This window comes from Athene noctua, chromosome 3 (genome assembly GCF_965140245.1).
Source record: "Athene noctua chromosome 3, bAthNoc1.hap1.1, whole genome shotgun sequence".
In the NCBI taxonomy this organism is placed as follows: Eukaryota; Metazoa; Chordata; class Aves; order Strigiformes; family Strigidae; genus Athene; species Athene noctua.
In genome coordinates this window covers 34,999,171-35,071,259 of record NC_134039.1, presented here as the reverse complement: position 1 = coordinate 35,071,259, position 72,089 = coordinate 34,999,171, and the positions used below count along the sequence as shown (strand labels likewise).

The 72,089-nt window shown below is 40.7% G+C and overlaps 1 protein-coding gene and 3 non-coding genes across 11 annotated transcripts; 3 read left to right on the top strand and 1 right to left on the bottom strand.

Annotated features, from left to right (window-relative positions):
- The first annotated feature begins 39,546 nt into the window (after nucleotides 1-39,546).
- Nucleotides 39,547-39,618, top strand: TRNAD-GUC (transfer RNA aspartic acid (anticodon GUC)). Its single transcript has one exon. It is a non-coding gene; the product is annotated as a tRNA-Asp (tRNA).
- Nucleotides 39,619-39,749: 131 nt separating this feature from the next.
- On the bottom strand, nucleotides 39,750-39,821 carry TRNAD-GUC (transfer RNA aspartic acid (anticodon GUC)). The gene has a single exon. It is a non-coding gene; the product is annotated as a tRNA-Asp (tRNA).
- A 431-nt stretch (nucleotides 39,822-40,252) lies between these two features.
- On the top strand, nucleotides 40,253-40,324 carry TRNAW-CCA (transfer RNA tryptophan (anticodon CCA)). The gene has a single exon. It is a non-coding gene; the product is annotated as a tRNA-Trp (tRNA).
- A 7,896-nt stretch (nucleotides 40,325-48,220) lies between these two features.
- Nucleotides 48,221-71,784, top strand: TMPO (thymopoietin). Of its 8 annotated transcripts, XM_074902691.1 has the most exons (11): nucleotides 48,221-48,598; nucleotides 58,058-58,184; nucleotides 59,825-59,983; nucleotides 61,521-61,621; nucleotides 66,333-66,452; nucleotides 66,556-66,651; nucleotides 67,193-67,303; nucleotides 68,187-68,276; nucleotides 68,359-68,424; nucleotides 68,587-68,678; nucleotides 69,903-71,784. In XM_074902691.1, the coding sequence occupies exons 1-11, from the start codon at nucleotides 48,359-48,361 to the stop codon at nucleotides 70,192-70,194; spliced, it is 1,494 nt and encodes a 497-aa protein (XP_074758792.1). In that variant the 5' UTR covers nucleotides 48,221-48,358; the 3' UTR covers nucleotides 70,195-71,784. The 8 variants fall into 8 exon arrangements, with proteins under 8 accessions (XP_074758792.1, XP_074758795.1, XP_074758793.1 ...); XM_074902694.1 differs by lacking the exon at nucleotides 66,333-66,452; XM_074902692.1 differs by lacking the exon at nucleotides 68,359-68,424.
- Nucleotides 71,785-72,089: the final 305 nt, after the last annotated feature.

Below are 72,089 nucleotides of genomic sequence, written 5' to 3'. Positions count from 1 at the left end.
ATTTTGTAATTCCATAGGAAATACAGTGCTCATACCCAGAAGCATCTCATAAGTGAGTAGAAATGTTTTCCAGATACGCTGTTTTAAGTGCCTTCCTTCTTTCTGTCCTAAAGTCACCCCAAGTTTTACTTGTGTAAGTATTGTTCTTCATTTTTCTCCATGTTTCCTTAATTTCATTTTCATGCTGAGAGCTGATTATGTGCTTCTGCAGGGAGGGTATTTTAGAAAGGTATTCTTTGATGACAGGAGAAAATTACTCGCTTGTTTGCCTTACCACAAATAGTGGGGGAAATCTTACACTCTTTGTTCAGAAAAAGTCCTGATGACTTCAGTAAGAAGTTTGCTAAAATGTGAAATTGAGAGTACCATATTTTGGAAGTCTGCCTAATCTGAGCCCACCACGACATACTGAAAGAAATCCAGTGTTGACATATAAGCCTGATACTAAAGACTTAAATCTGCATGATTAGCTTCAAGCATATGCATAGTTAATTCAGGAACTATTCAGTACTTGAAGGGATACATCGGGACTGTACCCACATGTGTCAATATGCAGTCTGTCCTGATTTTAGGTCCCAAAATAAAATATTCCATTTTGGCCCAGAGAGGCAAACATTGATGGTTTTGAAAAAGAAAGTTACTTAAATCTTTTGTTATTTCAGTAGCACAGAGTATTCCCTTGTCCCTGCCAAAGAGTTCCTCTCTATTTTTGGGCAGACTAAAATGTTAATAGGTGATCACTATTTGCATATTCTACATATACAGAATGTGTAATGTGGATTCCTGGGGCCAGATCTGCATGCATAGCTGCAGCTGTATATTAGACCTATGGCTTGAACTCACTCATTTCAGTAAAATCAGACACTTTAAAAAGTCAGGCCCTGGATATGACCAGGTTATGCAAACGGCTGTTGAGTGCTGTTGAGACTTACCCTTTCTGTATGACTGACCTACTGCATCAGCCAAGAGACTGAGTTCCTAGTCTGTCAATATATGCTTGTTAACAAAAACTCCTTTATGATATACCCTGTAAAACATATTTGGGTGAACTGTTCAGGGTGTTCAGGGTTTTAACCATCTGCTTTAATTGCATGAAAACTTGTAATTATTTTAAAAATATTTCCCTTTTTAAATAATTAACTATATGCAAACTGATGAAAGTCCTGTCAAAACAAATATTCACACTCAGATTACTAACACTGAAGCAATAGTTCCTTAGAGAAATGGTTATCTTATTAATGAATTTCAGTGACACAAATGGTATCACTATGCTACTGCTAGGACTAGGTTACATCATTTTCTCAGAAGGTCTAGGCAATGTAAGTCTAATTTATTTTCTGACTTACTACCTGGCCGCACCTCAGTTTTGTGTTATAACAGTTTATGTGCTTTTGTGTCATGTCATTGTTCATGATCAAAAAAGGTGGAAGTGCCAAGTTTGAAATGGCTTGATCAAATATAGATTCACCTTCTGAATTTAGATTTACACAGCAGCAAAGAAAAATAAGTGATGTACTTCCTAGACACAGGCTTGTGTACTGCTGTACAGCCTGTCAGTATCAGAGAAGTAAAATATAAGAGCACCTTAATTCTCTAAGAGAGCCATTACAAAGCTAGGGAATACATTGTAAGGCTAAACTGAGAACTCTTGAAAGTGGAAATGATCTTCAGGTGTAGTTCTAACCTGAGCTCTCTTCCGCAGCAATACTAGGCTTTCAGTTCTCTGTGTACCTTTTTATCTATTACACAAAATCTGCTAGAAGCACTCTCTATGATCTTTAGAAGTAAAGCAGACGATTCAAAGGCTGTGGTAGTATAGGAATGAGATTGGATTTTTTCCCATATAGAGCAATTCCGAATTTCTGAGGGCAGGTATGAAAAGCTTGTTGCTCAAAACCAGTGGCACTTCTACCACAGAGGAGTGCCACTACCAGAGTAGAAAGTGTATCAATTCCTGGATGATTGCAGTGTCAAGAAATATCTCAAGAGACAGAGCTCTTCCAAAGGAGTCGGTTTCCTCAGACCCAGTAATCCCCATTTAAATTGTCCCAGAAAGGAAGGAATGTACTGTAAACATGATTCCCACAACTATTGCCGAAACCTGCACTGAAACAAGAAACAAAGATTTGTGAATGATTTCCTCTGAACAGTAGTTTTCTGTTTTCTTGCCTGGCATATGGCATACCTGTCAGGTATGTGCTGATCAGCAATAGATAACAAGAGCAGGTGTATAGACAGAAAGGAGGCTTTTGTAACATGGTAAGTGAAGCAAAGTAAATAATATCATCAGTGATCTTTAGTGTTTTGCTTTTTCACAATAGATTCTTCTAATGATCGGATTCTTCGACTTTTTTATTTCACAATGTCTCCCAAAGTGTTACATTTTCCTTTTTAAAAGAGAAAAAAGAAGTGGATGGATACACCACCTTAGTGCTCTAAGCATTCAGCTCTTTTTGAGCCATTGTTGGTCAGCTGTAATTTGCCAGCCAAGTCACCCGATTTGTGCTATGATTGTTTCCTAGCTGAATCCAGGTGTGAGTGCTCTCAGCATGAATACTGACAGAGGAGTGTAAAAAATTGCTTTCTGAAAATACCTGCACCTGTCACTGTGCTACTTGTCACTAGGTTTTCATTTGCTGAAAATGTTCAGAAATGTTAGGTGAATTTCCACTGCAGGCAAACTTAAGGAAAGGAGGGTGAATTCAGCTAGAGTAACTTTACTTCCCATTTTACCCAGTGAGCCTTTCAGCCCTGTCACATGATGTCCTCAGGGTCTTGAATTTCACAGGAAATTTCACAGAGGAGACACAGCAAAGTATGGCAATACATGTTAAAACATATTTTAACAGCCAGGTGTGCATAAACCTGAACCAAATGGATACCTTGCCTAACTTATCTGAAACATGAACAAACCATCTCTCTTTACTACTCATTGTAGGCCCAATACGTGAAAGAAGAATGGTCTTTACTGAGAATTTCAGAGGTGAGGCCAAGATTGAGTTTATAATGGAAAACAAGTTTTGACCTTAGCTATGCAGAGCCAGTAGCCTCTCCATAATACAACTGTCAGTTCAATTTTTGTCAGCGATATAAACATGGAATTGAAATAAGTGTTAGACTAGAATTTGGATGAAAGTTTTAATCAGACGAGCACCTGCACTCAAGACCTATTAAACCGTTGAGACTGAAATTGTGTGTGAAACATTGCCATCCAGTGGCTGCTTGTACAATTGACAACCCTACCACAAAAGCATTTGTGGAAGAGAAAAAAACGTTAGGGATTATGGCATCCCTCCTCTTCTCTTTTATGAAACCACAGTGTTTTCTGCATTAGCCCACAATTCTAGACAGAAAGTTCAAATACCGTGGGTCTGCAGTTCTTTCAAGTTGTTAATTTTTTAAGTAACTATTCGTTTCTTATAGCAATGCATTGTATCAACATCTAAGTCTCAGGAAAAAAAAATAAAAATCACTTCTGCATCTACAGTGTATCCCTCAAAAGAGGAGTTTGTAACTGAGGGGTGAAAGCCCAAAGGAGTGAAGTGGCCAGCCAAAGGCCATGCAGCCCAGATCCTGAAATTACAATGAAACTCAGTTTTTCTAACTGAATATCACTGCTCACTCCCCTTTATCCCATCCTGCCAGTCCTGTGCCTTGGGTCCCCTGGAATTGCCTCCTTCCTGAAAGCTCCACCACTGATTTTTCCCTTTTATAGGGGATTGACACTTTTGAAAGCTCCACATGCTGCCCCTGGGAACTAACTCTTCTGCTCTACCAAAGGACATCTAGAGCATGGGCAGATAGTGACCTCCCTTCTGCCACCCTGTCACCCACACTCAGCACTGATCTGGAGGGACCACATTTTGTCTTTGTCTCTAATAAGTACCCTGTCCCTCTATGGAGCTACCCTGGGATTTTTAGATGGCCAGAGGAAGTTAAAGGCACAGCTGCAGAAATTCAACCAGGGGCTTAATTTCTGTAGAGAACGCTGCTGGTTGTTAATGAAAGCAGCAGCAGTCACATCTTTGCAGTGGAATTGCTAATCCATAGGAACTGAGACTGAGAACAGCTGTATTAGTTATTACTATCATTCATTTCCTCTGAGTCTTGACCCACATGGGGTAGAAATTAAGAAGTTCTGCGCCTCTCCCAGGTCCATAAACCACCCACTTCTACTTTTTTCTTATCACCTCATTTATCTGATCTCCACCAGGTTGTGTAGATCTGTTTTCTCAACCTACACAATCATCAAATTGCTGTCTGGAATCCTATGACAATGAAATCCTGATCTCTATTAAGGTAAACTGATGCCCACAAATCCAGCCATCATCTCACCAAACTACAAAGCAGTCCTTGCAGCATAAGATTAAAGCTTGTTCCTCAGCTCTATAGAGTTGCAGCATTTGGACTGAGATGGTACATATCCCAAAGGGCATAAGACCTTTGCGCATAAATGTTTGCTCTGTCTGTGATATCAGACTGGACTGTATATCCCAGCTAAGCTAAAGGTCACACATATTACTAAAGATAAAAGGGTTAGTACAAAAATGTAGTTTATTTTGTAAAAAATAAAAGTAACTATACTCAGACAAGTAAAATAAATAAATTAAAAGCTTTGAAACAGGCCTGTAGTCCCAAACTGTTTCAGGTTTTTCCTTCTGGAGATCTGCCCTGGCTAGCCAAGCTCAGGAGCAGTCTGTCAGTCGTATTAAATGTTATCTTCATGGAATAAATCAAAAGGACGCTAACTAACATGTAGCTCTGAGACTGATTCATGTAGGATTACCCTGTTTTATAAGTATGCCTTATAGATTATTCAGCTATGCGTCTACAGAGTCAAATTCACCAAGAAGTAACCCATCCCATATATTCTGCCATAAAGAAGAGGAATCCATGAGTCTCACTGTAAATCTGCGGAACATCAGAGGATTATAGTATTTAAACAAATCATCAGAGCCTTTCTAGTCTCTCTGTTTTCTTTGCTTTGCTAATTAACTTTTATGTAACTCATTGTATTACCTAGCTGCAACAGGGAGCTGGCACACTAATCCATCTGCAAGGTGACCCCTGTGTGTGCTATGCAGATTGAGATATTGATATGCTGTTGTGGACTGCAAGACATATCTGTTTCTGTCCCTTGTCTGTCATTTGTAGATACAAAGGGAGGAATGGCTGAGAGTCTAACAAGAGAGCTTGATCCTACCATATCTCTAGACTAATGCAGGGAACAATGAGTCTGGGATAACCATCCTCACTTAGACATTGTGGTGATTGGCTTCATTACCGTGCCTATGATTGATCTGTGCTTTGAGAGACTTAGTCAAATCAAAGCTCTAAATAGATACAGCTTTTGTGATTGTTAATTTTAAGGCAGGATTCAGTGCTTCTTAGCTCCTGGGCTTATCTTTGCTCTCTCTGCATTTGAATCTATATAATCAAAGCCCCTTTGGGAGCTGTGACTTATTGCAGTCACTCACTGCAGTTATGGAGGCCGACAGAAAAGATCAACGCTTGTTCTTAAGTCCTCTGGATTTATTGTAAAGGCATCTGAAATGATGATCACTATAAATATTTTTCAGTGGGATTTACTCTGCTATGAAAAAAAGGCAGGTGTTGAAGTTATTAGAAGTATGTCAAAAGTTTGCCATTTAATACCAGCCTAGGAGTATGTTTACCAATGATAACACCAAAAATGAGAAAAAAAGTTCTACAGGAATTAGGATTTGTCAGGTTATTTAAGAAAGTTTGGGATATTTGGGGAAAACCAATTTTTAGAAGAGAAGTCTATATGAAAGCAGCATTTCAGCAATCAGACTCTCTAAATCCAAAATGTAGGAAACCTTTCTTGCATGAAATAGTGTGTTTCAGTTTCTAGTGATATCTTTTAAAGAGTCAGTCAAAGATTATGGAGTTTACTTGCCCTGGGATCCCCAGGTGACAGTAGAAGTGTGGACAATGACTTTTAAAAACTCATCTTTCACCTGCAGAGAGACCCTGAAGCCCCAACACTTTCCTGCCATTTCCAACACACCATTTATAATACTTATCTGAACCTCTTCCTTGCTTGTACAGCACCCTGCATGCTTTTATGCCTGCCAAAAAAACAGGAGGAATAACAGATTTGAGACCCCATTTGTTATTACATACAAATTATTCCCATCTACATTATGTCCCATCAAAATAATAACACATATTCTTCTGTCTCCAGATCAAAACCAACAACAACAAAAACAAAAACACACACACACACACCAAAAAAAAAAAAAAAGAAGAAGAAAGATTCCCACTGCAATTGCTACGGCAGCCTTTAGCAGCCCAAATTTTGTAACCAGTTGTGGGGAGGGAAGGTTAAGAGCCAGAGAGATGCAAATTAATTGACTGGAAAGTTCCTAAGTGGGTTTTTGAGTGTAGATTTCCAAGAATGTGCTCTTTTAGAGAAAGAAGTGATATATTTGCTGGGAGCAGTGAGTGTTCCTGATTTACTGAAGTTGATATTGACTAGCTGCCTGGTTACAGTCCCAAGCACAGAGTTATTCGCCTCCCAGGCTGCCAGCATTAAGTCCTTCAGCTCATCTCTATTTACTTCAGCCACAGCCCAGGAGGTAGGAAAATAGATGCAGGCTTTCAAAAAGGAGTCAGGCTGCAGACAAACCAGGGAAACAATGGTTACACCCGCTGGCAGTACCAATTTTCATAGGTTTGTTCCAGATCCCACAAGTCCATGTCCTGATCCTATGAAAGAGGATACAGAGGAGTACTGCTGTGTCTCAGAGAGAAGTGGGGTGTCACGAAAGCAGCTCTTTGTAGGTTGTGCTTATTATGGGAACTGACCTGGTAGTTTGAAAAACCTTCACAACCACCAAGGATATTAAAACTTCATAACGTGAAGGTATTTCTGCACACAGTGCAGGGGCCCATATCAAGATGAGGACTTGATAACACCATGCACGGACGCAGCTTCAGAGTTTGAAGAGGCTTTTGTCACAAAGGTAACCCTGCAGTTCTTACTGCAGTTCCTATTGCAGGCTTGGAAAGGATCTGATGACAGTACAGCCTCCTCCTAAGAAGAGGCATGCATTTCTATAGCCTACTCTGAAAAATTTTGGTGGAAGACATAACATCCCTTGATAGCCTGTTCCAGAACATTAACACCTTTATAGCTGGATTTTTTTCCCTAATATTTCAAAGTAGTGTTGGTGAAACTTCAGCTGCTATTTTCTTTAGTCTGTGCTAATGAGCAGAAAGAACGGTTGATCACTGTCCTCTTTAGAATAATCTTTTAAATTTTACAGGGTTGAAAGGTTATCAGGATTACCTCTCCTCAATTAGTTATCTCTTTTCTTAAAGCAAAAAATCCTTTCCTCTTTCATTTCTCATACATAAAGTTTTTTAAATGCCTCTGACTATTCTCATTGTTCTTTTTGGGAATGTCTTCCTTTTAATGTGTGGTGCTTTGACCTCTCCAAATGATGTTACACGAGCACTGCAAAGAGTAAATTCTGCTCAGTTCAGTGACACTCTTGCTAATACATCCCAGAGGGAGACTGATTTTCTATACAACAGCATCTCACTGACTGGTTTGTTTTTTTTTTTCAGTTTGTGATCCAGTATAAGCCCCAGACCCTGTTCTGTAGATCTGCTATCTTGCCAGGCATTGGCCATTTTGTGCTTGATTTCACCTCATTATTATAATCTTCTGCATTTACTTCTACTAAACCTCACATTGTTGACTTTAGATCCCGAGTTTCTCCACTCAGGCTGGTTCTCCAGTTGGTACAAAGCCACCAATTACAGTTGCAGGTACTGTTTTTACCTGTAGAGACTCTGCTGGTCAGCAAGTGTCCCAGCAAAGCAGGGCCAAGACTGGAGTGGAGCTCTGAAAGATTAGGGTCCCTCACTAAGGAAGGCTCCTCAGAAGCATGCAGAGGAGAAATAAAAGTAATGTTAGAGACACAACACTTTCTATCACTGTATTAGTTTTGTTTTGTTGTACCTCCAATGGCAAAAAAAGAAAAAAAAACACAAACCCCACCTTCTTTCTTTTGCTGCTAATGTCCCTCAAGTGCTTTGGTCTTACAGATATTGGCATTCACAAGCAAAGGCCTGGGTCTCATGCATGCTCAGTAGGTCACAGCTGAACTGTTCCCTTTTAACTGACAGCCTTCTGAAAGCAGTTCACATGCTAATGCAGGAGAATGTCATCCTACAGGAAGATCTTCGTAACTGGATGCACCTATCCGCGCTTGATAAACTTTATTGTACTGATGAGTAGAATGAGTTGCTTTTAAAATCTGACTGTTGTTAAGACCTGTAGATACCAAATTAATGTACAATGCCTTTTAAAGCATATAAAACCCAGCAGATGCATAAATTAAAAATAATACCAATGCCTGTATTCAGCAGATCTTTGGATTCTAAGAGCTTCCATCAAAGAGCATCAACAGAGAAAAGATATTCTTGGACTTTGTGAAAAGACACAAGTTGAACAATATTACAGTAATAGGAAAGAATCGGCCTAGGTTACTGTCCCAGTGGCCAAGTGATGCTGCTTAATAAAAAGCCTGCATAGATACCATGTCATAGCAGATTACATGAATATTTCACAGTCCTGATAGAAATGTTCTCTTTCTCCCCACCCCCCACCCCCCCCAGCAAAAAAGATACTGCTTACTTAGGTACTTATTACATTTGAACTATGCTCATTCGAGACTAAAGAGAGAACTTTTTCCCCTTCTGACTCATTCTAACCTCCCTGTATTGTTTTTAATAGTAGCTACCTTCAGGCATGTCCTGTACATAAGTACTTGAGCCAAGTGTGTTCGACCAAGTGGGTAGAGTATTCATTTTATGAAGACAATTTATAAATAAAAAGTTATTCATATGTTCCCTTTAATTTATAAAATGTGTCACAATTTAGTCCTTTTGGATTGTGTTACACTAGCCTAAGTGAAAGTGAAAAACACATACAAGTGAAAAACTATCCAGAACTGCATTTTACTTTATCACAGAGAACATCTCTGGTATAAGCAAGAGATTTCCAACGCTATCTCTGTTTCTCATTATTTCCTTTCATTCACTGTCTAGGATAGACAGTGAAGTATCCACACATAATACTGTTCTACTTTTCATTTTCTATAGCATGCTTTGGGGTCTGACTCTTGTTTGGACCATAGACTGAATTCCCTGCAGCTGATAGCAACTGAAATTCCAGTGCAGCCAAAGGAGAATACCTTTGCACCAGCCAGGGGCTAGATATGTCCCATGAAACAAAGACTCAGACACTTCTTGATATGCATGCTCTGTACACACACCATCACTGCTTCCAGTTAGGATGTGTATTAAGAATGGTATGAATTTTATTTTATGGGTCAATAGTTGTTAAAAATAATTACATAGCATTAGGCAGCAGCCACTTTCAAAAATGTCATTATCACAGCTGCTGGATTCATCTAAAAAAGGAATACCAAAGTGATTAATTTACTTTATGGGGGAATAGGCTGCAAGCTTTGATTTTAATTTTTTTTTTTTATACAGAGAAATAAAACAAATGTATTAAAGTGCAGTGGCTCGTTACAAAACCGTCTCAGACAGTTCTGATGACACATCATTAACACCACCAATGGATGAGAAGAGCCTGGTCAGTGGTCCACTCCAGCCATGAGTACCCATGCAGACAGTACTCTGGGATCAGCAGTGGTGGCAAACATTTTCCAAAAAAACATTGTGCAGGTTCAAATATGCCAAAGGGCTCTGATTCGTAGTATATGGGGAGTTTCATTCTCACAGATCTCTGTCCCATAACTTTCTGGGAGATTCTTGCCCATAGGTGAGGTAACAGAAGCAGCTGTGTCATGGCTCTCAGGCACTGCACTTGAGACTCTGGCGTAAACAGCTTAAGCCATTTCTGTCATTTAACTAAAACTGTGCAAACTAATGTTAGGCTATGAACCATGTCAGCTGGGAAGCCATAACATATGATATCCTGAGCTACACTGTGCTCACTAATGCAATGGCTACAGCAGCTCCCACCTGCAATGGGCAGACAGCCCCAGGCAATGCTACTGAAACAACTGCAACAGCTACACCTGCCATGGCACCCATATCACTTCATGCTTCAGACTCCTGTGCTATTATGGTGGTAAGGGGTGGCAAAAGCTACAGAATGGATGTAACTTAAGTCAGATTAAAGGTGAGCTAAATCAGTGTAGTTATTTCCCTACCTGTGGGGGATAAGCAGTATAGCATTAAACACCATGTTTCCTGTGAAAACACATTAGACTCAAACTACGTACAACTGTATGCTGCAGACATTTGATTACTGACTAGCTTTGATTTGTAGGCCCAATATATTACAAAATACACAGAATCTGTTATACAACACTTGAGACAAAGCTGTCAAATGTCACACATTTCTTTTAGTGTAAATGTGCAAGACACAAAGAAAGCCATTCCCAAACTTAGTGGGACGTAAGATATACCTAAAGATACATTTGGGCCATGACTGTGCAAAACAAGTCTATTTTCTCTTCCAAATGTGATTAGATAGGTGATAAATATGTGGGCATTGATAGATATGCTCTGCATGTTAATAAAATGGGCAGTAACAGACTATCAGAGAAGCTACTGTTCTCTGCAACTGGGAGAATTTTTGTTTCATTGCAGTTTGATCTGGTTTCACATTTGCTTTTCTAGCTCCTATGATTGCCCTCTTGCCCTTGTGGATTACTCTTATTTTGTCTCATGAAAGATAAAATATCTTACTCTGAGGAGAGAAATGTATCTGCTCTAGAAGCAAACTGTGCAGACGGAAACAAAATGGTTTAAAATACAGACACCAGAAAAAGAAACTAAAAACAGTCCTGGAATTTAAATTGTTTCTGAAATTGTTTCAATTGTTTATGAAACCACATGTGCAGAAAAACACACATGGTTTTGGAGAGCCTACTGAATGATAAACATAGAGGACTAGAACTGAAATAAGGCCAAAGGATAGTCTTTCCACCTGCAAAATAAGCAAAAATATTCTAATTTTAAAAACCCAACTCAAAACTTCATTTTCAAAGATCAAAGACAAACCAAGAAAACATTCAATTTCAGTGTCATATGAGGAGTTCTAACAGGAGAAAATGAGTATAATACAAAAAAAACCTCTTGAAACAGGAAATAGAAGAAAATGCAGTCATAAAACAAAATTGCCCATGTTCCTGTATGCATACCAGTATCAGAGGCAAATCTTGTTTGTCTCCCTTAAGCTAGTTCTATTTACTGAAACTGAATCCTGGAGGGAAATAGGCTGAACAGAAATTGTCTTTTCATTGGTATTATTGTGCATATTTTTCCATACAGATTAATAACAGCTCCTACTTCTTCAGCAGCTGAGCTACATCTGTACAGAATTCCAAAGAAATGTTCAAGTTATTTAAGCTACAAGGATGAAGATTTCAAGGTGGTCTCTTAGGCAGCAGCAATCTCCACCAGAGGACTGGCTTCTGATTTCTGTCCACAATTCTCAGCTGCACAATGCAGCAGGAGTTGGACATGCTGCTAAGAGCACATCATGTCAGCAAAATTCATGGCCACTAAGTATATTACTGTTGCTACTGTAATTACTTCTGCCCTACTGTGGTAATGCCTGTAGCCTCGGGACCTCATTGCATTAGGTATTGTATAAGAATATGAAAATTAGATGATCAGGTGTTTACATAATGTTAATAGAGGCAGTGGCATGGGGGAGTGCAAGGAAATGGTTAGATCCTATTACTCACTGAAATAAAAGGTGTGCACAGTACATACAGTGTATGTCTGCCCAATCTTGGGATTTGCAGCAAAGAACTTAAGACAGGATTGTGGGGTAGAAGTTTAAGCAAAATACCTTTGGAGAACAAATGACCTAATGTAGCATCATCCCAGCAGATTTATCTCTATTATAGTGAGCTGATATATATGAAAATAAATGTTTCACTGTAATGATTAAAACAGACAAGTGTGCATCTACTTACCCCATACATAGAATTAAACTGAGATAAAACACAAGGCTCTACATTTTTTCCATGTTTGTTTTTGTCTGATCCATACAAAACAGACTTTACCAAGTTCAGTCAGCATGTCCTTCATGTGGCTGGCTGGCCTCACCTTTCTACACTAAAGTGTCATAATGTGGCGGCTGATCATTCTTAATCTATTTTTATATATAAAATCAATAAAAATCAGCCTCATGTGGTAGAGTTTACACAAATAAAATGCAGACACTCCTTGACCCAAAAGGGCATATGAAGAATGGGGAGAAAGCATACAGACAGTTAAGAGCAGGTTTAGCTAATACCTTTTAAAGCACAGAGGAGGGTTTTTTATTACCTGCTCCCAGAAAAGCCCAGCATGCTTTTTCAACTGCTATTGTTCTTTTCCTCCAGCCTTCGGTAGCCATGATTAAAACTGCCAGACACCTGTGTTTCCCCAGACTCTCCTTTTCCCTCTGGACATATTTACCAGGCGGATTTTGAGGATCTGTTGTATTTGTTTGGGATTTCCACATGTCTAGATCGACAGAATTGGTGGCACACTGTTGCACGTGGCCCAAAAGGAAAGCTGTGAACAGAAATGCTAGTGATTTCCCACAGTATGAGTGTACCATGCAATGTCCGCACAGCACATGTTCAGCATGTCTGACATGAGTAGCAAGAGGGGACCCGTTGCTCAGCCCTCCTCGGCTAGGCCACCAAACAGCACTGCTTCCAGCGCGTCCCAGCTGCCTCCTGCCCCCAGTGTGACTGGGCCCGTTCAACCTGGCCCTGTTTGGCTTGGTGCCCTGCAAGGCCAGCCTGGGTAAGGCCTGCGTGACCATGCTGCAGGCATTGCTCTCAGTTCACAGTCATAATCTCACTAATCAGATGGTAATTATTGAATGCTAACAGAATCCGGCTTTGGAGGCTCTGTCCCGCTCCCCTGCCTTGGTTACAGTTTCAAGGCAGATTTTTATCCCTGTGTCCTGATGCCAGCTGCAGGAGTGCTGCTTCCCTGCTGACACAAAACTCCCCCGACACGGAGCAACTTTGTCCAGCTCCCAGGTGTACATCAAGGAGAAAATAACCCCCCCTCAGTGAACACCAATCGTAGAAATGTGATTTTTCAGAAGCTCTGGGCACTCATAGCTCCCGGACCTCTGCTGGGAACAGGGATTCCCAGCTCGCTTCCTTGCCGGCCTCAGTTCGCCAAACAGACACCAGCGCCGGGTTCTCTCAGTCAAATTCTGCTGAGCACATCTGGGGGGGTTCAAAATTGCCAGGCAAGGCCCCAACGAGTGTCTCGGTCCCCGGACGAGGCTGAGGGTTGCCAGCCCGCTGGGAGAGGGGAAGTTTTCCACACTGACCACAAGATGGCCTCCCTTTCCCAGCACAAGCCCTGCTACGCCCAGCCAAAACCCCAGCCTGGAAGGGGTTTTCACACATAGGCGGGGAACTCTCAAAATTGTCTTAGAGCTAGATTAACTCTTCAGTTTAATATTTGTGATGATTTTTTTTTCCACCACTGTGGTCTAATTTTGGTTTTCGTATGCTGAAAACACGGGCAGCTCTAGCTGGCGGGTTGCAGGCCCGGTCACCGGGACTGCACGCTCCCCAGAGAGTACCTCAGGTGCTGACACTCACTTCACAGTGCTGCACAGCTTTGAACATCTAATCAGATAAAAGAAAGACTTCATACTAAAAATAATAAACAGAGAGCAAATAGTGTATTTGCAGTACTAACATTTTGGCAAAATGTTAATTGTGTTTTTAATTAACTCTGATTTCCATCTGTACCCAGAGTTTGCTGATGAGGCTGGTAAGCACTGTGCACGCCATCTCCCTTCCCGTTCCTCATTGCTGATGGGCAGCACCAGCCCTGGACAGAGACACAAAAATTTCAGTATAAAACCAGAGGCAACATGAGACAAACAGGGGGCACAGCATGAAACAAAGAAACGCAACTGTTCTGTACATTGGGTCATAACCACCACGTAAGGGTGACAGGAAAAGTAATGAGAGCGTGCTGAAGGTTAGCATCAACGTAGGCCACCATCTGTTTTAAATTCCAGTTTAAGATAACACTGCTTGACTTCTGTACTTAGCAACTGGACTTTTCTGTCCCTGCAGGCAGATACAAGTAAGTGGAGGAAAGTACGTCAGTTATTTCTGGATACAGTCCAGTGAGTCCAAGCCCAAAATGGATGATGTCCACTGACTGTGAACTGATCAATTCTATGCATTCAAACGAAAAAAAAAGGTAGTTCTGCCTAACCTTTTCAGATGATTCTCCCACAGCTATGGAAATGCCACCACATTAGATTTAGCTCCAGTGCAAAGTTCATGGCTGTTACATGACATTCACAGAATTGGCTTTCTTTAAAAAACTGATTTGCATTCAAGGATAGAAAAGAGAATATTGGTGATGCTAAACTAGAAAAATATGCCCAATTGCTTTATAATTTTGGAGTCAAATATCTTTCACTATTGAAGAAAATGCAGAAATGTGGTTTCATTATCCCAGATTTAAACACAAATTGGAGTATTACTGACACTATTTCAACTGTAAAAGCACAGTAGTAACAACACTTACACAAATGTAAGATTATCATGGACAATATGGAAATGAATAATTTAATTAATTACAAGAAAGACAGAAATCTAAAATTCACCTTTGAACTTTAAAGGGATTCATTCTAGCTCCTGTTATGTCAGTATTAAATTCCATATATAATTAACATTTAAGGACCATGAGATATTTCCTGAATGAGTGCTTTCTAAAATCCTGGATGAGAGAAGAGCCTCATGGCTTGATATGGACTATGGAAATTTTTATTCCTATCCAAGAAGCAAAATCTAGACCAAAAGTGATGAACCACTATATACTCTTCCACTTCTCCAAACAGACTTCTAGGTTCATAAAAAGAGAGGCATACTGCTCATTTTAAACACAAATACCATAAAAATTCTGTCTTTAGACATTCATAAACTTCAGATTATCAGAAGTCAGGAGCATGTACTGAGAACCACAATTCTTCACATGCGCTTTGCTCACATTCCTTCCCAATTTGCCACTGTACAAACCAGCATATTTTGGCCAATCAAGAATGAAAATTCTTATGTTATTTCCCAGCATACTTCAAGGAATGGCTGATAATCATGGCAGGCTTTTTAGTATGACTGTTTGATGACTGGGAAAACAATATGAGGTTAGAGTAAACCAATGGCCAGCAGCCTCAGGAAAATGAGCAGCCCCGTTCTGATACTTGTTGCTCCTCGCCTGAGGTTACCCACTGCAGTCTTCCTCCTGGCACTTTATAGAAATAGTTTTAGATAAACTGGGAACAGCTCCTGGAGCTTCTTGAATATAGACACCAAGATAGACTGGGCTGAACAATATGGAAAGTTCTTGTAGAGACATGAGGACAAGTCTGAGAGGAGGCACTGATCCGTCTTGTATCAGTCAAATTTTCATTCTGTACTGATCAGAGTACCTAAATACTGAAAGCTTCAAGTCCTAGCAAATACAATACTGTAGTCTAGCCAAGACTTACATCATGTTACTTTAAAAGAGATATAGAGCTTCAGGGGAAAAAAAAAGACACTCATCCTGGATGAGTTATACAAGTATTATCTTAGCAGTATAATTATACTAGTGTAATTATGTAGACAAGTACTGCAGTTGCCTTTGTCAGTGTCTCTCTTCTTTTATATAACTCCTCACTATAAAAAAACTATTCAAACCAATGCTTTATAGTTTCAGAATACGCTGAATATTAGGAGGTCGTGGTTTGGCTGCCAAGAAAATTAGAGAGATGAGTACTCTCCCTGGGTAAGAACAAAGGAATCAGTTCAATAGCAAGCTTGTTCAGGGAATTGAGAGTAGTTATTTCACAGCTTCTGACCCTAGATCTTTAGAGTCACTGTTCAGGGGAACAGAGCAGATGCTCTGTTTGTGCTTTGTCCAAAGGCAAATACAATGAGGTGAAACTGCAAGTCTTACATGCAGCAACCCAGAGCTAGAGAGTGGGACAGGGGTGTGTATATACCCCAGAATTCCTGAGAATGGCATCTAGTAATGCATGCATTCTTAGATCCCTTTCATAAAGTGGTGTAACTTCAGTGTGGGATTTCTACTTGGCTAGTTCATACCATGCTGCTGTCTCAGCATTTTCCCTTGATGACTGCTGCTGTGTGTCTCAGAACCTGTATTTCCATGTTTGAAAGAGGTAGGGTTTAAGAAGCTCTGTGGAGACAGCATAGGAAATGGGAAGCTAATGCTGTGTACATACATTTGCAGATATTATTGTCTAGAAACAGGAACTTTTCTGCTGAGACAATGTAGAAAAGACTCTTCTCTTTCAGACTCAAATTGTCACAGCAAAGAAATTCCGAAATCATGGTTTTCAGAAGTCCGTATCTCTTTTTGTTTTTACTTTTCCACAAAGTTCCCTCTTGTTACCTAAGGCTTGTTAAGACCAATGTTTGCAGTGGCTGGGTAGTTCAAGGCTGAGCACGGAGGATTTCCCCATTGCTGGCTCCTGACAGCCCTGAGGTGAGATACTTAAAGACTGAGAACAGAGAAGCTGAGCTTGCAAGGAGCCACATGCCTGGCTCCAGGGCTGCATGCTCTCAACTTGCCATTGCCCCTTGCTTAATCAAGCTGGCAGGTTCTCACACATGCCTCCTCAGCAGACAGCTCTATTCATTTTTTGCTAAAACATCTTCCCACAAAACACTTCAGTTTTGATAAATCAGCGCTTCCAGATGAAAAATAGTTCTACCTAAAAACAAACAACTAGCTTCAGCTTTGAGAGATGTAGATTAGTTAATTGTATCAGCGAGTGCTGACTTTGAAGCTTAGATATAAACATATCTTTAATACCCAGCCAAGCTCTGCTAAGAAGAGAGGATGATTTATAGAGCAATGCAGAAGCTGGCAGAGCCTGAGGCTTGAGATTAAGTCCTAGCTTAATACTTGTTGATATTACTGCATCCTATGTGTCCCAGAAGGGATGATACAACACAGAAGAGAGGGACCAGCTTTTGTCTGTGACTTTCTGTTCCTGTTAATTATCTCCCAGGTTGAGGTGTTCATACTCTGCACATGCTTCTGCTAATGACAAAAGATCTGTTACAGTCACATTCAAAACATTTAGCAGCCTGACCTGAGTAATAAGCTAGAGCAATGTTTTGTCTTATTTCCAAAAGGATGCGCTTCAGCTTGGGTTCACTTCACAAATTACATTCTAAATGCTTTTAACACACTGTTTTGACCCCTAAAAGTGACCTCTAAAATTCATAGCTATCTTCCTCTCCCATTTCAACTGAAATGGTTTCTTTGTATGCCTTCTTTGAGCAGTTTTCATGGGAAACAGCGGCAAGCTATTTGTCTTAGAAACAGTAAAAGGATACCTGGAAGGTTTAAAGTTCATGACACCTGTCCACCATGTGGATTAGATTCTTAACACCATGAATGCAAGGTAGGGAAATGCATCAAGAGCGGTTGAATATCTGATCCTGATTCCCCCCATTTTTATGCAGCCCTGCACAGAACAGGGAACACAGTCAAAGCCACTACAGCTCTTGGCCCCAACAGACACAAATGCTGAGAGTATGTGAACTGCACCAGCATCATATTGGCTCAAAAAGTGTAGGCTAGGCATATATGGTTCTGTGCCTGTGAACACAGAGAGAGTGCCACGAGCGCAGTGGTTGGAATATAGATTTATAAGCTGAAATATTTCTGTAAACTGCTCTGATCCAATAACTGCAAGTTGTGCAGCTAACTGGTTACATGTCCAAGTATTGGCATTTTCTGTTTGGATAATACGCAAAAGTCTAGTCTACAAAGGGCATCCTAATCATCCAACAATTTCAATTGTTTTTCATTTCAAAATAAATGCAATTAAAATTGAATTTGGCAATATCATATGAGATTTTCTTAATCAAATGCAACATCTATTATATACATTATTCAATGTGAATAATATTTCAAGCCCACAAGCAGCATTCCAAAATCTCCATATTGCAAAGAGCAACCCCCATAACAGCTGAAGAGATGAGACATCCAGCACTGGTCCAGAGACAGGTGGTTGCTAGAAGGTCCCACTGCCTCCTTCTCCCAATGGATGCTGGGTTAGATGGACAGCTGAATCCTTCTGTGGCCCAGGATTGTTTGTCCCACCATGTTGCTCCCATGGCTGAGGGTTCAGATCACCACACAGACTCATTGCCAGTGCTACCCCATAACTCACCGCATGACAGCAGCAGTGGAGCAACTTCACTTCAGTAGAGCTGTCCAAGGCTCAAAAGTCATGTTTGGACATTTTGGGCAGAGGATATGAATTATGAGAAGTTTGGGAGCTTAAGCCAGTGTTAGTACTCACTAATGAGCAATTTCCCAGCTGAACACTAGGCAAAGAATAGGAGACATTTTCTGCCCCAAAGCATCCTGTATTCAGCCTACCCACAGAAGCTGAACCAGTCTAAAGGCTGGAGTAGCCACTTTGGTGACATTCTTTCTTTAGAAAAATCCCATGGGAATTTGATAAGCCTCTCTGAGCCCCATCATCCTCAAGTTTGTCACAAGACTTATCTTCTTCCAATCCCTGTAAACTATGGCAAGGCAGTATGTGCTGCTTAGGTGGCACTTCATAAGCCAAAGCCCTTTGGGACAGTAGCCTATCTTATCCTCATTGCACAGCAAAGCTACATCACTTGCTGCACCTGCTGCAATTATAAAGAACAGCCTGCCCCGAAGCATACTTTGATCTCTGTTGCTATTTTTTCTTTCTTTATTCAGAAATCTGTTTTTTCTTTCTCCAGGCTTGCGAATCTCTCCTAACTACTGTCTGCAAGTGTAACTACTGAACAATTTAACTATCCCTCTGCAACATTTTTGAATCTACTAAAGCATGCAGAGATTCAGAAAAAGGGAAGAAAAACTGGTCCAGGAAATGGGAGGATTGTTGGAATTACAGTGTCATATTTTGAAATTCTCCTTGGAGAAAATACATTGTTGAGAACAGCAAATATATGTGCTCATTATTTAAGAATCTTACATATCTTTGCCCCTGACAGTTAATAGACCAGTTTAGATTCTTATTAAGCATTGCTATTTTCTTACCCAAATAATACTAAAACTTAATTGGCCATGGTTCTTTCCAACATATATTTATTTAGCCTATTTTTCTCTTCCTTCAGGCCAGCTGGGTTTAGTCATAGAACCCCATAACCCTAACCTCAAAACCAACCAATTCCTTTTTTCATCTTCATTTTTTCCTGTTACTATGCAATTTTATCCTGTTGTGTTTTTATTACTCTCCTGCTACTGTATAATTTTTCCTGAGCACCAGAATTACACGAGCTTAATTCGTGACATAAATGTAATAACTCCAGAGAGTTTGTACACGCAGATCTGTGTTCTGAGGCTTTAATCTGGAAATGAGCACCAAATTTACAACAAATCGGTTACACAAATCAGCTGGTCATAGAACTTTTTCCTGGTATCCTGAAACAGTGGTGCCAGATGCAATCAACAGAAGGCAGTTATCTCTCTGACACTCGCTGCAGGTGAGTTAAAACCAGAAGGAACACACTGAGATCTCATTTTCTCCTCATGATCCATGTCAGTGGTGAAGAACTGGTTATAATTAGAACACTTAGATCTTCTGAATGTAAATGTAAGTGTTGAAGGACTCTTTAGAGCTTTGGAAGGAGTTGCCTGGAAGGATTTGAGAAAGATCTGGGGAATAGTCCTTCGTCCCTATAGCTTGTTAACTAGTACCACTCTGCAGGGAATGTATTCCATGCTGGTAGAGATTTATATATACCTTCTGTTCTCCCCAGACCGATGAGTGAATATTGAAATCCTGACTCAGCCACACAGGGGAATGGTGAAATTCTTAAAACATGTCTGAAGCCACTGGCACCTGATGAGTTAAAGCCTTTTTCCTGACTGGAACCAAAAGTAATTAATGAAATGTTATATAAAAATTATAATATTTTTAAAATAATTAAATGCAAAATCTTAGGACAAATTTATGACAGAAAGCAGAGACCCACATCCCTGTACATAGATGACTTTACGAAGTTATCTGCAATAAAAAGCTGCAGTTTAGTTCAATCCAAGTTATTTTGTTCTTTCCGTTTACAAATCCTGATTACAAAGAGCTTTTCACCAAAGAATGCTTGACAATGCTTGATCATTTAATTGCCTTCCAATAATCTTCAGGGTCAAATGAAGAGTAATCTGTTTCCCTAAGTCAAAAATCGAAATTGTTCAGTCTTGGCTCTAAGTAGAATATTATTGATCTATCATGTCATGAGAAAGATGCTGTGTGACCTCAATCCCCTCATAACTTGGATCAAATGAAAGGGTTTGGAAAGTTGACAATAGATCCACCAATAAGTATTTGCAGGCTGAACATGTACTTGGATTTGTAATGGCTGAACACGGATTGGCTTCCTTATAATTTGCCTTTCTATCATTTCCATTAACATTTTCTGTTTGTCAGGTACATCATTAGCATATAGTGCCCTATAACACATTTGCAACATAATGAGGCTAAGAACACAGAAGTATTTTAGCAACTTCATCTATTGCATTTTCACCCTTTGATAGATAATTGCCATAATGGAGCGCTTTACTATTTTGATCTTGTAGAGCATGAAGTCCCATTACAGTTGTACACTTACTCAGGGCTGTCTATCAGTCCTCACTCAAATGAGTAACTGTTTACAGACTGTTCCATAATACTTTGCCCCATGTTTTCTCTTCCTGGGGTTTCTGCTGCTTCCACCTCCCTTTTCCTAATAATAAGATTTTAATGTAATTTACTGAAATAAAGCATGAGTTTCTTCCTATGCCATACCTCTCTTCTCACCCTCCTTAAACCTTCTTCAAGGCATCCTAGGAGAGGAGGGGAAAGGAAAGTTTTCAGAAATAACATTATAGGATCAGAGGATAATGAAGGTTGGAAGGGACCTTCAGAAGCTCTCTAGTCCAACCTCCTTCTCAAACAAGTGTCAGCTGTGAGATCAGACCAGGTTGTTCAGGGGTTTATTCAGCCAGATCTTGAAAACCTTCAAGGATGATGACTGCACAGCCTCTCTGGGCTCCTGTCCCACTTCTTGTCTGTCTTCATGGGGAAAATGTTTTTCCCTATGTCCAGTCTGAACCTCTCTTGTTTCAGTTGACATGCCTTGTCTCCTGGTTTCCCACCATCCACTGCTATGAAGATCCTGCCTCCACCTCCTCAGTCACTTCCTTGTAGGTATGGGAAGGCTGCTTTTATGTCCCCTGAAGCCATGTCTTCTTCAGGCTGAACAAGCCCCATTCCTTCTGTTTCCACTCACAGGGCAAGTCCTCCAGCCTGACTGCCATGATGACATGTTGCTGAATTTCCTCATTCATCAGCATCTTTTGTTTTGAGGAACCCAAAACATGTACTATCTAGGTGTGATCTAACGAATGCTGGTAAAGGGAGATAAAACACTTTCTTCAGTCTACAAGCTGTACTACTGTTAATACAGCTCAGGATGCTTTCTCTGCTGCTGGGGCATGCCACTGGCTCATGTTCAGCTTTCTGGCTGCCAGTACCTTCGGGTACTTCTGCACAGAGCTCCTTCCAGCCTGTCAGTCCCCAGCTTGTATCGTTGCCAGTGATTTGTCCTTCCCAGGTGTAAGACTTTGCACTTGTCCTTGTTGAGGTTCATAAGGTTCCTGTTGGTCCATCCCTCCAGCTTTTCAGTACAGCAGCACAGCCCTTGAGTATATGAAACAGCCTCCTCAATCTGGTGTGATCTGCAGACTTCATGAGGATTCGGTCTGTCCCCTCTACGACACTAGAAACTCCATCTGAGGACATGGCTGGAAATGAGTATGTAAATATACTGCTGAGAAAGGTGTGAAGAAAAGCCATGGGACTGAGAGAATATTTCAGACTTGGTGATACTATCTAATTGTTATGCTGGGGCTCCTAATGGACAAGGGGGCATGGCAGGATGATGCGCTTTTTTTCCGATGATTGACATATTTTGCTATGTTTTTCTGCAGATTTATAGCATTGTAAGTAAATGGAGTCCTGCATCAAGAACTGCTTTGTCTCAGAGACACTTAAAGAAGCAAGCAAGACTGTTTTTTCTGATCACTTCAGTCTGTGATATCTATTTTCTATTGTGGACTAACACTTCAATGTTGTCACGACCCATCAGGAGCTCTGTCTAGAGGCCATTTGTCAGTGATTTTTGTCAATACTCTGATTCATACACCTCTTTCTTCTTATTAACCATCAGCTTAGCCTCTCCCAAGTATGTCAGGAAGATGATGCGCAAGATTTGGGGAACAGAAATCCATATTTGCAGAGAAGTATCTGCCTCGATCCAATGTCAGGGGAGGTTTCGATACGATTCCAAGAGCGAGATTAAGACACAAACGAGGTCAAATGCTGTATCCCCAAAACAGGTTTTTATTACTAAAAAGGTAAAGAGGGGTAGCTATAGGACAGAATGGAAGGAAAAGACAGAAATAAAGCAAGCATGCAGGATAGGGCTGCAAAAATAGACACGATCATGGATCCAGTGGCATCCCGTTGGTCCTCAGTCTTCAGTTCTTCGGCAGTGGGTGCCCACGGATCTGACTTCAATGTTGGGTGCACACGGATCTGGCTTCGATGGTAGATGCACACCAAGCAAAATTTTCTGCTGCCTTTTTAAGTTCATGTATCTGCTGATTAGCATATCTGTCCATTTTTAGTTTTGGTTGTGGGTTTGTTTTTTTTTTTTTCTCTGGTCCCGCAGGTTTTGTTGCATCCGGCTTCAGGGCAGGAACGTTTGCCTCTTGTCAGTTCATTAGCAATGCGTGCATGGGGTCTGGCCTACACAATAGAGCCACAAACGGCTACTCGATGGGGCCAGCTCAGTACACTGTGTTCCTTTGAGGTTTATCTAAAGAGTCCGGACAATGCAACTGCCAAGAAGTGGGGGGTGCATCCTTCAGTGCACTCCTGCTTCCTTGGGCGACATCCCCCAGACCAATTCACAGGCCGCAGCAGCTTCTCTTGGAGGTTTGCACAGACACAAGCAAGCTTTGACACAGTCATGTGACATTTCAGTCTCTCACACTATCACCCTAATGTTTTCATTTTGGAAGTACTGTGGCAATACAGTTAAAAATCAATGGCTAGCAACAGAATTTCACAAAATGTACTTAACCAGTAGTTCAGTCATGGAGAATTTTCTTATGAGGCCTTGAGGTGTCATGGTTTGTGATGTGAGTTAACATCTTTTATTTTTGCAATTCATATAGCTGGAAAAAACAGACATTTTCAGACAACGTAAGCCTTTCTTTTGGTCTGAAATCTTGTTGGCAGAAGACCCCCTGTTGTTGCCTGATGGAGGTATTCATATTTAATGACAAGTGTAATTCGTTCACATCTTTGACTTCCAACACTCGGGCCTCAGATCTCCTTAGTCTCTGTTTCAAGTTAATATTCTGCAATAGCTCTGCTTAGAAATAATTGAAGATTACCGTCATGTTCTTAAATCACTTCTTTCTTAATCCTTCTCTCTCCTATGAAAAGAATGTCATCAGTTACACTTGAAGAGCAGGAATCTACATTAGAAAATCACATAATCATTCAGACCCAGTAGTATTCAGCCAAGGGGAGTGGCTGGATAGTTTGACTAGCAGTGTATGTTAGACCCCTGTCCTGACGTCCTTGGTTTCTCTGAACTATTTGACCACTATTAGCCATTGACTAACCCTGTGCTAGTTTCAGCAGATGTAACAATGCTGCTTCTTTTCAGTCTTGGTGTTTTCTCCTTCAGTGGCTGAAACAGGACTAAAGAGAAACTCTCCAGATATCTTAGCTGCAGAATGGGAGGGTCGAGTCACAGAGATGCTCATGACTGAGAAGCATGTCTTTACATTGTGCCAGAGCAATGGGCCCAGCTGACAATGTCTCCTCACCTGCTCTGCAGCCTTATACAGCCTTCATGACCCTGTTGTAGGGTATGGTTCCTATCTGTCAATTATTATGAAACCTGTGATAAACTCTGTGTTTCCTGCTGACACTTTGTTTCTCCACTTGTTTTGTAGTGCCTTTACTGAAAACATCTCTAAGGGTCCTGAGGGCACACTTCCCCCATCTGGGAAGGAAGGGCACGCTTCCCCTGTCAGGGGGGCTCAGGGCCAGGACAAAGTCAGCGCAGCCCCTTCCTGCTGGTGTCCCAGAGACGCCCCTAGGCAGCACCATGGGGACACCCTGGCCAGCCATCCCAGCAGTGTGTCTGACCCCAGTGCTCCTCACCAGGACTGATACCGACCCACATCCGTTGGCTGATGTCCCAGTGCAGCCTCAGTCTGTCCCCCACAGAGGTGTCCAGTGCCCGAGGCTGGGGCTGCCCCAGTGCCCCCCAGCTGCCCTGCTCCTGACTGGGGTGGTGAGATAGGCTGAGGCTGACAAGCCCTGCCTTGCCACATCCCCAACCCCTACAAAGAGCCCCCAGCCCCCACGAGGAGCCCCCAGCATGCCAACCCCGGGGATCCATGTGTCCTTATGGAGCAAGGACAAGATCCACTCAAATACGGCTTTTTATCTATATTAGCTCATCTATATATCTATATCCAGGCAAATACAGCTGCTGATCTATACTGCAGGGGTGGCTTTTGCATGGAATCCACAACACAGCTGATTGTATGATTGAGTTTTTCTTCTGCACATTAATTCTCTGGATACAAATTTCACAACTGATGGAAGTTTCAGGTTCAATGGAAGCATATGCATCCTCAGCCACTGCAAAAACTGTGAATGGCAGTAAGATGTATTTACTGTCATCTTCTCATCTTAATTCTCCATGGCCATCTCCAAATGCAAAGTTAGCTGCTGCTCATGCCATATGCTGCTGTAAATCTGACATTGCTGGTAATCAGCATCCCACCACACTGCTCTACTCTGCTCTGCTGTTAGCAAATACTGTTTTACTGTTCTCCTTCTTGCTGCTGGCTTCACAAGGCTGAGTTCTGTCTGAGAGGTTGACGCACTCTGTGCAAGTTAATAACATGAGGAGCCCTTAAAACTAAAGGCTCTTAAAACTGAACTGTAGAACTGTTAAAGATTAGTGTGAGATTTACTTATTTGGTAGATCTTACCTTACTGCCTGAGTTTCACTGTCAACACAGTGCTATAACCTCTTCCATTTTCTGTACTCATGTAGGTAAATGCAGTTCCTGGGTGATCTTTGTATGAGCTGTATTTAAAGCCTGCGGTTCTGGAAAGTAAAAGATGCAACAGTATTACACTGTAGGCTCTTATCTTCCTTGTCCCTGCATTGAAATAAGGCCCTGACAAGCACTGGCAAATGCAGCACCTCAGCTCTTCCTCTGTAAAATGATCAGTACACCCAGCACATGCCCCATGTCATGTGCTTACATCCCTGAGCTCTCTATCACATGCCACCTTCTGTATCCCATCCCACACCAACATGGAGTTTAACACATTGGGTCTCCGAGAAAATGAGAAATGGTTTATAGGACTACTTTAAGAAATGTTGTAAATGGGGTGCTCTTGCAGCATGCGAGCTGTCTGACTTTCCCATGCCTTCTCTAAACCCCTCCTCATCTTAAGATGTACTCCTGTGAGTTTGTCATGAATGGCTATGTCTAGGAGAAAATGATGCTGTTTACAGAACAACAAAAAAATCCTCTCCCATTGCAGGCCGTAGAAAAGCAAATAGTAGGTATATAAATGGTCAACTATTTTAAGGCACTTCAAAAGACAACGAAAAATCTCTCCTCTTCAGAAAAATATAAAAACTGTAGATAGATGCATGATAGAAGAACTCTTTGGAATACAAATACTTCCAAGACCTTTAATAGTCTTTCTTCTCATGTTACCTTCTGTTACAAACAACTTCTCTGTTCCAGATTATCTGCATTTAGAAAGCAAGTAATAGAGTCATGTAATGAAATTAAGTCATATCACCTCTTTAGTTGCTTGAAAACAGTCTCATCTATGAAAGTGTTTTTGTACTCTATAAATTTATTTTTACAATTTGCAAAGATGGTAAGATGCATACATCTTTCTGAGAACAATACAGTTCAGTGACTCTTCAGCAGCTGCTATTAGGCATCTGCTGTACAAATAAATGACACTTGCATAAAACAGTCAGTCCAGCCAGCTAGAATTCGTATCCTTTGGATAAAGTCTTTGATGAATAGACCCTCTTATCCTTCATTTCTAATCTATTATTACATTCTCTGTGATCATCCAGACACAAAGAATTAAGACAATAACTCAGTAAGCGAATACCAGAGCCTTATCTTGCCCAATGGAATAATAGTCATTAAGTTTCTGTCAAAAGACCATTGCTTCAGACATAATGATGAGCAATTACCGTACAGGCGTAGAAGGTGTTTATACATGGTATATTAAGTTAAAAAATACCCTTTTCTTGGGAGTTGTCTTGTGGTAGCACCAAACCTATCAATTAAATTACTTAATGAAACACATTTCAATGTAAAACAATCTTCATTCCCAGTGTAACCGTATCTTCAGTAATAATATACCAAGAATATATACTAAAACCTTTGTGTATGACCATCTTCCTGTAGACAAAGAATGAAAGAAAAAAATGGGTCAAGGTAGTTAATATTTCTATGATGCTGAAATAATGAGAAACTTTAGGAACTAACTTTTTAAGTCAAAGAGGGGGATATGAAACAAGCAGGAATAACTATTTTCTAGTCAAACAAGCTTACTTTTATCCCATCTGATTTTGGACACTGTAGGGAGCCCAGAATAACACTCTGCTAGCCTAAATGTTGTCTCTGTCTCTCTACTGTGTCATGGTTTAACCACAGCCAGCAACTAAACCCCACAGGACTGCTCGTTCACTCCCCGCCATGGGGAGAATCAGAAGAGTAAAAGTGAGAAAGCTCAAAGACAGTTTAATCCAACCATTTCCGTATCCAACCATATCCAACCATTTCAGACTAGCCACGAAACTGCTGTTCTTGATGCATAACTTCATGCTGGTTTTCCTTTCAGAAAGTGATCTGGCAAAAGGAGAGACCACATGGAGCAATGACCATCTCTTGTCTGTATCATTTGAACACATGAAGGAAATGTGGTGGTTTATGGGCTGGAGAAACTGTAGCCGCAGACTTCCAAATTTCATATCCTTTTTCCATGAGTTCTGTGCATATTTTCCTCTCTATAAACATAGCTTTCACTACCTTGTCTTTTCAAAAGCCATGAATTCTCTTTATTTCACTCACCAAAATCTCGGACTGAGTAATTGTTTTACCACAGAGGAAGTATGGAACTAGCATAGGCAACACCCAAATTCTGAATGCATCCTGAAACACAAAGTTATCTGAATCTGAGATATCTATCTAGCCACAACATCCTTCTCCCAAATATCTCAGCTGAAGTTCTGCATCCGGTCTGCAGAACTGCAAGGCTCTTCCGCCCCTCCCTAAATTGTAGGCAAACTCAGATCTAGATCTAAAATTTACACACAAGCATGTCTCTAGTTAAGAGAACAGGAATGTTAATTGGCCCTGTAGTGCCCATTTTTGAGTACAGTTATTCTTACTTCCAAATACAAGGAAACCATATTGCTACAGTCTGCAGTTACAGGAGGTAGTGTATGATAACAATGCATGTTGTACTAGGATATCCAAAATTAATTTAAATAAAAAATACCTGGTATTTTAGTCTTTCATCCTATGAAAATACGATGTTATTCTAGAGCGATGGTCAGACTTCAGGAACTCTCTCCCATGCATACTAAGGACTTTTTCCTAAATAAAAGTGGTGACCAGAAGATTGATCGATTACTCCATCGATCTATCTTCTGATACATCTTCTGCCCTGAATATACATCTTTTGGTCAGATTCCCAAACTGATCTAAATAGTCTCACAAAGCTGCATCCCATCACCTTTGAAATCTTCCAGTGAATTGTACCACATGATGGCCACTGTAAAAGTGATTCCATACCCAGGTTTAAGGATTGACACACCCCTAAGAGTTGAATGCCTTGATACGTCTCAGTTACCCTGAAATTATCTTTAATACAATCAAGATTAAGACAGAAGCAAAACTAAAAATCTTGGTTTCAGCACAGTATTGCAACGGAGCCCCTCTGGAAAAGTGTTTGCTTTCTCTCCTTTGTTTGAAAAAATGCCTTCAGGAAAATATACCTTCTACATGTATTAATCATTATTTATTTAGCAGGGGGGTATTTATTAGTAGTAATTAACTACTAATAAATATACTAATGTAATTCTTTGTTAGAAGTAAATTTGTAAAGCATTATGAGTTTACATTTTTAAGTCTCTATAGGAAGTAGAGCTTCTTTACAAATAGCCAGAAAGTGAAAATTTTACTTTAACTCCTTTTGCAACCGCTTTTACAATTTTGTCTATCTAAGTAATTTAAACATTTTCTGGCTTCTAAATATTATCTTTACTCTTCATCCCTTTCCTTGCACTGTACAGGCCTCATTAATATGCACCTAATCTAGCAATGTACTAACAGTCAGATTCTCTCATCAACACATATTGCTCTTGACAGTGCTTAGCTATAAATAGTCAAGCTCAGCTTTTAATCATCCGATGTGGAGTTATGAATGACTTTCCATTCTTAATGCACAGTTTCAGTCATTTTTGCCTTTAAACATGGCTGAAATTTCTTCTTTCTTGACTTAGAAGCTAGCTTTACTTAAAAATGGCTAATTTATTACTGGTTCAATTGAGTTTAAAAACAAAAAGGCATTGTCCGAACCTAGTAGGTGTTGTAGATGTATAATAAAACATACATTGTGGAAATGTGAGGTAAAGAACTTGCTGAATAATGCAGGACTTCCTCGTATGAAGAAACAAGATTCAGTAATACTAAAGTTCATATTAAATGTTTTAGACTAACATGCTGACACACACAATATAGTGCTTATCTGATGGTGTGTATCTTATAGGTTAAAGAAATGTTCCAGGAACTTTCAGGTGTGTAGAATTATGCAAACAGGTTTTAAGAATGCCAAGCTATTATGCTTAAATATACTAGTTAGTGAATCATAGAAAATTCTTCATCTGTGGTAGACATATATATATACTATTCACAGATATATAGCTCTTACTTATAGTATTGTTGGTTGTGGGTTTTCTGAAAACCTGAAATAACCTGTCTGAAATAATTCTGAAAAGCTGAAATTTCAGACTCAGTAGACCAGTAAGTTCACTAAAGAATTATCTAATAAGTTTGTTTAAATCCTTCTGCTTAACCAGAAGCTTGTAGGATCAGGATTTTGCCTGTGTCAGACTGGGCAAACATTTGACATCTTCAGCTGAATTTAGTCAGAAGTGCAAAATATTATTGGTATTTAGCACTGAAGTCCTTTCGAAAAGCTTAGTCTTTGTGCCATTTAGAAAATAATGGTTCTAAAAATATCTTTAGCATTTCCCTTTTTACTTTTCTTAAACTATGTCAGAAAAGATTGTGGCCCCTCATCCAGTTAAATAGAAGACCCTACACAATTTCTTCCAGTATGAGTAGTTAAGCCACAGAAAAGCTTGACTTTTTCCTGTCTTCCTCTTTTCATAGTTTCTGAATTGCTATAATTAAAAGTATATCGGTGTATCAACCCAAGAATGCTCATACAGCAGAATCAAATTGACCAAAAAATACTCTCTCTCTCTGGTTCCAGGCAATAGTCCTTGAACTTTCAGTTATTATTAAGTAAAAGAAGGGTCAGGAGCATTCATTCATTCGGGAAACCTGCCATGTTCGGTGATGAGGACTTACACTGCAGAGACAGGGGACTGGGATACAGTGATAATGCAACTTCAATCATTTTCTTCCTCTCAGTCAGTCTTGCTACACTGAGAATGGGCAACTGCAGAGTTACCCAACTCTAGGCAAAAGGGTTAGTTTCATCTTTTGCAAAACCCACAAAATGTGGGTCCTGCCTACATAAATAACCAGGGGAAATGATCTAACTGCTTCCTCCATTTCCTGCACCTCTTTATCCTTTCTTTCCTCTCTTTTCTATATTCATTATTAGTAACAAATGGACAAAAACAGGCATTAACTGCACATCTGGTTCAGCTCTGGCAAGAACTCTCAGGATGCAAGTGGCAACAGCTGCCAAGTGCCTTGATTTCAAAATGGAAATTCTCCTATTGTAACTTTCTGTAAGAGACTGATCGATTTTTGCTGCCAAGTGAAACAGTCCAGTCCCATAGTTAAAACATTGTTGTAACTCCTCTTCTTCACAAAGCAAAATGCTATCCATTAATTCAGTGAAGAGAGTGTGAGGGAGAGGAAATGAATGATGTTTTCTCCAGCCATTTTGACCCAGATTGCTAGAATTTAATTTTATGAACCCATTTTGTGTAAACTGAATTGGATTTAAGAGATATAATTATTTGTATCTCCTATTTTTAATGTAATAAATACATAAAATAGTAACCTCAAATTTCTGCTATCAAACTAATTTTGAAACAGTTAATTTTACCGGATTACAAAGTAGAGCATTTCAGAATGCCACCAGAGGGAGCCAATGCAATTGCAAACTTCAAAATCTAGTTCTTTTGCAAAAAAAACCCTTACAGAAAGATCATTATTCTGCAAAATAGCAGACAGCAAAGAAATAAAGATTATTGATCTGAAGAACATTGTTTGTGCCTTTTGAAATAAAAATCTCCACATTCAAATCACACATAATGAGGAACACTAATGTAAATGAGAAAAAAATACTTGATTATATGTTTTCCCAGGAATAGATGCATTATTTTGCATTGCACTGCACTTTAATAACCCCTTATTTTGTTTATTGTCACCTGGACAATGTCTCCCTTCACATTTTGCCCCACACCAATTCCTCAGCCTTTTTCTCATCTCTTTAAACCGACATCTCTAAACAAGTGATTGCAGATCACCATCTCCCATCCTTATCAGCTGTGAAAATGCTGTAAAATGTCCTGTGTTCTCTGAATCTGGGTCTACCTTGCAATGCATTTGATATTTTTCCTCTTGCTGCTTTTTCTTTAATTTTACTAGAATTAAGAGTAATTTGGTGATTGTCAGGCAATGTATTGCAGATACACAGTAGTGTCAAGCCCTTACTTCAAGCAGCTGTGCTCTAAGCACATAATTCTCAACAGTTTCTCATTTGTGATTTTGGCTGTTCAATTGACTTAAAATATTCATCTCTTGTTTCAAATTTAAAGTGCACTGTGATTCATTTCTGCATTTTTTTTAAGTGTCAGGCTTTTACAATTGAGTAAGATGGTTAACCATCCATCACATCTTGAGCAATCTCTGGTGAATGTGCACATTTGCTTTTCTCTATCATGAGTAACATTGGAATGGGCAATTAATTTCTGTAAGGGCTTTTAAATGTTTTATTTCATATCATCTTCCTTCTTCCATCTGCTAAATTTAAAAACCTATCCACTTCCCTTCTATTGCTCGTCTACCCAAAGAAAATTGTGTCAGAAGCAGAAACAGCTAATCCTGGGATCTTCTCCTGGCATGGTTGAACAGGACCAGCAGTTTCCTCCATCCTTCAAGTCACTCATGAACTCCCATGACTTGGACAAGACATGGGGAATCCTGTTTTTTCATAAGAAGAAAAACCAAAAAAAAGAGGGGAGGGGGTGATGGAAGGATAGTGAAAAAGAAGACAGGAAGACTGCAGAAGTGAAAAGCCAGGATTAGTAGCAGCACCACAGATGGCAAGGATAAAAACCAACTACTGAAATGAGAATTAAGCCTTACTGGTTTTTCTTAGTCATGAGGACCACTTGGGGTTTCTCAAAGTTTCCCTATGCACATGGATTACTGCAATCATTGGAGTACATTCCTAAGTAAAAGAAAGTGGTTTCCATGCTATGTGGTCCTTTTATCATAAGGAAAGGAGACATGAGGAAACTATTGCCCCATCAAGCCATAGTTTTGTCCAGAAATGGAGCTATTCTTCTCTTCCCCATGCACAACACAATGAAGTAGTAAATGGCGGAGACTGGAGGACAGGGAATGCACAGTGAAGCCAGCACTACATCAAATTGCTAGAGTGCTGGTACCTTTGATCTAGTGCTTGGTTGTTAAAATAAGTTAGTTGTCAACTTGGTCTTTTGCTGACACTATTCTTAGCACTTTTTTTTTAGCATTTATCATATTTTTTTCAAAACATTCATCAAGCTCTGAAGATCTCTAATTGAACTATTAGAGAAAGATTGCTAACACACATTATATTGTTCATATAAGCTCTATTAACTCCAAAGCCGTTTAGAAGATTCCAAACTGTAGTTTGTTATGCTTTCTACTTAATACCAAATACTTTCACAGACAAAACATACCTTGATGATGCACTATGATGTTTGAATATCTGTTCACAATGCTGCTTTCTCTCTCAGCTACAGTGTTTTCTGAAGTCTAGATTTTGTGAGTCATCAATATATTTTTCAGTGATGCATATCTATCTGTCATGCTGAAACTTCTCAAAACCTTCACAAAAGCAGCAAACATACATAAATTTTCCTCTATACTTCCATGACGTGCTCTGATAGCGTTTTAAAGGTAAGGTCAGTTTCCCTTGTGTTAACTCCTAGACAAAAACTAAACTGACTTCCATTCATTCTTGGCTCAGCACACTGATATTTATCTTTTTTTTACCCGCTGATTTTTCAGTATTACAGTAGTACAATATGTCAAACTTAGAGAACAGCAAGCACTGTTTAAGATCTGGGGCATTAGTGAGTTCTGCTGTGGGAACATACAATTTTTTTTCCAAGTCTTCTGCAGGATCTTTTGTATATTTCTAATTTCATACCTTAAGCAAGCACAGAGGTTTTGGTTTTAATAGCACCTCCTCCCTACGCTCATCTCTGGTTTTGATGTCCGGTTTCCCCATTGTAATTACTTGACCTGCACTTGTCCGTGATGTCTAAATTGAGTGAGCATCAGAACGCATAAAAGATCAGCTTTCTAAGATAAAGATAAAATCATCGCATATTCCCTCAGTTATAGCTTTGTAAACTCAATACCTTTAAATATCTCCACATGCTTTTTACAATATAATTAATTTATTTGTGTGATGCTTTTATCTCATGACATCTTTGTTTTGGACATCTAACATCAGACTATGGTGCTTTTTCGTGTATTATTTTCTGTGGGTTTTGCTATCCCATGTTTTTCCTGTCTTTACACTTCATTTTGTTTTGTTAGGTTCATGATTACTTTTTTTTTTTCTGAATGACAGTTGTTTACTCCTAGAACTGATATGATGCGAGAGTCAGGCCTGATAGTTGCTTTATGGATGTACATGACAGGATTTAAATTTTTTTTCCATGTTTGTCTCCAGAATTTTCCTTTTTAGGCACTGCATGATTGGTCTATTTTGAAGCAAATTATTGGCAATTTCAAGATTCTAAGAAATGCCATACATTCTGACCAAGTGAGACCAGCGGTGAAATTGTTTGGGTCCACTGCAGTCTTTCATCATGGGTAGAAAGTTTTTACTATTCTTGTAGTCATATGGTAGGCATATTCTAGTATCCAGAACTGCATTACTCTGGAATACTTACATTAGTAACACATTACATTAGTACACAATCTATTCAGGTTTTGGAGTGTCTTGATATGTCTCTAAAGGCCTTGCTGCTGCAACACTCTTCAGAGATTAGTCTGAAACAAAAAAACTCATACACGGAAAGAGGTGTATTCAGTATAGAAACTTGATTAATTTTCCTCCTTGTAACTACTGAGTCCTATCCTCTGATTTCTCCGTAGGACTTCTCTCAGTTTTTGCTGTTCTGAAGTTGAAATTATTCATTAAAACCAGCCAGCCTCCACTTTTTCTGGTTTGAATTTTCCAGGTTTTTAATGGCATTTATCCAGTACATTTGCTTGGCAACCCCTTTGGAGGGGAAAAGTGATCAGAATGCAGATTCCCTGTGAGAAGGAGTTTATTCTTATTGGGAGTATCCATCAGATTTAAACTGTGCTATAGGAATAGAAATGGCTAGATTCAACTATCCAACTTTCTTTCAGAGTGCCTTTTACCTAAACAGAAAATGCAGTTATGCATGGGCACTTCTAGTCCATTTTATTTCACAGTTCTTAGGACTGAAATTTTCAAGCCCTGAGATTTCCTCCAACAAGTTTTTAAAAGGCTCCATTTATTAAACTGGTCACATGATGTAACACAGAGAGGAAGCTGCCCAGCTGTGTGGCTGCATTTAATACTGTATAAACTATACTAGGCATGCTAATAAAATAAAGTCCCTTAAGTTCCTCTTCCCATTAACAATGTCACAGTCCCCTTTACCTTGAATTTCCTCAGTTCTTCAGCTGTTGGTTTTATACAGCATGTGTGATAACTCATTCCCTTAAGTGATGTAAACTCATTTTAGCTTGATCAAAATACATTAACACAGAAAGAGATCATTAAGTCATACAGATTGCACAACAAATCCATTACACTGGACATTGTATATGTCCAAAAACTATACAGAAAGAAGTCCTATAACTTAATATGCCATTTGATAACTCATCCATTCTTACTGAAAAGCTCATTAAATCCTGTGCTGTGAATTTCACAGGGTGAGGGTACAGACAAAAATTAAATGAAAAACAGAAAACAAAGAGCAGATGGGAGTGTGAATGTGTGTGAATGGGCAGCAATAAGAGAGTATAAAATAGCTAGGAAGAGTAATCAGAATCAAATGCATTCAATTTGCAGCAGCTCTTCTGGACTGGGGCATCCTAAAGTGAAGGACTGGTGAAGGACTTCGCTTCTCATCTAGGGTTTGTGTTTTTACACTGATTTAGAAGCATTAATTTCTGCAGCTACAGAAGGGTCTTTTTTCCCCCTCGCTGAATATGAAATTAGAGTAATTGGGCTGAAATTACTTGTGCCATTGCACAGTCCGGTAAGGAGATGAGGGCCTGACTTACTGCTCACAAAACCTACCTGTCAGCAACTGTGGGTTCTGAGGACTGTCGTCATTTCTTTCAGGCCACCTGGATCATTGTGGCAACTACAGCTAGGAGGGACTTGTTGATGCAAGGAGCTGCCCTAACAACATTTCATCCTACACTTAGCACATTCCCCCTGCTGACACTTTCCCGATCACTCCGTAAACTGAAGAATAGGCAAAACCACTTCTGCAGCTTTTTAAATTTTCCTTGGTTTGGACCCCTAACATTTTTCTAATGGGGTTATAGACCTCTGTACAATAACTCTAAACCCAATAACAATTGGTTTGCTGTTCCTAGCTTCCTTCATGGACCCTTGTTTTTAAAACCCAGAAGATAACTTTTCTGTATCAGTGCCTTCTGGCAGCTCTCCAGAAGGCTATAGTGCTTTGGAGGTGACACCAAGGAGGTGTCACCCAGCACTCACCTTGACTAATCTGAAGCAGATAAAATATATTCATACTTAAAATATATAAGCTAACCAAAAGCTACCTCAAGAAAATGGAAAGTAATCACAATATCAAATAGCTTCCTATTTGTATAAAATATGGTCATCAGTACAGTTGTTTATGTACAAAAAGAAAGCTTAACATATTTAATAGAAGGCACCATTTTCAGAGTATGGTTCAGTAAGCAGTTTATACTGAGAGATGCCCTGATGTAAGAGGCTTGACCTAGTTCAAGAGACTGTTACATGACCAAATTTTAAGTGGATACTTCAATTAGATATAGTACCTTGACTTTGTACCAGTGTTACCCATGAGCATGTGGCTGGTATCCTACACTGCAGTGTGTCACATTGACTGCTTATGGACTCTGGGATGCCAGTGCAGCTACACTGTGAGGATATTTTGTGCGGCCCAGCCTTCACCCTGGGGGACCAGACAGTGCCTCCAAGGCAGCAATGCTGCACTTCACAGTTTGCATCTCAGATCTGCAAAAGGAAACCACAGTCTCAGCATCACACCTGGAAAACCATAATGCTAGAAGCAGGAGTAGTTCTACATAGCAAGAGAAGTACAAGCCACTGCCATAGCACCGATCCATCCCAGATCACACTGTCAAGGATGGCATCAGCTGTGCCAAACCTCAACATGCCAACAGTAATATATGTTCCTTGTCAAGTCAAATAAGTATCAGCAGGTGACACAAGTGGATGACATGAAATTGAGGGGAGCGACTGATAGACTCAAGGGCAGGGCTGTCATTCAGCAGGACTTTGAAAGACTGGAGAAATGGGCCAACATGAATGTCTTCTAATTCAGTGAAGGCAAATGTGAAGTCCTGCATCCTGGATATAATAAACCCATACAACAGCCAGGAGCTGACTGGATAAAACAGCAGCTTTGCAGAAAAGGTCCTGGGGGTCCCAGTGAACAACAAGGATGGGCTTGAGTGAGCAATTGCTCTTGCAGCAATGAAAGCTAATCATATAGTGGGCTGCATTGGTAACAGCATAGCCGGTACCAATCAAGGGGAGTGATTACTGCCCCCACTCCCACCTGGCACTTGTGAGACTGCCTATGGAGTACCCTGCACAGTCTGGGACACTGCAGTACAAGAAAGATATTGGCAAGCTAGAATGAGTCCAATGGAGGGTCACCAAAAGAACAGGGAGCTGAAGCGTGTGATAAACAAGGAGACACTGAGAAAGCTGGGTTTGTTCAGCTGGAAGAAGAGAAGGCTACAGGATGATCTAATTGTTGTCTGCTGCTACCCAGTAAGAGGGAATAGAGAAGACAGAGCCAGACTCTTCTTGGAGGTGCACAGCAAAACGGCAAAAGGCAACCAGTCAATTTGCAACATGGCAAATTCCAAGTAGATATAAGGGGAGAAAAAATTCTCCCCAGTGAGGGCGGACAAACTGTTGTGGCAAAGAGGTTGTGAAATCTCCCATCCATGATGATATTCAGAACTCAACTGGACAAGTTGCAAGATGAGCTTCAGCTAAGGAAGCTGAAGGGGAGGTAGCTAGCTTCCAGTTACGATGATGCACTAGATCCCAGCCCTGCTCCTGCTTGTGGTCAAAAAGGGCCTCTTGCAGATTGCTGTTGCTCCAGGGAGTAGGCCTCTAGTGACTGCTGAACACAAAGCTGGTGCAATGATGAGGAAAGCATGGAACAAGATTGTTAGGACTGGACACATAGAATAGCTGTATGCAGATCCTGAGGAGAAGGCAGTTGTTTCACAGACTCTGGAACACTGGTACTAATTCCTAGTACCTGTTCTGCTTTGTGCTTACATGTCTCCATGACAAACGAACAGGGAATGCATTTCTCTGTAACTGTGAGTCATTGCAATATTAGAATAGTCCATCCACTTCAAACCAGCACTTTCGCTGTGCTAATACCTCAATGTCTCTTCTTGCTCCTCTTCCAAGGCAGCTTTGGAGAAGCCAACTTCTTGGTGGCAGTACACAAGGATGTCTTGGAAAGTCTGGCTTCAGACATGCATATAGGCTTCACTGAGAAAAAAAAAGGTGCTCATTGTTTTCACCATAGCAGGACAGTTGGTTAAGCTCCTTCAGGGCTGTTTAAGAGTCACCATTACCAGGTCAGGTCATAGTAGGTATTTTTAGTAGATATGCTTGCTCTCCCTGACAAATGGGGAGTGGGAGGAGGTTGTGCAAGAGCATGAGCCAGCGTATTGACTGGCACTTTTGGTTCGGGGTTTTCCTCGTTGGAAGATGTGGAGAATGTACAAGATGACTGACGCAGCCAGAAGTTAACTGTCCCAAAATGGGAGTGAGTGTGCAGAAGCTGTGCAGTGAGCTGAGGCATGACCAAGCACTGTCATTACTAAACTATCTGCTTTCTGATAAAAACACCCTTAGCAATGACTGAGCTATTCAGAGTGAGCTATTGAAACTGAGATTCAAGAGGCCTGTCATACCATAGGTTTTCCTCATATCTCCAGCAGGTCCAGAACTTCCAGCCAGATCTGCTATTGCCATCATGGACAAAGTGAAGAACACAACAAGATGTCTACACTTGTTGTGAGCCTGGCTCTGGTATTCTGAAAGTGCTTAGCAATGCCAAAAATTTGGAAGAGATGTTATGGAGATAGCAGAAGTCCTGTTCCAAGAGAAGACGGCCCAAGGAGAGGTCTGGGCAGGAACCTGACGCAAAACCAGCTCTGAAGTAAAGAGCAGCAGCTAAAGAAGGTCTGAGTGCAGCAAGCACCACCGCTTACACAAGTGGTAACATCTCAACTGCTTGACCATAGGGATCAAGGAACAGAAGGAACTGAGAAGCGGCTGCCAAAAAGTTCTAAACGAGTCAAGTATGAGTGGTCCCACAAAATGCAAACAGGCAATGTTAGATCAACCAGAAAGTCTCCCAGATTAAAGTTAATGATCAACACCTTTTGAATAAAATTTGAACCTGCTCAGCCAGTTTAGAGCAGCCTAGAAACACTGGCTTTGATCCTGCTCTGGGAGGTTTAAAGCCTATCATCAGCTCACAGCCCTACCAATTCATCTCATTACACTACCTCTAAAGTAATGAAATTATGATGAGGCTTTAGATTTTTCACTGGTCAGGACAAAATTTCAATCTGTTGCATCTACTGAGAAACATATTTATATTCAAATGCTTAAATAAGTAGGCCAATTTTTAGAAATGCTTTGTTTGCAGGTCACTAATATTTAGATGTCTATGTAGAGATTGCCGTTTGCTCTTTAGCAATGCTTGTCTGAAAAAGCTAAGGTAGCGTCCTTTCGACCAAGGAAATATTAGTGGTAGCAGAGACCATCAAAAGAGGACACCGGTTGTTCTAATCGCTTGTTTATTATATGGCCTTAATTCTTCATCTAACAAGGTAGCAAATCAAATATAGTTCCCTGCCTAATGTCACTGTGATACAAACTTACAGCCATGTCACTGCTGACCGAGCCAGTATCAAGCCATATGCTCAGTATGTGTCCTTCTGCCTTCTACTCTCAAATCTCAAAGTAATCGGTTTCCATTTCTCTCGTTCCCTTTTTAGGTAGGTAAGAAGCAGGTGCTCGAGTCCCTTCACCCCAAGGACTGCTGACTCCACGGCTTCTCAGGTTCCCGTAAAAAGAAACTGTCTGCGTGGACGAGATGCAGAAATACAAACGCGAAGACATCCGAGCTGCTGCTTTGCTCCTCGCCGCCTCCTGTCGGGCGTCTCCGTGTACTGCAGTTTTCCCGGATCCGCGCGGGCAGGGCCGCGGAGCGCTCCGCTGCCGGGCGGGGGTGCAGCCCCGGGGCGGGGGGGGGGCACAGCACCTGCCTCTCCGCAGGCCGACGCGCGGGGGCCAGAGGCACCCAGAGACGCCGGAGCGATGCGGGCAGCCTGCCCGCCGCCGCCCCGCGCGGTGGGACACCAGCGCCGACCGCCGCAGCCCCTGCCCGCCGCCGCGCGCAGCAGTGCGGTGGCGCACCGGGCCGCCCCGGCGCTCCCGCCCAGGCGCAGCCTTCCCGGGGCCAGGGGAGGCGGGAACGAGGGCGCGGGGGTGCGGTGCCCCCCGCGGGCTCCGCGCAGCGCACGGGCGGACCCGGCCTCTCCCCGCAGCGGCCCCGCGCCGGCGGCTCCTCGTTAGTATAGTGGTGAGTATCCCCGCCTGTCACGCGGGAGACCGGGGTTCGATTCCCCGACGGGGAGAGGCGCGCCCGCGCACCATTTTTTGGTTCCTCTGCGTGAGGCCCCGCCCTTGTTCCCCGGGGCGGCAATAAAACCTGGGCGGCGGCCGCCCCGCCCTGCCGCCGCACGGGGGAGGAAAAGCAAAGCGCCGCCTCCCCGTCGGGGAATCGAACCCCGGTCTCCCGCGTGACAGGCGGGGATACTCACCACTATACTAACGAGGAACCGCCTGGCAGAGCGACCTCCCGCGGCTGCCTTTAGGCTCCCAGGCACAGGCCGCTCCGCGCCGGCGGGCGGCGCTGCCCGGGGCCGCGGCGGGACCCGTGACCTTCCGGGCGGCGTACGGCGGCGATGTGGCGGGAGGCGAGCGCGGCGCCGCGGAGGGCGGGAGGCCCTCGCCGCTGGGGGCCCGTAGCGGGTGCGGGGACAGCTGGCGTACTCGCGCGGGAAGGCGGGAAACGAGGCAGCGTCGGAGAGGGACCGGCGCGGGGCCACGGTGTCCGTGGCGGGCGGGAGGCGCCCTCGCCCGCGCGGTGCGGCCCCGGCCCCGCCGCCCGCCCCGGCCCCGCCGCCCGCCCCGGCCCCGCCGCCCGCCCCGGCCCCGCCGCGCGCGTGGCGCGCGAGTTCTAAAGCGCGGGATGCGGGTGCCTAGCAGGACCTCGTGGCGCAACGGTAGCGCGTCTGACTCCAGATCAGAAGGCTGCGTGTTCGAATCACGTCGGGGTCATGACTGTTTTGCGCTTTTTCCTTTCTGTTTCCGCTCTTTATCTTCACCGGCTTTGTCACGGAGGAAAGGGAGAGACGTTAATTTCTTTTGTGTGAGTCTTTTTTTTTTTTGTTGTTTTCCCTAGAGCTAAGGGTCTCCTCTTTTTGCTTGAGCCCGAAAGGAAAGCAGAATTATAGAAGGAGACCGTCTGAGCAGCGGCACCGACGCGGCAGCCAGCGGAGAGAAACACGAGAAACAGGCCTGCGGAAAGCATCTGGCTTTCAAATTTCGCCAGCAGCAGTTTGAGGGAAGTGCCAGGACGAAACGGTGCCACAAGGGGAAGGGAAACGAGGACGCTGCTCTTCTTTCCCGCCGTTGGCACCACCACTGCCTCCAGCACACTCCACCGTACCCGGAGAGGCATTTTTCCCCGTTTGTTTTAATTGTTAATTAATTTAAATTAAAAAAAAAAAAAGTTTTTAAGGCGTGTTTCCCCCATTCCACTTGGATCACATCTTGCACGTGCACCGGTAGCTGCATCACAATGGGAGTGATGGTGCACTGTTGCTGCAGTTATCAATGTAACCATAAAGATCCCGTTGGATAAAACAGACATGTGTTTGTTTATGGTGTTTGTGTATTCAGGACTTTCTAAAGTCACGCAAGAACGTATCAAAGACCTACTTCAAGTTTTACAAAGACTACCCACTGTGTGGAAATGATGAGAAAAAGTCAGGAAGAGGTATGATTTTAAGTGGGACAGAGGCTCAAAAAATGTCAGGGAGACCCTGTTTTTAGCACAGAAGCTCAAATGAAAAGGAGTGGAAGTCAGGGCAAGGGAAGCAAGCGGTCGGGATGAGCCAAAGTGCTGAGACAGATGCTGGGTTAGGAGCCCTGAAGGCAAACAAAACCCTGGCGGGGAGGGAGAGGGGACTGGGGTGCAAGGGAGGTGCTTCAGAGGGTTTAGCCTGTAGCACAGAAGTTTTCTCAGAGTAGCCATTTTCAACACACTGAGGTGCCAGAGGCAGAAAGGCACACAAAGTACTTAATTTTGATCTAGATGTGAGATAACGAATCCTAGAAGTAATACTTTATTTGAATGGACTGGAAAGTTTGACACTTAATGACATTTAATTAGGAGAGAAACAGAATTATTGGTCAAAGGCCTGAATCTGAGGGACAGAGAGAAACATGCCAGATACAATTCATAAGTTTGTAAGAACTGATTATTAGTGTTGTAAACCATGGCAGAAAATTAAAATAATACAGAAATCTTAGAAACCAGACTCAGCAGAGTCATCAAATTATGTGGAGTTTTTTAAGATAAATACTTTGGGTTTACAGGCTAATATTTGTTCCATATACCCTTAAAACCTTTCAAATCGAGAAATTCTGCATGCGTCTTAAGTGCTCTGTTCCAGTGCTTTGCTATCCTTACTGTTAGGAAGCAACTATATGTGGTTTAACCCTGATGTCTCTTTTGCAGTAACTTAAATCCAGCCCTCGTGTTATTGCACTGGAGAACAGTTTATTCCCTTCCTTTTTATAGGTACTGCTTACATATTTGAAATGTGTTATGCTCTCCATAGCTGTTTCAGAGCAACAGACCATGTTTGCTGGGCTTCTGATTATTTGTATCACTTGCCTCTGGGGTCTTTCCAAATGAGTTGCATTTTTACATGCCCAGAACTGGTGACAGTATTTCAGCTGACTCATGTTTTACCAGGTCTGAATAGAAGAGGACTGCCTCACATGCTATGCTCACTGGACTTCCATTTATTTGGTTAGGTTTGTTTTGTTTGGGGTTTTTTTTTTGTTTTGTTTTATTTTTTTGTGTGCATAATCTGTTAGATAGATGCATTTTTTATTGGATGCGTAATCTGTCCCACAAAATATCTTAGGTCTGTCTCTGCTTTACCATTCCTCAGATAGATGGATGTCAGATGTGGCAGCAATCTGCTTGCATTCCTGTACCGCTGCCAAAGCAGGTGCGCTGCTCTAAGAGTTCCAGATTGTTGCCACACAATACCTCTGGCTTGCAGTAAGGGGGTCAGCTAATGACAGTAGAGAGTATCCATTAATAGGAGTTGAAGTTTTCAGGGTGTGGTTTCACGCTAATATACCGAATGCAATAATGTGGGTGCAGGTTGTCACAAAACAGTCAGTCTTGCTCTGCCCTGTCCATCCCTGCCTGTGTGTTTCCCCCACTCCACTTGGATCACATCTTGCAATTGTGCAGCAGCAGCTGCTGGCTCAGCATGCAGATCTGGTGACACAACGACTAGATCCGACACAAGAAAAGTGTCAGGAGCGCATGGCCTGGGACAGGATAGAGAGCAGGATCATCCCTTTTAACAACAACCACAACTACCAATGGTTCAGCTAAATTTTTTGTCAGTTGTTCTTTGGAGGGAGAGTCTACTGTCACTAAATCAAAATAATCTAGTGCTGATTCAAAACTAAGTGAAAGAATTAAATGTGCCTTAGCTATGTGCAAACTCTCTCTCTCAATTCCCTATCAGTAAAAGGGGGATAAGAGAATACTCTTTAATCCCACAGCTGTTTTGTCAAGTTGACTCTATTAATTCCGAGGCACTCAAGTACGCTGGTGCGTATTTGTCTCTCACCAGCATTTCTACAGTGTGTGTACATCTGTGCTTGTGTCCCTTTCTAACTTTTAAATGCTTTGTTTTGTAACCCGACTGATCTTTTAACACAGATGTTTTTACTTACAAAATTGTAACTAGCTAAATATAGACAGTAACTTAAATCCACGTAAGGTTCAAAAATCTTGGAGCTGAAGTAATAGCTTACATATGGTAAATATAGCTGCTGCACTATCTCTGTGTATGATGAAAATAGATATTGAAATAATTCTTGTTTGGAAATTATTCCGTGTGGGAAACTGCCCTGTAAACTGTCCTTTTCATTTCTGTTAGTGTACCTAAGCAGGAGTGGATACTTCTGGTTTGAATCCTTGTTGGTACAGGTCTTTGTCTATCACAGTGTCAGCAGTAAGAAGTATTAAGTTACACCACTCAGTTGTAGACATTTCTTTCCCTGCCCAGGAACAGTCGTGTAGACCACCCACAGCGCTGGGCACCCCTGTACTCACAGCAAAGGCAACCACCCACCTGTCACCACGCTGGGCGACAGACACAGCAGCATTCATCCCAGCAGGTGCCAAGGTGAGCACATTCGCCTGGCCTCTTCCCCTGGTAAAACTACATCCACTGGCAAATTTGGCAGGAGATGTAAGAGAACTGCTCTAGAAGCTATATACTCCATTATAGTAAGGCATGCTTTTTTCTTACCACTTTGCCACTTCAACTTGGATTATGCTTTAAAAGAGACTTTTCTGATAAGAGAGTCAGAGTTATTAAAAAGCCACCTAATTTTTCTATATTAATCAAGAACATGGAGAAGAAATGAGTGATTCTAGAAAGTACAGCTACACTGTGTCATAATTATTAGGCAACTGCTTATTTTATTTATAGTAATGCTTTCTGGTTTCAATTGCTTTTTTCAGAGAGAGTATTATTTTCATTGTGAAACTAGCTGTGCACCAAAACTGAATTAATACTTCATATAGTTTTTTTACATTGCCTTTAGCTAAGAAGATTTCCATATCAGCTCAGGCTAATGCAAGGACACATCTGTAACACTTCCTTAAATGCCTTTGCCATGAATGGATTTATAGCCTTCACAGTGTTATTATGTATTATGACGCAAACGTTACATGGGAATGCAAGTTATACATCTGTACTTCATTATTGATTAAATGTTATCCAACCCTCCACTGAATTTAGGATACTTTTTTGAACACGTAGCTATAGAAAATTCATTTTTTCGGTGTAGCACAACCTAAACTGCCTGCCTTATTTTTATGGGTGGCATTAGAGGTTAGGAATCATAAACCTGGTGAAACTCAAAGCTAGAAATCTGAGATAGTTTAGGTGGCATTCAGTGTTTTCATGTCAAAGAAGACTGTATGAAAATCTCTTTCTCACGCTCAGGAAAGCTAACAAATTCCAGACATTTGGGAGGGTCCTACAAAGGAAGGATTTTTGGCTTCTACTTTCAGCATATTTCACATTTTTAGGCAAGCTTACAGCAGTTTTTTCAGCACTGAAAATGGCCATAATCTCATACCATTTGCACTTTTTTCCTAAACTTTCCTTTTGTCACCGTTTATATTGAGAAGAGGTAAAATGTGTCTACCTGTTTCTCAGGTAGAGGCAGGTATTCTGGTCTTTGAAAACCTTGCTGTTAGGGATGAACATTTAAGTACTGGAATGCTTCACAGAAGGCATGGCAAAACACCAGTTTTGTACTCCAACCTTTAAGACACAAATCATCTAACAGGCATATAGATTACCTCATGTTTTGCTGTTTTTTGTTTTTTTGTTTTTTTCTTCTAAAAACATTAGAAGGATCTTTTGAGCTCACTGATAATATACTCTTTCCCTTATCCCCTTTGACTGCTGCCTTATGCTACAAAATGCAAGCTTTCCTTCAAACAAAACAAACAAACAAGGTGCAGATCCTCAGCTGTATTAAGGTCTAATTGTGGTGATAATTGCAGGCTCCAGTGTTAATCATTATGTATTTGAACATTTTGGCACTTTCTTGCATTACTTTCCGTCTTTACCTTGCCTGGACAACAGGTGTTTTTATCAAGGAGCAGTAATGAAAAGTGCTTGAGCTGACACAGGCAGGATGCAGGAACAACCACAAAACCACATGTGAAATGCAGAGAGTAAATTAATTGTTACCTTGCCACCCGGGGATCTCTGCAGCAGCACCCGGGCAGAGGCACGTGAAGACAGAAGCACCACGGAACTCGGTCCTTGCTAGCCAGAAAGAGTAGAAGAAAGAAAAGAATTCGAACCTGCTGCTTTCACCTGTATATATCAGGGATTTTCACAGGTGTAGTTTGATACTGTGGATCTTTCCCACAGCAGGGCAGGAATCTCAAGGATGTTCAATAAGGTGCCTCTGTGTCTATGACAGGCTTATGTTATCTAAATTCAGACGTTCTACCCGTCAAGCACACAAAGCTAAACAACAGTTAGTATGTGTTTTTGACACCCCAGCTGCAAGACACTTGAGCGTGTTTACAATCCTCCTCACCAGTCTTCCGTTGTATTCCCACAAAAAATGTAGAAGCAGGGAAATAAAGGACAGTTTTGTGCCAAGCATTTTTTACGGACTTGGCTTCCCAGAGAAGTCTACTGCTTTGAAATAGAGTCATGCAAGAGTGTTATATGATGGTTTTTTAGCTTTTGTCACTTTGGAAGTGGCTAAAGGTAAGCCAACGAGAGTCTAATGTCCATGCAAGGGAGTTAAATCAGTGTAACAATGTAAAAGAGAAAATAATTAATGAAAGATAATTCATATTTCTATTGTTGGGGAAATAACTTTCAAAACATGAATGGACTGTAAATATGAACTATAAGTAATATTAATCTGAGGCTGTGGCTCCACAACTACTATACTGGATTTTGAACAAGTAGCCAAAACGTACAGTGCTGAGTTTCTCCTGTCTTTATGCTTCTATGCCAGTTTTCCCTGATAGGAAAAAGACAAAAAATACATATCCAGAGTAAAGCCAGTTAACCCATCTATTTGTTTTGACCAAAGCTGAACTGGGAGCATAACTGTAGTGATTTAATACTTCATATCATGTGGATGTTGCATTTTTACGCTACGCTTAATGCATTAAAACCAGACTTACCACCAATGTACTTGGACTGAAAGGTGTAAACTGACTTTGAGCTCAACAGTTTTCGCTCCTTCCACTCCTAAGGGTCACTCACAAGAAAAGCGAGCACCAACTATGTGGCATATTCTGAACAGTACGATGAGTTGCAAATGGCAGTTGCACTCCTCTAAGAAGCTGCGTCAAAAACAAGCTTCACACCTAGAGTATCACTATTGTCCATGAGGATGTTAGACGGTGTCTGCACCAACTTTCTAGATCGTATTTCCACTGTTAGGTTAAAATTTCTGGGACTCAGTTCCCCCTTACACTGCTTTGAAACATTTTAGACGATACAAATTGAGGTTGTTATATTTTACATTACTACAATAGCTGAAGAATCTCTCTGCCTCTGCCTTTCTGAAGTATTCTGTGTCAGTCTGCAACAGGTTTTATATCCAAATAAGATGTAAATTTTTAAAGGTGGGGGAAAGATCTATTTTCCAAGGCACCTAAAGGCTTTTCAAGGGGAAACATACTATCTACACTTTAAATTATTACTACCAAACTTTGTGAGGAATTCAGTTTCCTTTAAGCATTGCCAAAACACTTGTGATACCCATGTTCCAGGAAAAGCTTTAGGTAAGATATTCTGAAAAATAAATAGAACCATCTAATTTGTTCTATTCAGGCTTGAAAGTGATGGTAGTTAACCCACAAAGGTATATGAATACTTGCTTTGTATGCGTATGCTGTGAATGGAAGGAAGATGTTTCTACCCACCGTTCACTCTTGTCTAGCAAACTGAAGAGGTGAAGTATATACGCTACCAAGAACTGAATACTTTCAGGTACAAATTACAATGAACTGCAGGTGATGGCCACCTCATATCACTACTTGCACTACAAGGTAAATTAAATTCCCTGAGCTAAGCTGCTCCTATGTATTAATTACTTTGTTGCATCATGCCAGTTCCTCGGTTGGAAACGTCAGGCTTCTTGCCAGTGGGTCAATGATTTGCCTCAAAATTACCTTCCACAAAAATAACCCTCAGCACCTTCATCTAGCTGATACTGTGGTAATGGCTAAACAGGAATGACAGCCACCATAGTTTTGATGGAGCAAACCCAAACAGAGAAAACTTCTTTTGGAATATGAAGGGTAGTGGGCACAAACACTAGCAATCCTGTTTCATGGTCCATGACTGATGGGCAAATGAAAATATTCACATCTCAATTCTTCTGATACTGCAACACAGTTGTCAGAAGGACATATAGTCAGATGTAAATATTAAACTGTTCCCATCATAAAATACAGGAAAACGTATAGCATCATAAGTTCCCAGCAAGCAGCGTGTGAACAGAAAGATTTAACTCACTTGTTTAAGACCATGCAGTTTTAAACTCCATCCTACTTCCCCAGCAGGGACACACTTGTGAAATTTTTGAAGTCAGCTCAATAAAGAGACTACGTGCCTCTCAAATTTTGCAATAGTATAGAAGTGATTTTTTTTTAAAAAACATATAAGTCATCAGAACGGCAGCAGTTACACTAACAGATTAACTACCAATTTCCCGGTTGGATTTCTTCTGAGGTGCGACAGCTAACACATTATGTAAGTTAAGCGTTGGCTGGCGGTAGCAGCAATTCGGTTACCCGGGAAGAACTCAGAATCTAAGTGTATCTGAGAGGCGGTGCCTCAGCAAACGGAAGAAAAGCCCGCGGCAGCTCTACCAGCTGGTCGCGCCAGGGAAGCCGGAGCCTGCGGAGCAGCGGCGGGGGCAGAGGTCACAGCAGGTCACGGGGATCACCGCAGGTGTCGGTGATCTCCTTAACCGCCTCAGGACGGGCCCGGGCCCGCCACCCCGACGGGGCGCTCCCGGCCCTTCTCCTGCCAGAGAGAAACAGCCTGCCGGTTCCCTACCGCGGGGAGGCCCCGCGGTAGCGTTAAGGGGAGAAGCGCTGTTGCGAGGCGCCCTCCTCGCCGGGAAGGGGAAAGGAGCGGCGGCGGCAGCCGAGGCCGCCCCGCGCGAGCGCCGCCCCCCGCGCCTCTCCCGCCTGAGCCGAATTTAAACTGCGCTACTATCCCTCGCGCAAAGCACTAACGTTGGCGGGTCTCGCGCGCCTCTCCCCTTCTCCGCCCGGCAGCCAATCGTACGGCCGCTTCGTTCTCCTTTCTGCCAATCGCGGTGCGGTTTATTGCCGGCTGGCAGGACCCCACGGTGCGCGCGCCCGCCCGCTGTGGAGCTGGGTCCCTGGCGCGGGGCAGGCGAGTCTTCCTCCTCCCCTCCCCCCCCGCCCCTTCTCCCCGCGCTTTGTTGGTGCCTCTCCCAGGAGGGCGGCGGCCGGCGGCGATGCCCGAGTTCTTGGCGGATCCGTCGGTGCTGACCAAGGAGAAGCTGAAGAGCGAGCTGATCGCTAACAATGTGAGCCTGCCGGGCGGCGAGCAGCGCAAGGACGTGTATGTGCAGCTCTACCTGCAGCACCTCACCGCCCGCAACCCGCCCGCCGCCGCGCAGCCCGACTTCTCCAGCGACGAGGAGCGGGAGCCCACGCCTCTCGGCGCCAGGAACCGCGGCGCTGCCGCCGGGCGGGTGAGTACCGCCGTCCCGCTCCCGCGCTGCCGTCCTGGCCCCCGCCCGCTGCTCCGGCGGCTTCCCGGCAGCCTCGGGCCCACTTTCCCGCCCGAATGGGTCTGTGCCGCCCCCCCTTCCCCTGCGCCTGCCCGGCCGCGAGTCGGAGACCGGCGTGAGGCGCCGCGGCTCCCTTCACGTTCTCCCGCGTGGGACCGGGGCCGGCTCCACCTCGCCTTACTTAAGGCAAGGCGCGGCCCGGCTCGGCTTGAGGGCGCGATGGTGCCCGAGGGGGACGGCCCTTACCGCTGGGGCAGAGGGGCAGCGCGGCCGCTCCGCGCCGGGCAGGCACGCTGGGACCCGCGGGGTGGGTGCTGGGCAGCCGCCGGCTTCGCCTCCCCGTCGCGTCCCGCCTGTCAGCTTCTCCTCGTCGTCGTCGGCTTCCGAGCGGCCGCGGGGCCCGGCCAGCCGGGGAGGGGCAGCGCGATCGCGCATGAAGCGTGAGACACACACCCCCCGCAGCCCGCGACCGTAAATTGGGAAGCCTTTACTTTGGTTTGGTGGGCGGTCTCGTAAGTAAAATACTGGAGGAATAAAGCGAGAGGAACTCCTTACGAGGCTGCAACTTACTTTAGAAGGAAGACTCCTGTCAGCTGTCCCAGCTGTACTGAAGCAACGCTACTCTGTAAATATCTTGAGATGAAAGAATGAAACTGTGAAGGAACAGCTTGTTTTGTTTAATGAAGTAGACTGTTTAGTATAAAGAGGGTCTGCTTAATGTAGCTTTCTCATACCTCTGAGCATATGTTTTATAGCAAAGTGCCTTTACTGCATGTTTGGTTGGCCCGCTGTTACTTGCTTTCTTAGACATACATTCTTTTATCGTGTAAGGAAAGAGGCAGGGAGCTGATGCCATTTGGAATTTTTCCCCTTTGGGAAAATGTGATTTCCTTTTTAATTTTTAGTAAGTGGTTTGTAAATTTGCATATATTGAGAAAGCAGTCTTTTAATTTCTAACTCGAAGCTGTCTGGTCTCACGTAAAGGGTTGCATAATGATTGCTAGCTACCAGAGTTGTAATGCATGTGATATAGCAAGTATTCATTTGTATCTGAAATACTGCCTTTCAAAGCTCATTTGTAAATAGTGCAGAGAAATTGACTCCCTTGAAGGTCTTTCATACCGAAACCTTTAAAAAACCCCTACAAACGGTTCTTAAATTGAGAAACTGAAAACTGCACCTAAGAGAGGAAGAGATTGCTAACCAAATTATTTATCTCTTTAACATCTAATTCAAATACTTAACTGGCATTCACTGGAGACTCTTTATGGTGAAGTAGATGCTTCTCTGACTTACTGTTTTGCCTGTAGCAGTCATAAGGTGCTTTTGAGTAGAAATAGGATGAGCTTGAATCTAATGTGTTTCACTCTTGTAGAAGTCTCATAGCTGCTGAAATTCCCAGACCTGATTTTTCCTTTCCCTTTCACAGTACTTAAGCTTAAACAATTATGGGCGACTTTTTTGATGTTTATAAAATGGGTGGTACTCCTACACTTCTGTTAACAATGTCTGGAAGGCTCTGTGCTATTTATGCTAGTCTTGTGTGTTAATATCAGAGCACTGTATCATCGTAGCTTCCAAAACTTCAGCGAATGTTCTAGTGACAGTTGCTTGGATATGGACCTGTCATGCTTCCCACACTCCCCACCACCCCAGAAAAAAAAAAAAAAAAGCTTGGTTGATGTGTGCTTGTCTGTTGAGTACAGCTTAAGTAGTTCTGAAACTGCTTGTAGCTTGGGTAGCTGTTGTCCCTGTTAATGCCTTTTGGCATAAGGGTGCTTCTCTAATCAGCTCCCCTTCCAAAAGAGTAACATACAGGTCTCCAGAGCGACTTGCCCCCAAAACAGTTGGAAGGGAGAGACATAGTGAAGGAGGTCTGACATCCAGCAGAGTGGGGTTCTGGTATGGAAACAAAGTGAAATATCTTGCTAAGTAACAAAATTGCAATGCTTTATTAGTTCCTTTATTTCTATTACAGGTCTTAGAAATTGTAGTATTGACTTGTGTACATTGAGGAGGGGTTGTAACCCGGCTGTTTCAAACTTCGAGGCAATCAACTACTTCAGAATATGTTTCTAGAACACAAAAATACTTGCCTATATACTTGCCTATATTTCTATATTGCCTATAGAAAGGTATCTTCTATGGGATTCAGAAATTTGGACTGCCCTATTCCATGTTTCCTGTATTACTCTAAAGATTTGAATACTGATTAACTTGAAAATTGAGAAAGTTTCTTCAATCCAGGTGACTCTGTCTAGGCTAGTGTTAACTTGTAAAAACATTTGAAAGAGCACTGACGTTAGGCTTGCATTTTGGAGCATTCTGTCCCACTGTACTTTCTGTTAGTACTTATTTTTTGGTTTTTCTTTGGATATAGCTTAATATTCTACAATCCTTAAAAAAAACCCAAACAACAATAATCAATCAAAAAAACAAGCTGATTTGGGAGTGAAGACTCACTCTCACTGTTGGGATAGATGAATTAATGAATGCTGGATGCATAGAGGGAGAGGTAGAAAAGGGCCAGAATGGCTCTTGGAGCAAAGAAATGGGTACTTCTGAATAGAGAAGAGTAACACACATGAGAGATGTAGTCTCTTTCTTTTAAGTTTGTGCTTATTCAGTAGTAATACCAATACAGCTGTTGTGAGTGCTTAACTGTGTGTGTGCCAGCCTGCTCAAGTCGTCTGGAAGGATTGGGATCACAGTCAGAAAGCAGTCTGCCGTTACTTTATGGGCATAGGCTATCAAAGATATACAAGATAAATTGTTTAATATGTCTTTTATTGTGAAAAATGTATTGTAATGGGGATAGCATATTGGCCTGAGCAAGGGTGATCCTGACTTGTTGGTCGCTGGGGAGGGATTTACTGCTCACGGAGCCTTCCCCCTATCCCGCTCTGGGTCCGCTCGAGCATCTGAAGTAAGCGCAGGGAGCTGCAGCCCTCTCTGAGCCTGCCGCCAGTCGGAGCTGCCGTGCCCACCTCCATGGAGAGGGCCTGGGCCTGGGCCTGGGCCTGGGCCTGGGCCTGCCGCCGCCGTCAGGGCAGGGCTGCCGTGGGACTGCCGGCGCTGCCCGCCAGGGGGCGCTCCGGGGCCGGCGCCCTCGGGGCGGGGGAGGGCCGCAATAATGCTGGGGGGCTCCATCTGTTAGGCTTGAATATATACCTTGATCTGTCTGCCCACTTACGCATGCTGAAGGGGAGAAGAGCAGTGTTTTCCTTAAAATGGGTATGAGAAACAAGTTCAAAGGAGTACTGTGAATAGCCATGTTGCAGTCATTGAAAAGACAGTAGAGCTTAACCAGGTCTCTTGATTCTGACAGGTAAATGTTTCGACACTGCTGTAGTCATTAGTAATTTTAAGCTGTCTATACTGTCATTTAAGTGTTCTTTTTTCTAAGTTCTGGGCATTTGATCATTTACGTGCACATTTTCTATTGATAGAAGCTGTGCAGCAATGAGACAAATGCCATAGTTTTAATTTGACTACAAATTACATCTTTTAAATCCATCACTCTTCCAGCACAGCTCTATCAATACTACATCCAACCTATACCTCTCTCGGAATAAATAAAAACCTTAATATGTTGGTGATGTAGGGTGACGTATTGTGAGACAAGCATCCTGTGTCCATGGTGATGATGATGCTGTTTCATTTTTCTTCGCATGGGTTTATTTTGACCTGGTTTTTATTATGATACAGTAGTGGACATACAGATGATTGACATGCAGGTATGAGCAGATCAAAACTTTTAGGGGTTTTGTTCTGACCACATTGTTTTCAGGCCCTGAAACTATCATGATTTGGAACAGCAAACTCTTTAGGCAGTTAGTATTTTTTTGACACCAAAAGACACTGTAACAAGGTCTTCCCTTCAGTGAAACTCAGTGTTTTTACGCTTTGTAATGTGATACAGCGAAATCCACTCCTGTTGTATGAAGTGCAGTCTGTTTTTTAGATGATGACTTCAAATGCTGCCAAATAACTAAAATTCACTAAATCAAAGTAAGATCAAATGTTATCCCAAATATTTTTGTTAAAGAGAGTTTTTCTGTGAAATATTTGAAAGCATCATTTTAAATATGGCCACTTCTTTAGACTTAGTACTACTTTTGGGGGTGTGGGGAGTGCTCACTTTGTCTAGATGCTCTCACTGGAGAGGAAAAGCTTTTAAAATCATGCTTGTTTGGGCCTCAGTCTGATAATACTGTCTGGAGGAGCCAGCTTCTCCAGCTCTACTAATGTTTTTTAGCAACTTTTTTTTTCCTAAGTCTGTTTAGCATGCTGGTATGTGAGACACCTTTTTTCTGTGGGGGAATCATCTGCATCTGGATGGTCCTGGTTAGTTACAGGCCGAATATCAGGACAGATAGCTCAAAGCAAAAATAACTATGAAATGGCATTTTTTGCCCCTCGAGGAACATTGTTTTAAAGCACATACCAAGAATATCATCTTGACACTGTTGCCAAACAGGAGCTGTTCAGAGCTCAGAATGTGTATGTTTTTATGACTTAGTTTATTGGTGCATTTCATGTCCTGGAAGAATTTCTTTAGAATACACTGAGTGATATTTTTGATCTTTAAGGTGATGATTTGAAAAAGATCAGTCAGATGTCTCTTCCTCATTTTGTTAATGAAGGTATAATGAGATCATCTGGACCTGAAGGGCCTGTTTGAAAGGCCCTTCTATCAGGTAAAGATGTTGTTTTAATCAAGTAGCCAAGTAAATTAAGAGCTAGCTTTAGCTCTTTGTGGCCAGAATGGTGTGGTAGTGATAATATCTGTAGCTGAGTTATCGGTAGGGTTTCAACCCCTTTGCTCTGAGAAAAAGGAAGGTAATAGTAAAACTGGTAGTTTATGAGGATTAGGAGTGTGGAAGGTGAAACTGCACACTCAGGCGAGAGAATGTAAAGCATATATGCTACCTGGTGAAGGAAGAGAATCTATTCAGTGTTCCCTGTGTGGCTGTATCTCTTCATTATGATGTGCTGTACAAAAGTAACCCAGAATACAGATTAGCACCATTGTGGCGGTTTAAATGGCACTCATCTGCTGTCTGAGTGACAGCTGTGGGCAATAGGGTGAGGTGACTGAGTAATTCCTGCTGCAGTGAGAAGACCTGCCATGCTGTTCTGCACTTTCATGAACTAGGGAGACATGCCTGTTAGAGTGCTGGTGTAATAATGGCAGTTATATTTAAATAAAATAATCCCATCTAAGTAATTTTTGTCTAGCAGTGCATGTCAGTTGTTCAGCAGAACACATACAAGCCAGATCTCCAGGTCAGCGTTCAGCTGAATAAGCCATGAGACCATCTGTTAGTTTGGTTCCTTGATTTGTTTTTTGTTGTGATTTTTTTTTTTTACTCTTTCTCTTAGGTTCTCTGGAAACTATCTCTTTTTCAGAGTTTTCAGAGTGGGTACATTTCCCTTCACTGAGTAACATGGAATTTAGTTATTCCATGGGCGGAGGAGGGGTAGAAGGGTTGAGTAGTCCATAATCTTATAATTTAGGACTGTTATTGTACATAGGCTTGGAAATTGTCTGGCACTTACTAACTAAGGTTAAAAGGTAGAGAATTCTTACAAGTCGTGTGTATCAGTATCTCTGAGTTACTGCTGCATAATTTCCTTTCCATTGTTCATTTTGTCTGTCCTGTAGTTTTTGTTAAATATCGTCTCAAAGCATTTTAGGTTAAAAAGTTCAGTAGGACTTAGTTTTCAAAAAGCAAAAACTTCTACTGCAGGAAATGTTTGTCTATGATAGAATAAAAAGTGCAAGGGGAACAGAGACCTCTGTTTCGCAGTTTAAGTCTATTATTGAGACTTGGCATGTGCAGTTCCTTATCTTTCTCTCCCCTAAGAGAAATACAGTTACTTGTTACCAGAGACAACACTGTACAAACTGGAGAATTACAGAGCATTCTGTTTGTGTGATTTGGGCTTTCTTAGCTTGTCTTAACCTCATTCAGAGAAACATTAAAGAAGCTCTGAGCCTTTCTGCTTCTAGTGATAAAGGTGCACCTGCCTGGGATTAAAGTCCTTGACTAACCTAGTGTAGGTGTCATTTAATTTGGGATTTGAAAATGTGTCTTCTGATGATGTCTTATAGTTGTCTGTTACGTTATTTAATGGCTTCTTCAATGTGTTACTTAGCTTTTCTTTGGAGTAGTGCTAGAACTAGTAAAGGTATGTGTGAAGTTTGTCTGATAACTGGTCTGTGGCTGTTGGATTTCTGTTCAGCAGGAATGCAAAAGATGAGGTAAGGGATAGTTTCCAGGTCTGAATTCTCATCACTTGCATTTTCTGCTCCACTCATTAGTCAAAGAAGGTGAAAGCTTTTTGCTGTGGAGGGCTGACGTTCTAAGAAGATGAACTTCTCATGCTCTTTTTTTCCTGTGGCTCTAGAACTCAGAATGCTGTGTGGGAGCCCCATGTTTATAATTCACTTCAGTACTTGTGTGAAGGGTTGGGTCCTAGTTAATCTGAAACAACGTGACAGATACCACTACCAAATTGCCATCTCTTTGGTGTGAACAAATCTCTTCTCAAGTGAAGTATTTAGATCCTGTTCCACCTTCTGTTTTCTAGAAAATGGCAATGACTAGAAGTATTTTTTTTATTGCTGCTGGCTTTGGATGGAATTAGATTTTTCAGATAAGGATTTATTGGTCTAGATATAGTGTTGCAAGAATATTTGTTATGTGCTGTACTGCCTTACTTCGGCAAATCCTGGTGTTCGCCACAATTTCATTTTAAGCACTTCACCTCTGCACCACAGTAAGACTTACTAGTGGTCACCAGACCAGGAAAATGTGGAGGTGTTTTGGGGGGCTTTTTGTTTGTTTTGTTTTAATTTTCAATGACAAATTTTAAAGCTAGCTCTCTTCATCTGTCCCATGGGGCAGTCCCATGGATAAGTTGAGATGTTGCACAGAAAATATAGTGGCGCTTTGTACTATAATAGTAGTGGTAATTAAAGCTAACGTTGCTGAGGTTAATGCTGTCATACCATGACCAAGGTATGAAAGAAATTCTTCTTTCCTGCCTTATGCTTCTAGGGATGGATCTTATGGTCCAGTGAGCAGTTAAGTGGTAGCTTTCTACTTGTACAAGTGAAGTAATTTGCTTCTGTTTTAAGGAGAATAGTTATTCAAAAGTAAAATTTGAAGACCTCACACAACACAAAGTAATCAACATATCTGGATATATTATGGAAGAACACTGATTACCTGCAACTTTTCATCCCCTCCCTGCCCTTTTTCTCTGCAGAAACTGACTATTCTGATGGTCTGAATGTGGGTAATACTGCAGTAAAAAGTGAAATGGTACTTGGAAGAAAAAAAAGTACCACTGATACTATGAGCTGTGTGAGTTTACTTGTGTTAGAGGACCATATTATTCATTAATTGTAGTTAGATTTCTGGTAGTTCAGATTTCTGTAAAATGTCTAGTAGAGTACTGGGTTCTTCTGGTGTATATTGTTATAGTCTTTTCTGTGGCCTCTAAGTGCTATACAAAGGCAGAGATACATTAAATTACGTTTCCAGTTTATTTAAAGTGCCATTGGGATGTTGATTTCCTGCACCATGGTGGTAGTTTTCTTCTGAAATATAGAAGTAGCATTTTAGTTAATCTGCTTGGTGAAGTGTGTAAACACCACAGCTGCCAATAGTCTAAACAGATCCCAGCAAGAAAACCCAGCATGTGTTTTAGAACTCTTTCACAGTTTGGACAGTTCAGTAGTTCAGAAAAAATAAAAATGCACTGAATGTGAGATTCTTGTTAATGTGATACTTAACTTGAAATAGTGTTATGGCCAACACATTCAAAAGTAAATACAAGTCTCCTATAGCTGCAGGTTGGTCATTTTTTGTGTACAACATAAGTAGGCTCAGTTCCTTCAAAAAATGAATTAGATTTTTATGTGATAAAGAAATGGAATGATTGATAAAGTGAGTTGTAAATCTCATTAGTCAAATCTGCCACTTTAGTGATCCTATCCTTTCTTCACACTGTGTGGAGTCTATTTCTTAGAGTTAAGAAATAGCATGAGTTCTTAGATTGTGTTGTTTTTCAGCAGCTGCATCCTGCTGGGATTTTCACAATCCGGGAGTTAGAGGAAAATCTAATTTAACTAGGGGGTCAGTTATATTTGGGAAAACCTCATGCAGTCCCTGTTTAGCTTTAAAATGCCAAGACACTTGAGGCAATACTAAGCTTGTGTATGAACCAATATTGAACTGGCATTAATGGCTAACTAGATACTGTTGATTCATGTCAGTCATCTTACAGTCTTTTAGTGCTGTCTTACTACATATAACAAGAAAAAACTATTAATTGTGACAGTAATTGTGACAGTGTTGTAACATTTGTATTTGGAATTTTAGTCTTTGGTTAGTACCAGAAAACCCAGGTAAGTTCCTCTGGGCAACCAAGTTGAGAAAAATGTTATAAGTGTAGAAGCTGTATCTGTTTACATCCTACAACTTTGAGATACAAATATGACTTATTTCAAAGCAGTATCAAGATCTTTCTTAGTTGAGAACAAGCAGATCCTAAGCATATTTTTTCTGTCTTACCTCTCACTCTTCCAGATCTTGGAGCTTGAAAGGCCTATTGTAGTAACAAAGGCCTCCCAAGTTGAGCAAATGTTATGATCACTCTCTTTGGATATAGTGGAAGCTGCTAATTTAGGAGTAGCATCTTGACAGATTATTTTGATAACCATCTGTATGTGGTTGTGGTGTGTTGCCAACTGTTCAAGTAGTGTTGCCAGAGTTGGGTTTAGGATTTTTTAGAACAACACTAGCAGAGGCCTAAACAGACAGGCAGGATTTTGAAAAATTGAGGGTGTTTCTGGCTTTGCCTTTCCTGCACTCATTTTGTAACATCTTGTAATCTTACAGAGAACACCAGGATAAGTGGGAATGGGGATTTGGGGAAGTTGGTTGAGATGGTGTGGGTACTGAAGAACTTCTTCCATACCTTCAGGGGAAGAAGTGTTGACCTACTAGGTAGAAGAATAATGTGAAGAAATGCCAGTGGAACACAAATATTTGTAGCTTAGTGCAGTCATGGTGAAATGGCTAGAAGCTTACCTCTCCAGTCACAGGAAAGTAATCCTCTCCTTTTATATATTTGAACTTCAAATTAAGACACAGGATTGCTGTAGAGGAGGCCTGTAATGGGTATTCCCTTACATAAGTAGGAAACTTTGCATGTTTGCTTAGTAGGCGTAAATGTTTGTAATGTTTCACATAGGCTGTGGTGCTGGTAGGGGAGAATATATTGACTTTTTCTGGTTTTGTGTGTTTAGGACTCTCTTATCTTCCTGTTCCCTTAGAAGAAAAAGATGTGTCCTGTATTAACTCGAAACATTCTGTCTCTTGTTTCTCCCTTGCATGCTCACAGAAAGCTACAAAGAAAACTGACAAACCCAGGCCAGAGGAGAAGGATGACCTAGATGTAACAGAGATGAGTAATGAGGATCTTCAAGAGCAACTTGTGAAGTATGGACTAAATCCTGGCCCAATTGTAGGTAAGTCAACTGAACTAGCAAATGTTCATCTGTTCAATATATTTATCACTAAACCTCTGTTCTGAGTGCTCTAAGCTTCTCTGATACAGTTGTGTATTAAGTATAGTATCGATAATGTTGCAATCCTACTTCCCACTTCCGATGCTTTCATTGAACTGTATACATTGAGAAGACCTGAAGCATTGCAGTGTAAGCAAGTCTGCAGTTTGTTTTTCTTGTGTTCTAGGCCAGCTGGAGATGTTCCAACTTCTGTTCTGATGCTGTCTAACTGTTAGTTAAAGCTCAGTGCTGGGATAATTAGGTCTTTGATACAGAGGTTGAGATCTGGGGCCTGGTTAAATAGAAAGTACATTTTACATAATAAGCTTAATAGCATTGAGAGCAGGATAAGAACATGGACCTTCCCCTTCCCTAGAGCATTTCCCACTCACTGCATTGTGCACTAATGTTTTCCTTTGATTTTTTTTTAAATTTTTTTTTCCTGGCCCCCTGAACCTAGCGTTCTATCCTGCATGCTAACCCATGTCAGAAGTCCTGACCCCAGTTTAATATCCTGCCTTAGGCACTCATCTGAGATGTGGGATCAAAGCTCCTTGCCTTTCAGACTGTGCACTAGCCTAATGGCAAAGGATTTTGATTTCACAACTCTTCAAAAAAAGATGGTTGCCTCTAGTGTGCTGAGCCTTCTGTGGAACATTCTTGAAATCCTGGGTGGATGGAAGTGTCAGTGATGGAGCCTGAAGTCCTGTGTGTATTCAAAGTCTTATGCATAATACTTTTTGTTGGCTGTTTCTGTATGCCTTCCCATTCAACCTAGTCCTCTTGGATAGCACTCACGTTTCTGAAAAATTCAAGTACCTATGCAGTCTGCTGGAAAGCTGTTTGGATTTGGCCTAAGTAAATGCCTTGGTTCTTACAGGGTATGGATTCTGTTTCTTGTCAGAGTCTGCCACTTATTTTAAGAGTGACTTCCTCTTACCTGAAATCTTCTAAGGTTAGGCTTTCCTGCAGCTAACAGCTCAGGCACTGGTCACCTCTACAGAATTTTGCCAGCACAGTCCTGACATGGAAGTATGTGCTAGACTTGATACCTTTTAGTTTTAAACAGCTGTCCTCTTAGATCAAGCAAGCAGCAAACAGGAAGGTCTGTTGCTGCTCTCTTGCACCACTGATGCTTATTGGACTGAGTTTACCAACAGGGCAAAGGTTAAGCTAAGGGGGAAGGGACTTTAATTCCAGGGTAAAGAGATTAAGAGGATAATAGTGGAATCTGCATGGAAACTGTTGCCCTTGCAATATAATTATCAAATTTTTTGTGAGGGCATAACTTGTGTATTGCAGCATATGAAACAAAACATCTAAGCAGCAGGTAAATTCCCTTTCCATAGATAAATACTTGTAACTTTCAGTATGCTAAAAGGTCTAAGTTTATCTTGAGAATTTTCTCAAACCAGAAAGTTTAGAAGCCTTAAAGGTAGAATTATATACCTAGAGGTAATATGCTTTGGGACTTACAGATGGATTAAAAATAAAAAACATATGTTCAGAGATTCCCAAGGAATATATAACAGCCAAGTTCTAACAGTCAAGTCGGGAAAGATGAAAGCTGTATCTTTAGCATGTATCCTTCCTTGTTATAGCTACTACTAGGAAACTTTATGAGAAAAAACTGTTGAAACTGATGGAGCAAGGTCCAGAACTGAAGACACCTGTGTCTCTCCCAGTGATTTCTTCAACTGCTGAGAGCACCAGAGAGAATGGAAATAATGATTCTGACCAGTACAGTGATAATGAAGAAGGTAAGACTTAAGTGGAACTTGTGTGTGAACTATTCAAATAATACATCAATAATACTTACAGTAGGAGAAATATCTAAAGAGGGAATGATCCTGCTGTTAGGTGAGGCTTTAAGATACTTCTGTAGACCATGTGAGTTATGCACTTGATCATGCAGTACTATGGCAGTGATCCAGGTACCTGTTCTGGGAAAGGAAACTTTTTGCTACTAAACTGTTCCCTTTTGTCCATTTTCCCTAGATTGGAGCCTATAAATCTGATAGGTAGGGGAACTGTGTATTAAGTGTTCCAGTGTTCTTTGTGCTTCATCTTTAAGTGCACATGCAATTTTGTCTTATGGTGCTCACAGTAATTATTTACTGTGGGATAGTGTATGGATGTTTGTTTATTGAACTTCTGTACTTTTTTTATGTTTAGTATCTGTCATGTATGACTGAGTCCCTTTTAAGCTCTGTTCCTGGTGGACTTAGTTTGGGGTGGGTTGATTGGTTGGTCTTGGGGTGTAGTTTTTATGGATTTTAATATCAAGTTTATATAAAAAAAACCCTATAGGGGTGGGGGAAGTGGAATCTAAAACACCATGTTAAAAAAGATAAAACCAGTATAGGTTTTAAAGAATGTCTTGAATGTTAAAAGATGTTTGTGTTGTGTGGTTTGGTTTTGGGGGTGGGTTGTTTGGGATGTTTTTTTGTTTTTACAGGAACTTCAAGGGAGATAGGACAGAAAGGATTGAAATACATCTAGGAACTCTGTGGATCTCACTTGAATTTTTAGTGTTATTTTTGAACTTTAATCTTTTGTGCTTTAAGGAAGGAGGGGATGTTAGAGATTTATTTATTTTTAGGACAGCCAAAAGCTCAGTCACAACTGACAGCTATCTCCTTGTACTTACATATGCTTCATCTAATTTCCAAACTGTTGAAATAAAGGAGGGGGGGGGAACAAAAAACAAACACTCCCTCCCTCCATCAAAGAAAAAAAAAATCTATAAACAAACAATCTCCAAGTATGTTGGTGTAATGCTATTAGAATTTTAGAAGGGGGATAGAAATAATACATCCTCTTACTGGTAAGATGACTACTCACCACTCAGCCTTCTGCATCAAAGAGTTTTATATAAAAGGACGTATTTTAAAAGAAACAAAACTAACAGCCTAAACAATGTTGAAAAGCTTCAATACTTCTACTGCAATTGGCAGTATAATGGTACTTTGGCTAAAATAATTGCAACTTGCTACCCGTTTCTAAATGGAACTGCTGGATTGGTCAAAGCTTATCTGGAATGTAGGATTTTTAGGACAAAATTGAAATACTTGGGTCAGTGTTTTAAAATAATTTCTAATGTCATTCTTCAAAAGTCTTTGTCCTTCTACATTCAATGGAGAAACTGCCTGTATCTTAAAACTTTTTAAGGAAGTGGTAATTTGAAACATAGTTATGTTGCCTCTTAAAGTGAATTTTTATTAAAATACAGTTGGTTTAAACTAGTACAACAATTAGTAGTATTATGGAAACTAATTATATTAAAACTGGTTACAGATCCAAAGACTGAGCTGAGGCTTGAGCAGAGAGAACCGTTGAAAGCCAGGATGAAGACCCCAGTAGCACTCAAACAAAGAAGAGTTGTTGAACACAACCAGGTATGTTTAATCTAGTGGCATCTGGAACAGCTGCTAACTGCAGGTGATCTGTTCAATAAACACCTTACTACTTTTAACATAATAACATTTGACTTAAGGGGGCTATGCTGTTCTTTAAAAGTTCTTTCAGAAACCCTGTTCTAATACAGCATGAAAACCTTGTGAATTAACTATAGCCGCTGGTTTTAACCTATCTGATAACATTCAAAGTTATGGTCTGCTAAAAGCTGTTTGTCTGACTTGCCAGCTGCTCTAGCACCATTTAGAGAAAAATAATAGGCAACCTTAACATGTTTAGTTTTGGAAACCTGACAGGTTTTTAAGTCAGATGGGCTGATGTCATCCTGTTGGATGTTTGTAAACAACTTGATTCAATAAAAGAAGCCTTTTTTAAAAAAAAAGTTTGGAAAAAGATTGGGGGTTATTTTAAACCTCTGTCTGGTTTGATATTTATAGATATGTGTGCATTTTAAATACATCTGTTTAATGACTGATTTAAATATATGAAGTAATGTACTTTTGTATATGCCTATATATATACACAGAACTGTGTGTACACACGTGTGCTAGCTATCTATATAATTTTTTTCCTCTACTATGCCTGTAGCAGCAGTACGAGAGTAGACATTAGTTTGTTGGAAAGTTTCTCCTAAGAGGAGAAATAATAAATAACAAGTTTAAGTCTTGCTGTATGTACGCTTGTCCTTTACTTATAAATATTTAGTTCTGTTGTCTTGGTGAAAAGGGGATTTTACAGAAGCACCTCAGGTTTTCAGACTGCTGGCTGAATACTAGATTGGGTAGTTTGTGGCTGATCTGTCCTTGTTATGTGACAGCATCACTAAATACACTGTTCCCCAGCTTAGAGGATCATTACAGTGTTATTCATCTGACCAGTCAGTAGTGGAGTTGTGCTACAGTAAAGGACTCGTATAGAAAACATTAAGTGACTCAAAATCTGACCTGGTAATATCTTGATGTATTTTAGCAGATCAGTGACTTCTCTTACTACTTTATGGCAAATGCCAGATACTTCCTATTTAGATAGTGTGTATGTATACATAAACATTCTTTTGCTATGGATGTCTCTTAAAGCAGGTAACACACTGCTTTGTGAGCTTGGGTAATACAACAGTTATGGAGATTCTTAACTAGTTCTGCTTATTTTTAATTGGATTTTTAGGGTACAAGCTGAACAGATTCCACTTTGACAAATCAAAAACCACACATAGTTCATCACACAAAATATTCCTTAATTTATCAGACAGCTTCTGTTCATGATGGTCTTTATAATGGGCATCTGAATCCTGAGGTTATTGTATTTTAAGGATTACTTTTTTCTAAATCGCTATTCACCCAGAAATCCTGCCAACCTCAGTGTAATAGAGGTATTTAATTCAGCTATCAACAAAGAAAACTTCCTAGTCTTCAGGAATCCACTTACAGAATAAAAGGGCAGAGATGCAGTGATGTATTTTTGTGGCCTTTTCAAGTGATGATTGCATATTCAATCTTTTTCATCCAATTTCATGGTAATAACATTGTTATTACTGTGTTTTGTCTTGCAATCTTTTACATGTGCAGTATAGATGCAATATTTTGTGACTTGTGTATTTTAATTACCAGTAGTTAATTAAAGGAGTATCACTTGATTAATCAAAAAAGGATCTAATTTCAGAATGATACCAAATTCTTGAGGAACTCTAACTCCATAGCTTGTTAAACCTTTTACCTTTCAACTCCTGAGTGATGTGTTTAAAACAAACAAACCCCAAACCCACCAACAGAAATTTAGAGTTGCTTGAAGCCATAACAACTCATTGGTTTTGGCTAGCAAATGTGTCTATGTATTTTGCTGAGAATAAAAGTGAAAGATGGGGAAGATGTCCTCTTTTTGTTCCTTCTTCCTGTGAAATCGGATCTTAAGTTTGCTGCTAATGTGTCAAGTGGCCATACTCATTCTGCAGAATTATATGTAACTGTCATGCACTGTGTGGCTCTGGCTCAAAAACTATGAGGCTCTGAAAAGTGGTGGGGGCTGAAACAGTTGGTAGTGTGGTGTAAGCAGACTTGTTAGTCACTTCTAGGTCCTGTGTAGCCCTAGTCTTAGTCCAGACATACACAGCTGGAAAGATTGTCATTTGGTATGGATGGATGTTGCTGTTCTCTTAAGAAAAGTGCAAATAGATAGTCTCTAAGCAGGCTGGTGCAAAAGAAATAGGGTGGGGAGGCTGAGCAGGCTTATGGGTTTTATCAGTCAGTTAACAGTGGAGGGCTAGACAAATTTGAGCTTGGCTGTTTGTGCTTACTTGCCTCCTCATAATGAACTGGAAAAGTTGGAAGAAAGCCCTAATTTGAATGTGCTCTTCCAATGAGGTAGGTGAATATAGAGTTCAAATTCATAACTGAGCCAAAAGCCTCATAGGAAATGGCACTGTACAGAAAGAGGCAGGCTAAACAGTTTAAATGTTAAGGAGTTCTAGCAACATAAAACTACTTTCTCTCCCTTGAGACTTTGTATAGTGACATTCTGCATGTGCTGTGTTCCCCTACTCCTCCCTGCATTTTTTTGACAATATAGCTGGGCTTCTTAAAAATAAAACATGCAGCATTGTAACTGCTGTCATACAATATTCATGTGGCATGCGCCTAGTAAAAAAATTAAGTGATAGCTGAGGTAAACTCATAATCTATAGCTGTGCTGTTTGTGAGTAATGTGACAGTTAAAAACACATGCTGAGTAGTACTTGTGTACCACACCATTGTAGCTTTCTCTGGTTATATACATGGTGTTGGTGTACCTAAACATGAGTATTATATTCTAAAAGTCCAGATATTTGTGAGATAAGCAGACAAGGTCTGCTTAATTTACAGTGAGGATAACTATAATTGTAGACAACGGTTCTTTTTTAAAAAAAAATTTCTGTCTGTTTGGTATGTTCTACTGAAGTCTGAATGGCTCTTACGCAGCAGATTCTGGTTTTTTTTCCTAGACTTTTCATGCAAGAAAAAACTTGAAACTTAGTACTTAAAACACGTCTGACAAGCATCTGAAGAACTAAGGAGAGAGTTGGTTATTTACTGAAGTACTTCTAATTTTTTGTTAGAAGTAAACTAATTCCTAGCCAAACAGCCTGGGACAAGGGAGCTCTCCATTAGTGGGATGAAGGAATTGCCTTACTGCTTTCTTGAGTGGAATGTGTTTGAGTGGAACCATTCTGAAACTAGTGGTTTTTTCTAAGCTTCTGAAGAACACCTCTCAAATAGAAAGTGTATGGGGGTGAGGTGGGGAGCCATGATTGAAGGTTGCAGGTTAAGCTGTTCTTAAATAGGGAAGAGAAGCCAGCATCTGGTGAACATACAAAGAGGGTTGGGAGATCTTTCATCAGAAGTCTGTTTAAATTAAATGTTGGAGACTAAGGCTGAAATCTACAATTCAGTAGGAAACATCTGAATCTGTTTGGACTTGAGGTCTGTGCATAATATATATATCATTTGGTTTTCAAAGTATTTCGGTGACTTAGGAATCAAGCAAAACACTTGTGCTCCCTCTGCTGGATATGTAGCAGCTGTAATACAGAACTTTTGTTAAGAATCATAAAGCTGCTCAGCTTCTAGTTTCACTGGAGTAACTTTGAAGATACAAGTGGGGAATGGATAGGGTATTGTTAAACTTGTTTTCACTTCCTGATGAATAAATACTTTCCAGCCTGCTCTCTTTACACATTGTTTTGGGGCTAATACTGTTCCGATGAAGCTATTTCTGCTGTTAGACCTGACAGTTGCACCAGTCTGTATAACTTCCATCAGCACAGAGTATAACTTTCAAAAACTTGGTAATACATAAATGCATGAGGTGTTAATGTGCAAAGATTTCAGTATTAACATAATATTCTTATTTTTAAACTTAACCAAATAAAAATGAAAATCTTGTATACAATTTAGAAGAGGCAGGCCCTCATCTCCAGTTTCCTCCAGGTCTGTATTCGGAATTAGATTTGAGGAGGACTTTTTTCTTTGAGCATAAGACTTGCAATAAGGCGTAGGGAATGATCTGCCTTTTAATGGCTATAAAAGTTTGGCACTTCATGTTACTTAGATTTGTAAAGATCTGTGCGAGGCTTGATTGTTTAAACCTACTGTTATGTGAAAATTGCGTAAGTTTCATCTGTGCATGTGGAAACTTTTAAGATTATAAAACATCCCCCCCTGTCCCCTGTGACTGGAGGTTAGTTCCTGTTGAAATAAATGTAGGTGGCTGTGCCTAAACCATTCCCATCTCTGCTTGAGAGAATTAGACCCCTGTCTGGGTAGAGAACAAGGTGATGCTTTCTGCTTATGCTCATAGGTTATTTTTTCTGTGTAGGCAGGTAATGTAATGGGCCTGAATGCTAGCATATCTGCTGTCCATGACTCGATGCTAACTACTTGTAGCATTAGTTTATTGCGGTGAGCAAATTACCAGTTTTTACTGTTAGGCATTATCTAGTCAGTTCTGTATTTGAACAATAATGTGCTCTAATGTAAGTATCGTGGTCAATGCTACTAATTAGCTAGCTATTAATTATTGAATGTATTAGGATTCATTTTTTGGGGGGATTGTAGACACGCTGCTTCTGGAGTATGCATGCTATTCTGGCTGTTGGTTGTGGGTATCCAATGTTGAGAGCTGGCTTTCATGTATTTGATCATGTGTTTGATGCTTGAATAGACCTATTCTCAAGATGAAGTTACTGAGACTGTCTGGACAAGTGGATCTTCAAAAAGTGGACCTCTGCAGGCATTTTCTAGGGAGTCTACAAGAGTGTCAAGAAGAACACCAAGGAAAAGGGTGATGAGAGGCTTATTATAATAGACAAGCTTTTTTTCTCACTGTTAGGGTCCCAGTGGCTATTTTATTCAATTGTTTTCTTTTGTTTGTTTCAAACAAACAGGTGGAAGCTACAGCACAGTTGCCTGTAGATGATGCTGTAATATCAGAGAGTACTCCCATAACTGAAACTATATTGACTGCCAGCAACGAGACCCTAGTAAATATGCTTAGTAAATATGTTTAATAAGTCATACAAGTGGTATTCTTCTGTAATATATATTTATTGTCAGAATCATTCTGTTCTGAACAGTTAGAAGATTCTTTTTAAGGAAAGTGAGACTATTCAGTAGTCTACCTATTCAGTATCTGTATTAGTATGTAATGCTGTTCACTTTGACATGGGACTAGGTAGACACCTAGGTCCCATCTAATGTCTTTGGGGGGGAGGGTTGAAAAGAACCACTTTAAAAGCTTAGCTCTTTCCTTAATTTATTTAAGTACATGCAGAAGATCTGCTTTTTTTGTGAACTAAATAGCTTTTATGTTTCTAAATGGCTTAAAAGAAACTACTTGGAATGATAAGCAATGTCTCCTGTGCTTATTTCAGAGTATCTGTTACATAACCTTCTTGAGTTAACACCTAACATGCATATATTCAATGCACATAAAGGTTTTTGTTGTTTAGTCCTGCCACCTTTCCCCCCTTTTGTTTTGTATTTTGGCTGATTCTGAGTCTGAACAATTTTGAATCTTGGCAGGTTGTCAATAGGGCGCCTGGAAATTTCAAGCATGCATCTCCTACGCTGTCAGTCAGTGAACTCTCAGACACGCCCAGAAGAACACCAAAGAAACCACTGCTGACAGCTGAAGTAAATAAATTAAAACTTAGATTGCTTTTGCTTACTCTCTGTGAACAAGATTCTTGGGTGTATGTGCTTACTCCTTAGTACAGAAGGGGTGGAAGATGTCGTTACTCAGGTGGCACTAGTCAAACTAGTGTTGGCACATGACATAAAAGAGAAAATTTAAACTTCCCCTTTCAGATTTGGGGTGTGTGTATGGAAATCCTGCTTTTTTTTATTTTTTTGTCTCCTCTTCTTTGTTTTCCTAAGCCAAATACGTTTTGGTGTTGTATTTCTCCTTGTGCTGCTATTTTTCTGAAAAAAATGTAGATTTTTTTTTTTTCTAAAATTCTTTGAATAGCTCAAAGATAGAGCAGAATTGGGTTGTTACCTTTGATCTCATGAATCAGCCTATCCTGAAAAATTGGCATGTAACTTAATTTAGGGAATCAAATAGTAGGATTATTTTAGACAAAAAGACTGAATTTAAAAAGCATCTGTAGATTCCTGTCAGTTATCAATAAAGAAAATAATTCTTTTACTGTTAACCTATTCAAGCTGTCAAAATTATGAATCTTTTGGAGAACTTGCAAGTATATGTAATTGTATTAATGTAGTACTGTAATATTGTGGAATTTTACATTACAAGATAATGCTTGGCTGAATTTAAATGGGGTTCATTACTTCATATAGTTCCTGTAGATAAAACTTGTATTGACACTTGTGAAGCCTGTTTTATCAATGGGTCTGTGATTTTAGAAATGGGCTAATTTGTTTATAATGTGACTGGAATGTAGACTTAGTTGTCAAGTAGAAGGTTGTGGGAAAACGATGTTCTACTTCAAACTGCTTAAGGGTTTTTTTTTTTTTCGGTTAGTATTTTACTATTGTGTGGCATTGTTTGTTACAGCAAGAAGAGACAGATTGCCTGCATCAGTGTTTTTTTAATCATGTTGGCCACAATCAATCCTGTGATCTGCTCAATACAGCCATGATCAAGGTGATGGTTAAGTTTTTTTGATCATCTACGTCATTGGCTGACAGGTGTATTGTATTTATACAACATATTCTTTATCTTAAAGGAAACTGAGGAGAGCACTGAATATTTTAAGACACCAAGAGTGACCAGACAGCTGCCACTAAAAAAGGTTAAACTCACTTCTAAACCCCCAAGAAGTAAACTTCTTGAATGTTACTGGGTGACTCATTCACTTGTACAAATCACACATGGTTATGGTCACTGAGATAGCTATACAGGAGCTTTTTTGTTTTGTGGTTTGTTGGGCCTAAAACTGTTTTTGGTTTCCTAGGTGCTGGAGAGAACTACAGAAGAACGAAGAGTAGAAAGGGATATTCTTAAGGAAATGTTCCCTTACGAAGTATCAACACCTACAGGAATTAGGTATTTCTAAGTCTGGGGGCTTCTTTATTGGTTTTCGTAAACCTATTTAAGCTGAGAAGTATCCTTTTATTATATTGGTAGGTTTCTGTGGGACAGTTTTTGCACTCTGGCTCAGTGACAGTTGAGATGGACCACCAAGCTCTTTTGTATACATAGTTTTGTTAGCCAGAACAACCTCTCTTATTTGAATTGGGGGTGGGAGAACAGGGTAGTAGTACAGTAGGAATTATTACTGGAACTTCTGGATGCTGGAAGTTAAATGGAAAGGGCTTCTCTTTGGTATTTTTGACTGGATGCTTTAGGCCTGCTGTTAAATTAAGGAAAGGTCTCCCAGTATATATTTGAGCTTTCTTTTTGAAAGCCAAAAAAGAATTTTCATATACTCTGTTTTTCACTTTAGCAGTCCTGTTGTAGTCAGTCTTAGCATGAATAGGGATGACATCTAGGGAGGGTTATTACATTTTTCTTTGCAGCCTTGTGTTTAAACAAAAAATTGAAACAACCCTCTGGATGATAAAGCAGTTCACACAACTTTGTCCTGTTTAGAGAATATGAGAAACAGTTGTGAAATCAACTCATGTATTTCCAACATGTTAATGATAGCTTCAGTTTAAACTGCAATTGTATAAAGTCTTACCAGAAAGAGAAGTATATGGTACCAGTTACTGCTACTATGGTGTATCTGCTCACTACTCAGTTTTGTTCTCTCTTGTTTTGAGGTCTATCAGCCTAGTTAAATCTATACTGCTTTTTAAATAAAAATCATGCGTGTGTACTCCTTGTATATAAGGACATGGCAATGTATGTGGGTTTCTTAGCCCTTACTGCTTTGCCTTCTGGCTCTGTGTATTGGCTTAGCCATCAGTAGGTACTTGAATGGCCGGGGACAATCTTAGGTTTAGAAATCCCGGTGGGACTGCATAAGTGATTGTTAAAACTCAGAGAGAGACGCTTCCTAGAGTTTTATTGCCAGTTACAATCCACTGATTATGTGAATAGGGTGAAATGGCATTTGAGGTTTTTTTTAAGGGGTGTTTGCTTGAACACTGAATGATTAACTTTAAAAGATAGTAATAGTAGACATGTTAGAGTTTGAGACAGATTTCAGGTACTGCGTTCACTAGAAACAATTTTTAGTTCTCTTAATTGTGCTAAAACTTCCCTGTGTACCTTAGATTGCACTTCTAAAAATGCAATATTTTAATTTTTTTTCTCTTCAATTAGTGCTAGCTGCCGTAGACCAATCAAAGGAGCTGCTAGCCGGCCTATAGAGCACAGTGACTTCAGAATGGAGGAAAGTTTCTCTAAGTATGTTCCAAAATATGGTACCTCAACTGACATCAAGTCGGAGAAGCCACCAACAAAAAAAGAACGCTCAATCTCCCTGTGGATAAAAGTTCTTCTCTTTTTTGTTTTTTCAGTCTTCTTGTTTTTGGTTTATCAGTCTATGGAGACTAATCAAGGAAATCCTTTCTCTAAATATATGAATATTGTCTCTCCAGGCAGTGCCAAATGAGTATCTTTCTGAAAGGCACACCCAATTTGATCTCCTGTTTTTAATTGTAGAGAACTCTTCTGCCCTCTCATTGGCTCAAGGACTTCTTACAAACAATGTGATTGGAACCTGATAAATTGGATAAATGAAGAAAGATAATATTAAATGGACATCGGTAACTTTCTGAACTTTGGACTAGTAGATCACTTTGCCATAGGAGTAACGTTTTTTTAGATTGAATTTTTTGTAGGCTTTATTTTTTTAATGTGGACATCCTTTAAATTCATTTTTGAGAAACTGTATGTTTGTTTTTGCAAGAACTTGGAAGCTGAGAAGGGCAAAAATGTAGTAAAATGTGAAGCTGTGGGGTTTTTTAAAGCTTTTCCTTTGTACAGAAAAGAAGTTGTACTTTTGTCTCTAGATTATTGTGGAGGATTTTAACACAGGCGATAAAGGGAAATGCATTTTTGTATGCATTTTTGAAGTAACAATGTAACTGAATTTGATCTTTTAGGATGTAGGGAGAGTACAACAACAACTTTTTCTGTAGGTTACTGTAACTTTTTAGTAAATGTAACTGTAAACCTGTTTGCATTTCTGTAAAAGTCTTAGTATCATATTAGTAACTCCGTTTAAGCGTTAACATCATTTAAATGTATCCCTTCATTTTAGTGCTTACAGTGTTGTAGGAGCTGAATACAAACCTAATTGGCAAGAGATGTCTTAGAGAAACTTATTTATTAGTAATATGCGTGGAAAAATAAAAATTGCATCAATATAATTTGCTACTAAAACACTTTCTTGGGTCAAGGTTGTTATCTGAAGTAGTCTAGTAGCAGTAGTCTTTTTTTTTTTATTTTTTAAAAAAGCGAGGTCTTTCCAACACAGCTTTATGTGATTATCTTTGAATATTCATGTAGAGAAGTATTCTCAAAGTGTGAAAATTCCATATGAAGTTTTATTCTTGTATGAAGAGGGCATTGCTGCATTTTCTGCTACAGTTTCATCTTCTAAGGTGAGATTTACTACTTTCATGCAGCTGAATATTTTTCTCAGTGGAAGCATGCTGAAACACTCTATATTGTATAACTTAGTTGAGCAGGCAGCTAACTTCACTACTACCAATGAAGAGTGATAAGCAACAATTTTTTAAAGTGAATGTATACATTTTGGTGCGCTTAAATCTGCAGCATACAGGTGTTCAGTCTTACTGCTTGGTACAAAATTGCAATAAATCATATTACTTATTCTTAAAGTGCTACTTATAAAAAGCTGAGAACATTAATAGTCATTATCTTTTTACTGTAGGTACAACTGTTGTGTAGACTATAGCTATGGGGAAGCTTTACTTTCTGTGAACTTTGGGACAAACATGGTAATTCATAGCAAAGCAATAGTGGGGTTTTATTCTGTTTAGATTAATGTTTTTTTTCTTTTTATCTGCTTTTTTGAGTAATCCAAATAGCTAAAGTTGTGTCCATCCTATAGAAAATTGTAACACAAGACATTCACTTTTGGTGTCAAAATGCAGAAAAATAAGAATGATTTTAATGTGTGTGGATTTTCCTTATCAAAATAAATGCATTGCTGAAAAGCGGCAAAATCAAGACAGCTGATGTATCAGTGGTGTCATTTTGTGCTGCTACAGTCTTCCATGTTTAAAAAAAAGATAGTAAAACCAGAGCAGTTCATGCCAACACCTCAACACTTGGTGGGAGGAATATTCATCATACTTTCACTATAATAATAGTTTTGCACCACAATCCTTTAGCCTATGTTTGGTCTTTAATTTAGATGGGGCGAGAAGCTGGTTAAGGAACTTCAGTGCTTAAGGAACTTTTCACTTTAAATTTTCATCCTACTTTACTACATGTTTTGTCATGAAATATATCTTTCTCTTCTAGTTACATGAAATA

Bases quoted from the DNA above. Each gene is read 5' to 3' on its own strand.
- TMPO (XM_074902691.1), top strand. From the start codon at position 48,359: ATGCCCGAGTTCTTGGCGGATCCGTCGGTGCTGACCAAGGAGAAGCTG. The intron at 59,984-61,520 runs GTAAGACTTAAG...AACTGGTTACAG, and splicing joins GTACAGTGATAATGAAGAAG to ATCCAAAGACTGAGCTGAGG. The intron at 67,304-68,186 runs GTAAATAAATTA...TGTTTGTTACAG, and splicing joins AACCACTGCTGACAGCTGAA to CAAGAAGAGACAGATTGCCT.